General features: G+C 33.5%; 1 protein-coding gene across 1 annotated transcript; it reads left to right on the top strand.

Annotated features, from left to right (window-relative positions):
* Window positions 1–33,065: 33,065 nt before the first annotated feature.
* On the top strand, window positions 33,066–48,394 carry LOC138699523 (UDP-glucosyltransferase 2-like). The gene is made up of 6 exons (XM_069825480.1): window positions 33,066–33,204; window positions 36,743–36,914; window positions 37,796–38,473; window positions 41,473–41,695; window positions 43,190–43,409; window positions 45,233–48,394. Exons 2-6 carry the CDS (start codon window positions 36,756–36,758, stop codon window positions 45,513–45,515), a joined length of 1,563 nt encoding a protein of 520 aa, XP_069681581.1. The 5' UTR covers window positions 33,066–33,204; window positions 36,743–36,755; the 3' UTR covers window positions 45,516–48,394.
* The last annotated feature ends 23,695 nt before the right edge of the window (window positions 48,395–72,089 follow it).

Raw genomic sequence — 72,089 nt, 5'->3', positions numbered from 1 at the left:
CGTGATTCATCACAGACCAATAAATGCAGCTGTTTAGTCTAACAGTGGTTTATGTCTGTAAATTAATACCATTACCGCAACAAATCCGTATTTAATGTGACGTAGAAGCATTTCCAATAAAAAATATACGATTTTTCACGGAATAACTATCTTCTTATATAACTACGACTATTCTAATACCACTATTTTACACAAATGAGGTATAGATGTTAATTAAAGACGAGAATTCCATACAAATGCAGTTTTTATAGTAACATAGGACATAGTTCGAACTTAGTACTTATCCATTTCATTACTTTCCGGTTCCAAATATGTGTAGGCCTACTTTTTCCGTGAATATTTGCACGTTTTGGCCTTTTTGGGGATAAAACATACATAATGCATATTTAAGCAACTTTTACCTTAATAATGCATATAATATACATTATATTCAGTTTAAATGCATGTTTTTAATGGTTTTAAGTGGACACCACAGTTTCTCGATTTTTATGACCCTTATTTTATCTTCAGGAATCAGGATTGAAAAAGGAAAAGAAAAAAAAAAACCTAAGTAACAGAAAAAGGTTCATTCAAGTTTGCACCCATAACTTCTTGCAATGTAGAGAGGTCATTCTTTGCCTACAAAAACATATTGGCTGACAAGCGCAGGGACCTCACAGAAACCAATTTAGATATTCTATCATTTGTTAACTGTGAAAAAAAAGGAAGTGAAATAAGAAATTTGGAACAAAAATAGAAAGTGCATGTTTTAATGTATTTTTCGCTTGATCGTGCATATTCCATAGTTTGATAGTGCATGAATGTATGCATATTTTGGGATTTTATAGTGCATGAAATTCTCGTCTCTAATGAGAATGAAACACGTACAAAAGCGACAGAAGATTTATGAACTCCATTGTATTAAGTGAAACAACTTCGTTCCTATTACTATGATGTACCGATGCTCCTGATTTTAAATCTTGATATGATATGATATATGATACAATACGATACGATACGATACGATACGATACGATATGATATGATATGATATGATATATGATATGATATGATATGATATGATATGATATGATATGATATGATATGATATGATATGATATGATATGATATGATATGATATGATATGATATGATATGATATGATATATATGATTCCGAGGCGAAGTTGTTAACTTCTGATATCGGCAAGTATTTATCAGCACTTAACGGTGACTCTCGCTCTACGGCTTTCCTCCGCCAAAGAATTAGTATTGCCATTCAACGAGGGAACGCTATAAGTGTTATGGGGACTTTTTCAGAATCTAAATCGTCGGAAGAAATATTTTATTTCGTGTAGAGCTGTAGAGAGTATTTCGCATCCGTTAGTTTTGTTGCTTATTTCTAGTTTGTCCCTTACTCTATTGTTTAATTTAATAATTTCAAAATTGAATTAAAGTTTATTTTGTATATTCGGAAAATGTAAACAAAGTAATAAAAAGTAAATAATTTTGGTTGGGATGTATATTTTATGATTCAATATTGTTGCTATTTTGTGCTAGTTGTATTATACTGGTGACATTATACGTGCACAAAATATTTCAAAATAATATACCTATTTACTTTTATTACTGTTATTACTGTGTATTAAAAATGTACATATTAACCTATGTATGCTGACGTATTTTTGAATATAATATAATATAATATAATATAATATAATATAATATAATATAATATAATATAATATAATATAATATAATATTTAAAGATGAATAGTCTATATAAATAAAATAAAATAAGAACTATTATTGTAAAAAAAATATATATATAATATTCAATATGAAAATGTTGATCTAAATATTATGAAATATGAAAATTTTATCAAAATATTATGAAATATTAAAATGTTATCAAAATAGTACACTGAAAAAATATAATATAATATAATATAATATAATATAATATAATATAATATAATATAATATAATATAATATAATATAATATAATATAATATAATATAATATAATAATATATAATGTAATGTAACATATTGAAGGTGATCACAAACTGTAACTTAACAAAGAATTTACTTCTGATTTAAATATATGCAATGAAATATGATATATGATGTATGGTATGATATGATATGATATATGATATGATATGAAATGATATATGATATGATATGATATATGATATGATGTATGACATGATATGATATGATGTATGATATGATATATGATATGATGTATGATATGATATGATATATATGATATGATATGATATATGATATGATATATGATATGACATGATATGATACGATACGATACGATACGATATGATATGATATGATATATGATATGACATGATATGATATGATATGATACGATATGATACGATACGATACGATATGATACGATACGATATGATATGATATGATATGATATGATATGATATGATATGATATGATATGATATGATATGATATGATATGATATATGATATGATATGATATATGATATGATATGATATATATGTGACAGGTTAGGTTAGTTTAGGTTAGGTTAGGTTAGGTTAGGTTATGTTAGGTTAGGTTAGGTGTGTAGTATTATGTGAAACCCCCCGTTAATCTCTCCCAAAAATTACGTCACACGCACGACGATTTTGGTACATAAGTAAAGTACATATTTGACGCAAGCTGGGTGGGCATACAGCTCTCCCAGTGATCACATACAATTTCCACTACTCCATATTATAAAATCCTAGGCATTGTCAAGGTATCTTCACTAATATTTCTTTCATTATAACAAGTATTTTCGTATTTTTAGCACATAAAAATAAATATATTTTAATTTTCACATAGAAATCCGCTGCCTAGCGATGACAATAAATAGCCTTGACATAGATCTAATAGTTGAATGAGAATGACGATTAAATTGAAATATGTTTTAGAAAACCTGTCGCTTGGTGCTAGAAATGCTCGTCATGGCATTTGACTTTACAAACAGTCCATCGACTGTCAAGTGTCGTACGTTGCCAGAATACAATTTTTCAATTTGCTCGTTGAGTGTGTACGGAGTACGCGTTCTCACTAATCCTGGTACAAGCATTGGTTTAATTACTCAACAGTCCCATTGCTAATGACAAACCCTACACATGTACCACATCTCTGTCCCCTGGGGGGAAACTCCGGCGTAGGTAAAGCTCGGGCTTGTATGTATATTTTTATACTTTGTTTCAAATACTGTGCGGTTAGCAGGACGCCAAGCCCATTGATATAGAGTCGCTTTTCTACGGCCTGCATGTCGTTACAACTTTACTACTCACAAAGAAAAATTGTACGCAGAATATCATACTAAAGTTTACAGATAATTTTCAATTAAATTAACACAAATTTGCCATATTTTAAACTCTTATAATGGCTCGTACAATTCAAATATTGATGATAGGTTATGATGATATTAAAGACAGTAATGTTAATGTTGGTCTTTGCGGATGACGTGAATATGTTAGGAGAAAATTCACAAACGATTAGGGAAAACACGGAAATTTTACTTGAAGCAAGTAAAGCGACAGGATTGGAAGTAAATCCCGAAAAGACAAAGTGTATGATTATGTCTCGTGACCAGAATATTGTACGAAATGGAAATATAAAAATTGGAGATTTATCCTTCGCAGAGGTGGATAAATTCAAATATCATGGAGCAACAGTAACAAATATAAATGACACTCAGGAGGAAATTAAACGCAGAATAAATATGGGAAATGCCTGTTATTATTCGGTTGAGAAGCTTTTGTCATCTAGTCTGCTGTCAAAAATTCTGAAAGTTAGAATTTATAAAACAGTTATATAACCAGTTGTTCTGTATGGTTGTGAAACTTGGACTCTCACTTTGAGAGAGGAACAGAGATTAAGGGTGTTTGAGAATAAGGTTCTTAGGAAAATATTTGGGGCTCAGAAGGATGAAGTTACAGGAGAATGGAGAAAGTTACACAACGCATAACTGCACGCATTGTATTCTTCACCTGCCATAATTAGGAACATTAAATCCAGACGTTTGATATAGATAGGGTATTTAGCACATATGGGCGAATCCAGAAATGTATATAGTGTTAGTTGGGAGACCGGAGGGGAAGAAGACCTTTAGGGAGGTCGTGACGTAGATGGGAGGATAATATTAAAATGGATATGAGGGAGGTGGGATATGACGATAGAGACTGGATTAATCTTGCACAGGATAGGGACCGCTGGCGGGCTTATGTGAGGGCGGCAATGAACCTTCGGGTTCCTTAAAAGCCATTTGTAAGTAAGTAAGTTAGCGATATGTTACCGTCACCTGAATGCAATATCTAGGTAACTCTAAATTTACGTTTTTTACTTATCTCTGTTATAGCATAGCAAAAATCGCACAGAATGTAATACAAGAACTAGGTAACTGATCGAACGATACCAGCGACATCTATTTTCCAATGTAACAAATAGGTAAAAGAAAACGAGACATATATTCCTTAGTGCAATAAATGCAGTAAGTAAACAGGCAATTTCTCAAAATAGGAAAAATTGAGTTACTTATTTCTTGCATTCAGGGGACGATATGATATAAATCCCGTACAAGTAATCAGTCGATAGCCGGGGCTAGTTTAGCACGCTCGTAGCGCGGGCTAGCGAAATGTCTATGAATAGCACCCTAAAAGTCGCGCGGAGTGTTGCTGACATCCCAAAATATAATGGGTTCTTATAGGCTATTTTAGCGAACAATTAAAATATCGCTCTTTTTTATTTACATAACTATATGAAATAATTAAACACCTTTCACAACGTTATATATAATTAATGTACAGTAATAGTAATATTTCAATATCGATTCACATGTAATATTCGAACGTCTATTTACTCCTAATCATAACTTATTTTAATATTCATTTCCAGGCCACTTTCTTGATTTTTCTGTCACTACTTGAATCGTTTATTTCTAAAAACCCCACAAGTGACAAAAACAAAACTTTTGGGAAACCAATAAAAATGCTTTGTTTCATTAATTTTATTTTAATTGTCAAATTGTATTTAACAAGTGATATTAGTTGCTAAATATGAGGTTTATTCACCATTAGTTCTGTTTTATAATACATATAAGTCCCCCAAAAAATTTAATTAATCGGGGTGTTATGGGGTTTTTCCAACAAACAAACTGAAACTAAGCAAAGCATTGCCTTTTTCCAAGTATCAGAGTGAATGTAAGTATGAACAAACTTTATAATCTGTAAATTATAAAATCACAAAAAATTAAAGTTTTTTCTGCTACAACAGACATTTTTCTTGTCAGGAATTATTATTTTTTTAGTCTTCTCTTCCACTGTCATTACTATCTCTGTTGGTGGTAGGTCATGTGTACAGACAGTTCTTGTAGAATCCTTTCACATCATCCAGTATGTACTGCAAAATCTTCTTAAGTTCCTCCATTTTTTTAACATTGATTGGTAGCCTCGAGCTTTTATTAGCTAGGTCTGTTGGCAGTTCAAACGGCAAATTTTCAGCACAAAAATTTTTCTCGGGAATTCGAATGGTGAATCCTTCTGCCGCACAGTGGTCTAGAATGCAAATTTAGCGGGACATATTAATAACTTTTCAGCTGCCTAACAGATTTTTATGAAATTTTACACAGTAGTTACAGGTAGCATATATGTTTTGTATGCAAGCTCTCGTTACGTTGGTATAAGGGGAACTACCCCTTATAGGGGGGGGGGCATTTAGACAAAATTAGAAACTTTTCTCCTATCTGACAGATTTTTATGAAATTTTACAAAACAGTTACAAGTAGCATATATGTTTTGTATACAAGCTCTGATTACGTTGGTATAAGGGGAACTATCCCTAATAAGGGGCGCAATTAGACAAAATTAGTAACTTTTGTCCTATTTAACAGATTTTATGAAATTTTACACAGCAGTTACAGGTAGCATATATGTTTTGCATACAAGCTCTCGTTACGTTGGTATAAGGGGAACCATCTCTTATAGGGGGGCGCAATTATACAAAATTAGTAACTTTTCTCCTATTTAAAAGATTTTTATGAAATTTTACAAAGCAGTTACAAGTAGCATATAGTATGTTTTGTATACAAGCTCTCATTACGTTCGTATAAGGGGAACTACCCCTTATAGAGGGCGCAATTAGACAAAATTAGTAACTTTTCTCCTATTTAACAGATTTTTATGAAATTTTACAAAGCAGTTACAGGTAGCATGTATGTTTTGTATACAAGCTCTCGTTACGTTGGTATAAGGGAAACTACCCCTTATAGGGGGGCGCAATTAAACAAAATTAGTAACTTTTCTCCTATTTGATAGATTTGTATGAAATTTTACAAAACAGTTACAAGGAACATATATGTTTTGTATACAAGCTCTGATTACGTTGGTACAAGGAGAACTACCGAGAACTACCCCTTACAGGGGACACAATTAGACAAAATTAGTAACTTTTCTCCTATTTAACAGATCTTTATGAAATTTTACACAGTAGTTACAGGTAGCATGTATGTTTTGTATACAAGCTCTCATTACGTTGGTCTAAGTATAACTAGCCCTAATAGGGGGGCGCAATTAGACAAAATTAGTAACTTTTGTCCTATCTAACAGATTTTTATGAAACTGTATACAGTAGTTACGCTTAGTACATTTGTTTTGTGTACAAACTCTGTTTACGTTGGTATAAGCAGAAGTGCCGCTTAGGGGGGGATGCATTTAGACAAAATCTTGTGGAGGGGAAAATGTAACATGTTAGGTATTATTGCACCTTTTGGACAATCGGGAAGCTTATTTGGTACATAATTAACAAGCTGTCATCTTGAATTCCCTGAATTATACTGCAGAAGCAGATTCGGTTCACAGATATTGAAATAACTGCAACCGAGAAAAATTGCACTACTGCACCTCGAAAGAATAGTGCTCATAAATTATTACTTCCGCAAATCTGCGCACCTTAAGACTAGATTTAAAATAGAGGTAAATAGTGGAGGAAGTGAAAAAAAAAATCATTTTTGGACGAACCAAAGGGGTTTTTTTTTTCTCTAACTTAGCAAAGTCTGCACTCGATGGTTATATTTATATTTTGTCCCGTGTCAATTCATGCTAATTTTACATACTATAATAACATTAAATGTAACAAAAACAAACAGTGTTACATACCTAAAGAACTACTTGACATGTTGATACAAAATATGAATGGAATCGACCACTTACAACAGAGTTACAGGACAAGGAAAACGGCAGACTCGCGGCGCTTGCTGAGTAAGAATGCTGGGTGGCGAAATGTGGCATGCTACCGGCTTCTTATCTCGCTATGCAGCCACCTCCGATGATTAAGATAATCAATTGAGTGTTACTCAATTATATAGGAGAAATATTTAAGGGTTTAATTTCATTTTTTTACATTTCATTTTTCTGCATTTGTCCTCCTAAATATAGATTTTAGACCACTGTGTACCGGTACAATGCGTCAATGGACTCTTTACAAAGAACTTTACCTTTTTATTCATTTCAGTGAAAAAAAAAAAACACATTCATCTTCGACATATGTGATGCTATTTCTTGTCCAATTTTTTATATATTACAGTCATGCTAGATACAGGGCTTTTATATCAATAGATTCGCATTCATGTTGGCAATAAAAATCCACAAAAAAACACATTTTGTAAAAAAATGTCGGTTGTGGTGTTTTTACAATAAACAATTCACTTAGCATCCACTGTTATTATTTGTTACACAAGTATGATCTGTTTAGTCACTGTCGCTATTTACAATAGGAGCGCGGGGTATTGACGTCACCCCACACCAATTAAATCGTTATTATCTAGAGTATGATAATTCCGATTTCAAACATGTTTACGGTTATTGTTGGCTTAATAATTCTAAGAAAGGTACTGTAAGTTTCAGAAATACAGGCTTACTCAATATACACATAGTTTCAGCTCCGTATATATATATATATATATATATATATATATATATATATATATATATATATATATATACTTACTTACTTACTGGCTTTTAAGGAACCCGGAGGTTCATTGCCGCCCTCACATAAGCCCGCCATTGGTCCCTATCCTGAGCAAGATTAATCCAGTCTCTATCATCATATCTCACCTCCCTAAAATCCATTTTAATATTATCTTCCCATCTACGTCTCGGCCTCCCTGAAGGTCTTTTTCCCTCCGGCCTCCCAACTAACACTCTATATGCATTTCTGGATTGGCCCATACGTGCTACATACCCTGCCCATCTCAAATGTCTAGATTTAATGTTCCTAATTATGTCAGGTGAAGAATACAATGCGTGCAGTTCTGTGTTGTGTAACTTCCTCCATTCTCCTGTAACTTCATCCCTCTTAGCCCCAAATATTTTCCTAAGCACCTTATTCTCAAACACCCTTAACCTATGTTCCTCTCTCAAAGTGAGAGTCCAAGTTTCACAGCCATACAGAAGAACCGGTAATATAACTGTTTTATCAATTCTAACTTTCAGATTTTTTGACAGCAGACTGGATGATAAAAGTTTGTCAACCGAATAATAACAGGCATTTCCCATATTTATTCTGTGTTTAATTTCTTCCCGAGTATCATTTATATTTGTTACTGTTGCTCCCAGATATTTGAATTTCTCCACTTCTTATATATATATATATATATATATATATATATATATATATATATATATATATATATATATATATATATATGACAGCTGCAAAGCAACTATTCTTTCTTTCTTTCTTTCTTTCTTTCTTTCTTTCTTTCTTTCTTTCTTTCTTTCTTTCTTTCTTTCTTTCAGTTTAACCTCTCCCTTCTAGGTACATTTACACGACCCACGCCACCCTGGCCTTACAGGGCCGCGATCTGTCGGGAGAGGAATTAAGCTATGGATCACATGCATACTTTTTTGACCACACAAGGACATGGAGGGCCTCCCCGGATGAGGGATCAGCTCTATACCAGCTATTCTATCAATAGTCTCTAAACACACACCTTCATCTCAAACAGCAGAAATAACTAAAATGCTCTCTCAATTAATATCACTCAATAAAAGAATTGTATTCCAATGGATACCATCTCATTGTGGGATCCTGGGAAACGAGAATGCGGATGCTTTAGCAAAGAAGGGCAGCACTGCTACTTACAGATCTGTTACTAAATCTACGTATTACTCTGTGAAGAGATTTATTAAATCTACATACTTAGACTTCAACAAACAAAATTTGATAACACAATCTCAAGAGAAAAAACGGAACTCTCTGCATCATAATCCACAGTTAATTTTCGATTTACCACGAAAATCGTCTGTAGCTGCACTTAGATTGGCAACAGGCCATGATTGTTTGGCCAAACACCTGCATAGAATTGGAATATATTAGTCCCCTAACTGCCCATTGTGCAGCTCAAACCAAGAAATGGATTCGGAACACCTCAAAATCTGTGCTTCAGTGGCTGGCCATGATAATATCTTTGAAAAATATTGGAGTGCAAGAGGTCAAATGAATTTATTGTCAAACGCCTGGCATTAGAAAACAACAACAACATATATGACTGGGGGGTTGACAACACCCTGCGCGTACTTGTGGAAAAGTACTAATAATAAGAGAAAATTAAGGGAAACTGGATATCAAATCGAACGTTGTAGACCTAATATAAAGAGATATTATAGTAACAGAAAAAAAGATTGAAATAAGGAAAAACGAGTGATAAGTTGGAACAAATGGAAATAAAAGAGAATAAGAATGAAAGCGAAATAAGATTTCCAAAGCAAAGTCCAAAGACGTCAGTCCAAACACAAATCCGCATATGTGAAGGTGTATCAAATTCTAAAATTTGGAATTTTTCTGTTTCGGCTTCAGTTCGTCTCTACAGCTAGGGAAATTGTGATGACAAAAATCTGTCGTTCACTACCCCTAGGACAGGGTGGAGAAGGAAATATATCTAACGAGAAATTCTAATTCAAATTCATAGTATGCCTAATAGTGGTTAGTATAAATGAGGAGGCGAGACCTGGCATGTGAGCTGTGCAAGAGGGGAAAAATGATCTATCACAAAGTTTGTTTGTTAAGGCTATATGAATCTACCGACACGGAAGTTCATCTCAGACTAAAATCTATCTTCCCCTTCCATATCTATTGGTGATATAACCACGGCACAAGATAAGGACACAGGACAGTCATGCCTTCTCTATTGTACGTAGGTAAGTTTTTGCTGTGGTAATTATTTAGCTCATACAGTACTAATTTACCTTCAGAGCATAAGAATTCGTTTTATTTCAAGTAATACCAACCATCCATTACTCGAAGAAAGCAATACTCAAACATTTCTTCACACTTAGTTTTAACATTTTTCTGTAGAGTATCGTAGCTCTGAAACAGATATTGATACCAGGTATCGAGTAATAATAATAATAATAATAATAATAATAATAATAATAATAATAATAATAATAATAATAATAATAATAACAATAATAATAATTATTATTATTATTTATTTATTTATTTATTTATTTAGAATATTAACGTGCAAAACAACAGCATAAGGCCAATTACAGTTTAGCACGATACAAAACAGAACAAAACAACCAATGATGATGAGAATGAATGACAGAAAATGGCAGTGAGATGAAGTACAAACAATATAATAGTCTACATCAATAATTGATCAAATGCAACAGAGTAGAATAGCATAAATAATTATAAAATTAGTACAATGAGATAATTGAAATAATGGAATAGTCTACATTAATCAATTGACCAAACGCAACAAATAAATGGACAAATAATTATTAATATTAGATCAGTGAGTTAATTAAAAAATGAAGCCTGGAATAATATGAGTATTGTAATGATATGCAATTGACAAGAATAGTATGATACATATCTTAACAAATGGCATTATTAAGTTAATAATACTGACATAAAAACTCAAAGATATACTACACATTAAATGGATCCGAGTTGAATCCATGCAAATTAGCATATTTAATACATCTGCTGACCGGAGAGAGAGATTTAGGATTCCTATTATAAAACAATTTATGAAATCTTAAACTCTTAGCAGGAATACGAAGACTGATATTGCTTATGAAAGATTCACAATCAATATCACCCTTAATGATTTTACAAAAAAAAAATAAAATTATCAAGATCCTGACGTCTGGTGAACAAACTACCGCAATTGAAATATTTGCAATTAATCTCATAGTTATAATCGGAATAATAATAATAATAATAATAATAATAATAATAATAATAATAATAATAATAATAATAATGGTTTATTTTAACTGGCAGAGTTAAGGTCGTTCGGTCATCTCTTCCACTCAACCAGTATGATAGAAAATTACTATATTGCTATGAACATAACATAATTAATACAATATAATACAACGCAATACAATACTACAATACAATACAATACATAATAATACATAATTAATATAATACCATGACAATTCTTCTTATCTTCACGCCAATAAAATAATTATGTAATTATAATAATAATAATAATAATAATAATAATAATAATAATACCTACATTAAATTGAATTATTAAACTCGATCACAATTATAACTTCAATTAGACTGCTCCCGTAAGAAATCGTTTAGCCTTTTCTCGAAAGTGGTTATTGTCTGGCAGCCCCTAATCTTCTGAGATAGAGAATTCCATTCACGGGTGAGTGAGACAACAAAAGAGGATGAATAGTGGGATGTTCTATGGGCAGGAATTGCTGGGATTTGGCTCTCCTGTGACCTGGTGTATAGATTGTGATTGGAGGATAAGTAGTTAAACCGGGAACGAAGATAATTTGGAATAGAAGTGTGGAGAACTCGAAACAAAAGAGACAGCGAATGAATAATTCTACGGTTACTAAGTTGCAGCCAGGATAAAGATTTGAACGAAGTAATGGTTGTGGTATTGATATATGTCAAGTTAAAAGTTTCCCATTGTGTGTTGAGAAGGACTTACACAAACCTTGCGCAAGTCTGTAACTAGATTTCTAAATGGGATTTTGATATAACACGGATATTTATCATAAATTCACGTAGTTCACACTAAAGAAAAGGTCATACACCATGTCTTCAGTAAAATTAAACTAACCTTAGAGCAGTATCTCCCAATTTTTGTAGCTGTATAATGTAGTTGTTTAATTTTTAATTCACTTACGTAAAGTAGGTTTATTTGAAACGATGGCATGCGAGCGATGTTAAGTGAATTGGTCTCTCTAATTAAAGGTAACCACTTCATGGTATAGTAATTAAGTGAGTCACATAATTATAATGACGTTTGCTAATTAGTATACACACTCCGTGCGGCGAGTAAAACAGCTTATAGACCAGTTACTACAGCACTATTTTATTTAAAACACACACACCTATTTCACGATATCGCGTGACATTTTCTAGTGACACACAAAATTCTCTCATGCAGGTCGGTGCTAGGAAGTAGGATTATCATTTCGCGGAATATGGGTTCGTCATCGTGGTTAAATTTTTTTAACTCTTATTTAACCACGTTGTAGAATATGCCATTAGGAAAGTTCAGGATAACACAGAGGGTTTGGAATTGAACGGGTTACATCAGCTTCTTGTCTATGCGGATGACGTGAATATGTTAGGAGAAAATCCACAAACGATTAGGGAAAACACGGAAACTCTACTTGAAGCAAGTAAAGCGAAAGGGTTGGAAGTAAATCCCGATAAGACTAAGTATATGATTATGTCTCGTGACCAGAATATTGTACGAAATGGAAATATAAAAATTGGAGATTTATCCTTCGCAGAAGTGGATAAATTCAAATATCTTGGAGCAACAGTAACAAACATAAATGACACTCAGGAGGAAATTAAACGCAGAATAAATATGGGAAATGCCTGTTATTATTCGGTTGAGAAGCTTTTATCATCTGGTCTGCTGCCAAAAAATCTGAAAGTTAGAATTTATAAAACAGTTATATTACCGGTTGTTCTATATGGTTGTGAAGCTTGGACTCTCACTTTGAGAGAGGAACAGAGATTAAGGGTGTTTGAGAATAAGGTTCTTAGGAAAATATTTGTGGCTAAGAGGGATGAAGTTACAGGAGAATGGAGAAAGTTACACAACGCAGAGTTGCACGCATTGTATTCTTCACATGACATAATTAGGAACATTAAATCCAGATGCTTGAGATGGGCAGGGCATGTAGCACGTATGGGCGAATCCAGAAATGCATATAGAGTGTTAGTTGGGAGGCCGGAGGGAAAAAGACCTTTGGGGAAGCCGAGACATAGATGGGAAGATAATATTAAAATGGATTTGAGGGAGGTGGGATATGATGGCAGAGACTGGATTAATCTTGCTCAGGATAGGGGATAAACAATAAGGGATCAATGGCGGGCTTATGTGAGGGCGGCAATGAACCTCCTGGTTCCTTAAAAGCCAATAAGTAAGTAAGTATTCGTACCATCTACGATGTTGTGTCTCGATGTAATTCGGCCATCTTTAATGAATACATACCTACATACATGCATACATACATACATACATACATACATACATACATACATACATACACACACATACATACATACATACATACATACATACATACATACATACATACATACATACATACATACATACATACATACATACATACATACATACATACATACATACATACATACATACATACATACTGCCGCTCTCGCTCTCTGTGTTGGTTGCATTTGTCTTTCAAGTCTCGTCTCGTCATTCTCTTGCGCTTCGAGTCTCGCTCGTCATTCTCGAAACAACATTTGGTCGGCGTGGAAAGATTTCGCAACGTTGAATAACATACATCACTGAAATAAATAAGTTAATATTATAAATGCTTAAATGAGATAAAAAGATAAAACAGAACAGTATTTTTTTATCAAAATGTTATGATTCTATTATATAATATTAACTATGGTTATACAAATAGAAAAAAAATTGTCAAATATATTTGCATTTCTAAGAAACATAAAACATAAAGTTAATATCTTTTTACTTGAGATTGCACACTTGATCTCAAAGATATGAAAAGAAAATTCCTAGCCTTTTAATAAGGGCCTAGTAATTAAATAAAGACTGGGGAACGGATTATTATACACTGAAAGATAGAGATGATGTTTCAAATAGGCTACTTGATTGTTTATACAAATATAACATTTGCCAAAGTAGATAAAAGTCCAGTCAGGTATAAACAATTGTGGCGATTCAAGGCTGCTTGACGTTTGGGACTTCGGGAATGATCAATCTCGACGTCTCGAAACACTCACAAGCAGTCTTTACGTCAACCACGTGACGCGACGTATACAACATTGTCGTGGGGGTTTTCGGCTTTGCGGGCGCTGTTAGTCTTGCTTTCTCGATAGTTGTTCGTCTCTAGTAGCCAGGTCTTCACTGCTGCTCTTAAAACTGTGACATTCTTCGTAGAAAACACTGGTAAAGCGACTATTTTAGTCATCAGTAGTCGTGCTCGCACACGCTGATTATTCATTCTTTAGTTCATTATTGATATTCATTACGCCTGTTCCTTTATTTGTTGAACATTTTATTTTATAACTAGCCGTACCCGTGCGCTCCGCTGCACCCGTTAGAAATAAATATAAAGTAATTACGTAATTAAAATAGGACGTTTGATCCAGGGCACATTCGTGTTTGATAGAAGGATAAATCGTTTAATATGCTACTTAATTTAAATTGCATCCAAATAATTAAAATGCGATCATTTTGGTCCAGAGACACTCATTTGATGCAATGACAATTCCTTTAACCTGTTTCTTAATTTTTATTACATGCAACCGTTGTTTAATGAAGATTGACATCATTTAGATTTAATGTGTATATTTTATTTTACTTGTTATAGGTTTCCATTGAATTATGGTAATAACTTAATTTTAACCCTTGTTTTCTACGTATTCAGTAAATGGCGCTTGGCCCACTATGGTTGTGAACCCTTCAAATAAATTATATTACATAATATTACACATTCTATCATATCATATCATATCATATATCATATCATATCATATCATATCATATATCATATCATATCATATCATATCATATCATATCATATCATATCATATCATATCATATATCATATCATATCATATCATATTACATTATATTATATTATATCAGAATTTACTGTAACAACATTATAGCATTATGTCCATCTAGAGAAACTACACTTTCCAATGGTGAATTAATAATTAATTATACAAATCGGTTAATTTAGCTTCCGATATTACTTCATACAAACACAGAAACATTCTCTGTGGGCTATCTTTCATAGCCTTCGATTGTTGCTGTCCAAGGCCCCTTATAGACCAAGTCATTTGTTTTTTAATTCATTACACAGCCTTAGATGGCAGTTATTTTAATTTTAAAACTCATTTATCTCATTAAATATCAGTCCTATCAAAATTTTTCAAGGGATAAAACTTATCGAAAATTATGTTTAGAGAAACTGTTGTTATGTAACATTTTTCACAAAAATCAATAATAAGCGAGATATTTCGATTTATTTAATTCAGGCCCCCTTTTAAATAATGTATTTTGAATGCCATATAGCCTAAAATCTAAGTTACAACGAACTTAATTTATATTCCAATTTTCATAGAAATCCGTTCAGCCATTATTGCGTGAAAAGGTAACAAACAAACATCCCGACAGACAGACATACAAACAAAAATTTCAAAAAAGCAATTTTCGGTTTCAGGGTGGATAATTATATATGTTAGGACCAATTATTTTTGGAGAATCGAAAATTACCAGAAAAATTTCGGCTACAGATTTATTATTAGTATAGATGCTACCTGCTATATGATAACAGGTCAAATGTATAATATTTATTACGATCATAGCGAACCTAAAATTCTATTTAAATGTATATTGAATATGGATTGAAAAAGGCGATCAAAAGTTTAATCTATACTTTCTATAACAACCCTTTCGAATTCAATCTACGTCCTTTGTTATCACTCATATCTCGCAAGCAAATACCGTTTCACAATTTATTCAACATAAAACAAAATGTTTGTGAAATGTTTAACGAATTACTAGTTTTAATTTGCATGACACAATTCTAGAAATTGACGTATCACGAGTGTTAAAGACTAGTTCAAACACAATATTGTATCGAATGGCACGTTTCAACTTCTAATTATGTAGAGTGCGAATAGAAAAAAAGTTTTGAAATATATTCGCTGTATGAAACCGCAGCCACACAAACAATAAACCTTGCTAGAGAAATAAATAACACCGAACTCAGATATTACTATCTGAAGGCTACACGTTCTAACATTTTTTTATTTGTTAAAATATGTTTATACTCTATACAAATGTTACGCACATTGGAGACGTATCCGCCTACTTTATGTTTGAATTGTTGATCTAACTTTTATGCAGAACACGCAAGGAACAAATTAACAGAATTTTTTTGTCACTACAGCTTTTGCGTATCGTGCTTGAGTTATGTATTTATTTGGATGACAGTAATAATTCGTCGTCCGCATGAACACTCAATTGCAAGAGTTGAAACACTGATTATGTTAAAAGTGGAATATTGTAAAACTTCCATTCAGGTGATCACGTGTGGACAGTTAACGTGCATGAAATACAAGGTTAAATATTCAGTACTAAATTCTCCATATAAAAAGTTTTATATTACAATGTAAAACATGTATCAACATAAAAATCTGTAATACAGAGTGTTCAAAAGTTAGAGTAGATAATATTCACCACAATTTAAATAAAAGTGATAGGAGATTCGTCGAATGCCTTTAATTGCGTGAAACGTTTATTCTGTCCATGATTGTTATTGCGAGCAAGATTGGCACTATAAGGATGATTGGGATTGGAAATAAAATTTTGATTATTTACTTTAATTTCTTTATGATATCTGCATTGTAATATAACAAGGGGAAGTTTTCTCCTTAATTACACTGATCAACAAAAGTAAACATATTTTTTTTGTTAAAAGATTAATAATTTTTTAATAATTTATTTATTTATTTATTTATTTATTTATTTATTTAATCTGGTAGAACTAAGGCCAATAGGCCTTCTCTTCCGCCAGCCAGACTCTAATTCTAATTGAATACAATATTGATTACATAGTTATTACATTAATATCTAGATCATAAAACAACATGAAAGTAAATAATGAAATTTGGATAAGTTATGTTAGTGTGACAATAATAAACATTGGTAAGAAATAGTTACAACAACAATAATAATAATAATAATAATAATAATAATAATAATAATAATAATAATAATAATAATAATAATATGATAATTTAGATATTTATCTGTGATATATATAACCATTAAACATTGAGAAACCTGAAACAGCTATTATTGTTAACAAGAATTGTTAGAAAAATATTTCGTTAGTCTATTCTTAAATTGGTTTGATGTCTGACAGTCCCTGACATTACTCGGAAGGGAATTCCAAAGCCGAGGAACAGCCACAGTGAAAGAAGATGAATATGAGGATGTTCGGTGGGAGGGAATGGATAAAATTGAGGAGTGTTGTGATCGTGTGTCTAGGTTAAGATGGGTGGATAAATTTTGAAAACGAGACGCAAGATAGACAGGAGTGGAGAAATGCAATATGTGAAAGAGAAGGGAAAGACAGTGGATTTTCCTACGATCTTCTAGACGGAGCCAGGACAACATTTCGATAACGATAAGGATAACGAATACGTGATTCTTATAGCATTTTTCGTGCTGATTTCAAATGTTTTCAAAATGTTTCTATCAGACAGGGTTTTTGAGTGATTATATGAGATGTAGTTCAAGTTTTTTTTTTTCTAGTATTGATACAGACGTGGACAAAATTATTATCAAAATTGAAGATTTTTATTACATATTTTTACAAAATATTATTCTTCAGCTTAGACTACAGTTGACATTTTTGCGTATTTCTAAATTAGTAGCAAAATTGAAGATTTGTATTGCATATTGTTTTTTACAAAATTTGACTCTTCAATTTGGACTACATTTGATATTTTTGCATATTTACAAATTATTAGGAAAACTGAAGATTTTTATTATATATTTTTACAAAATTTGACTCTTCAATTTGGACTACAGTTTACATTTTGGAAATTCCCAAATTCTTAGCAAAACTGAATATTTTTATTTTATATTTTTACAAAATTTGACTCTTAAATTTAAACTGCAGCTGACATTTTTGCAACTTCGCAGGAAGTCGCAGGTTCGATTCCCGCTCGAGGTTGTGAAATTTTTCTTTCATACCATGGCATGATTGTGACTATAATAGTATTTAATTCATTAATATGTCACATCAACGAACGTATATACGTCACCCAAACATCGTAAGATGAAGATTATATTTTTACAAAATTTGACTCTTCAATTCAAACTACAGTTGACACTTTTGCATATTTCTATCTATTGTAATGATAGAAATATGAAAAATTGTCAACTGTAGTCTAAAATGAAAAGTCAAATTTTGTAAACAAAATTATCATAAAAATCGTCCATTTTGTTAATAATTTGTCCACGTCTGTATCTTATAACATTTTACCTAAAATATTTATTTACCTAAAATGTTTGAGAAATAAATTTTAGGCTATACTTGGCTGGGAAACATCTCTTTTGAGTGTCCAGCAGTAGTCTGACAGAATATTTGGGCTCCAGTTTTCCTGATAGCATTTCAGAAAAATACTGATGAAAACGCTCCCCAGTTCGTCGCTTACTACCCGAAGGTTTTGAGGAAAGACAAAATAGATGACAATCCAAGAAGTTACTTTGAGAGACATAGGCCTACTGCATCCCATCACGTTATACTTCTGAATCAGCTAGCTGACAAATTCTCTGTAATCGTCCGATCTGTGGTTCCTAGAAAGTAACAATTTGTTGAATGATCCTTAGGTTCCCGGCATGTCATTGAAACTGGAAAAGGCATATGACGGGATACTTTTAGCCAACCAATTAATAGAATTACATGGAGCAGAACAGATTTCAGGGGCCCAGTTCCTGTCCTCATCTATTTTGCAATCAAAATAACACTCGTAAGCTCTTTTAACAGTTGTAGTAAAAATTCACCTGTGTGCTTTCAGAATTAACTAACCAGAAACGTAACAAAAATTGTTTATGCGATTTACGCAATACAGTATTACACTTAACATTAGGACAAAGAAAACACAGGTTATGAAACATATTTTATGAATATAAGTTCCAACTCAACTGAGAATTAATACTAACTGACTTTCACAGTCTAATGACAAAATTTATTTGTGCGAGTTCGTGCGTATTTGCTTGTTTTCCGCACAGAACCAATACGCGGTAAGTGTGAAATACCACATTCAGTATTCCCAACCTAACACACATAACAATTTCCCTCTTCTTACCGCTTAAGCGCGACATTCATTTTACTGCTTCAGGCTTTTAACATATTATTTTTAGAGACGTTTCACATAGTAATAATTATAAATTGGAAACTTACCACTGCAATTTCACCTAAATTCCAATGTTAATTATTGTTTTTAAATTTTTGCAAAAATTAAGTAAAGTCTACTACTCCACGAAACTTATTGCATTCCTGATACAAGTAACATTAAGGAAGCCGTGAAAAAATCAACAAGATTCCAGATGCCGATGTTATTACTGCAATATGTTATAGAAATAATATTGTTAAAATATTAAAATGAAAAATAAATCATTACATAACCTTACCGTTTGTTGTTAAAAAAGACAGACGTATATCACGGCCTGCTGGAGTATAGTACACAGAAAACATTTTATAGCAACAATGTTGAAGAAAGATATTTTGGTTTTCCGAAGTTGCCGTCATGAAACAGAAACCAACATGGAGATTTCATTGCAACTAATTAGAAATTCGTCTTTCAACTACGTTTCGCTTTTTCAATCTTTTCCTCGAACATGAAAACGTCAACATACCGCTCTTGTAACGTATATTACTATTTTATGAAATTTGACTTCACAGACAACAGTGATCTAAAGATATAGGTCAATTATTAAAGCAATAAAATAAAATATTTGAAATATTTTTTTTTCCATTAGGATATTAAGGAATGTATATAGCAATAAAAATAACTCAATTTTTGTAAAATTACAAAAAAAAAAAAAAAGTGGTGGGTGGTAGAAAAATTCTGACTTCATTTTTGGAATCAGCAGATGAAATTCCATAAGAAACAGCAGAAATTTTACATTTAACAAAATCACTGTTGACCAGTGTTATTTAATATTGCTTTCTCATTCCACGAGGCCTAGTTTCGAGTCAACATCAATAATTATGACGCCGATGAGTTGTTTCAAACTGTAATGATAACGAATAACACCATGTCATTGGGAAGAATTCAATTCCTTTGGAAATGATTACCACAGTTAAATAAGCCTACATTAGAATTGAGACTACGTTGAATTAATTATTTCTTTCTTTATACTACCCACATTTATTGATCACTCCCATTTGTGATAAGTCGCCGAATTCATTAAAAAACATAATAAATTTAGATAAAGGGATTGCCATACCTGCATTAACTGGAATGATTGTGTTACCAAAATTAGCAATGATAGATTAAGGGATTAGGTACAGCTTACAGCACTAAAATATTTGGAAATATTCAACATTTTCTTCCTCCATTACTGTATCTTGTACAATAATGAAAATTGGTATGTGTAAAACACTGTCCTTCTGCTATATGAAAAAAATATTTTTACAATTAAAAAAAAATATTTATGTACGTATATATATATATATATATATATATATATATATTTCTTTTTTCAAAATTCAAAATGTTGGTAGTTTCTGTGCAGTGATGAAGCGTTTCCCTCATAACTCATAAACTTGTTAGTTTTTTCATGTTCTCTCACTTTTATTTTATTGCTACAACTCATATGTACAATATCAAGCTCTTTCAACTACATTCCTTAATAAATATTTTTTTTAATTTTCTGTTAGAAGAAAATACTAATATTTGACCATTTTTAAAAATGAATTAATATTTTACCAAACAATCTATCAAAGGTAGAGAAGTGATCTTGCATAATATTGTAGAAATTACATGCATAAATATACACAAAAAATTTCATCACAGAATGTTGGATAGTTTTTTAGTTATGTGGGAAAAGCTTCATCACTACATAGTAAACTGAATTTTGAAAAAAAAAAAAATGTAAATAATATTTTTTAAATTGTAAACATTATTTTTATCATGTAGCAGAAGGACAGTGTTTTACACATACTAATTTTCATTGTTGTACAAGATACAGTAATGGAGGAAAAAAATTTTGAATATTTCCGAAATTTTACTGCCGTAAGCTGTACCTAAACCCTTAAGGAAAGAAGTTAAGAAATGTTGGAAGACTATGGAAAAAGATGGGGTTATTAGTGAAGTTCATAACTTGCCGAAATGGCCTAATACTTCAAGAAATGTAGACTGTAATATCGGTCGTTAGATATTTTATGCAAATTATTAGACATTTGGTTTTGAAATTTAGAAGCAGATATAAATCCATGCATAAGAAAAACTTCCCTTCGTTTTGATTACTTTTTAATATTCATATGCCCGGTATCATAAAACAATGTACATTTTAAGTAAAACATTAATTTTGTTCCATTAGTGCAGTTGAAAAATGGGATTTGTACATATGAAAGTGAATTATAGGAGTTATATTCTACCCGAGCACGAGCATATGCTCATTTCGGGTATCTATTCATATGTATTCAATTCAAATGTAAATTGTAAATCTATACTAATAATACATCTGTAGCCGAAATTTTTCTGGTAATTTTCGATTTTCCAAAAATAATAGGTCCTAACATATACAATTAACCACCCTGAAACCGAAAATCGCTTTTTTTCAAATTTTTGTTTGTATGTCTGTCTGTATGTTTCTTACCTTTTCACGCAATAATGGCTGAACGGATTTCGATGAAAATTAGAATATATATTAAGTTCGTTGTAACTTAGATTTTAGGCTATATGGCATTCAAAATACATTATTTAAAAGGGGGGTTATAAGGGAGCCTGAATTAAATAAATCGAAATATCTCGCTTATTATTGATTTTTGTGAAAAATGTTACATAACAAAAGTTTCTTTAAAAATAATGTCCGATAAGTCTTATTCCTTGAAAAATTTTGATAGGACTGATATTTAAAGAGATAAATGAGTTTTAAAATTAAAATAACTGCCATCTAAGGCCGTGTAATGAATTAAAAAACAAATGACTTGGTCTATAAGGGGCCTTGGACAGCAACAATCGAAGGCTATGAAAGATAGCCCACAGAGAATGTTTCTGTGTTTGTATGAAGTAATATCGGAAGCTAAATTAACCGATTTGTATAATTAATTATTAATTCACCATTGGAAAGTGTAGTTTCTCTAGATGCACATAATGCTATAATGTTATTACAGTAACTTCTGAGTGAATCGAGGACAGATAAGATTAAAATAGCTTCTTATGCACAGAAAACTTGATAGGCTATTCTGTACATTCGTTTCCTGTATTTCCTAAAATAATTTTTATGACCAAATGAGTGGTCTCTGGATCAAAATGATCGCATTTTAATTATGCAAATACAATTTAAATTAAGTAACATAATAAACGATTTATCCTTATATCAAACACGAATGTTCCCTGGATCAAATGTCCTATTTTAATTATATAATTAATTTATATTTATTTCTAACGGGTGCAGCGGAGCGCACGGGTACGGCTAGTTGAAAATAAATTTGTAAAAAAAAATATTTAAACTTAAATAAAAATGTGTTCCTATTGATAAAGAAAATATAATTTAATAGACAAACGGATCCATTATGTTTGGTTAGTCTCTTTTGCACTAGTTAGTTATCAACGTGGTGGTAATATACATGCTATTTGGAAATGCCGAAAGATTAATGGCAGAGAACTGTTGTCGCTTTATTTTTTTATTAGGGCGGTAAAGGAATTAGCAACACTGTTAGTTAATCCCGTGGAGGCGACAAATATATATAATTTGAATAATTTCGAGGGAAAAATTGTTCCGGGGCCGGGTATCGAATCCGGGACCTTTGGTTGAACGTACCAACGCTCTCCCACTGAGCTACCCGGGAACTCTACCCGACACCGATCCAATTTTTCCCCTCTATATTCACAGACCTCAAAGTGGTCTGACAAGCGTCAAGCAACCAACATTTGAGTGCACACTAACTCTGTGTGACTTTAAATTGTGGTTTTCTGTTACGTACAGTGACGTGTATTATGCAAATTAAGCTTTCAGGAATAACTCCCTGTAAAGTTAATTTGAATAATTTCGAGGGAAAAATTGTTCCGGGGCCAGGTATCGAACCCGGGACCTTTGGTTAAACAGACCAACGCTCTCCCACTGAGCTACCCGGGAACTCTACCCGACACCGATCCAATTTTTCCCTCTATATCCACAGACCTCAAAGTGGGCTGACAACCGTCAAGCAACCAACATTTGAGTGCACACTAACTCTGCGTGAGTGGTTTTCTGTTACGTACAATGACGTGTATTATAATTTGACAGAGAATTGTGCCGCTTTCTTTTGATAGGAGGGATAAAAAAACAGACAGCTCAGTATTAGTTAACACAGCCTCAACAATGCCGTTATTAAACATAAACTAAAAGGAAACACTCTAATGCCGCATGAATAACAAATAAGCGCGACGGTTATACAAATACTAATGAGTCCATTGTAATGCCTATGGACCGTAATTTTTGGTAATGGCGATAAGCTCGAAATTTTTCGCAATTTACTTCCTATACCCTTATAGCTATCTAAAATAACATAGGCTATTTAAGCAAAGATATAAAAAAAAAAATAAAACTCGTGAAACAACGATCATGTTGCGAAATGTATGAGTAACCACGAAATACAATTCCTCTATCATTAAAAAATACGAAATATTCAGCAAAATTTGATTCAATATTGTTAAAAAAATTATATTTATCACTTTTATTTCAAATAATCAATCATTTGGTAACGACAGTTGTTTCTGTATTTTGTCTATACATACTGTGTAAACTCACTCTTATTATCTTTGTAGCAATCGAAAAGAGATCGATTTTTATAGTCGACTGCATCAAAGATTGAAGAATGATGTGTATAACATAATATATACAGCGTGAAATTGAAATAACCCTGCAGCTTTTGAGAGCGATTGGCTCATGTATGTAACAAAAAAGTGTAGTGCATATTGGTGGAAAGTTCATAGTTTTCTGAGACAGACCTTAGTTCGTTGACCTCTTACGAGAAGAGAGACCATTGTGTTAACGGCGATATTGCCAGAGTCTTAAAACTTCCAACTTAATTTTCTAGTGGTCCGATGATTGACAGCTCAGCTGAGAGATCCAGAAGTCTGTGTACAATATGTTCCTATTGAAATAGATTCATACAAGCAGTTTACTCCGAAACTGTAATGTTAAACATTCTTATTGAAAAATCTAATTAGCAAATAACATAATATATCATTTTCCTCCCTCACGTAATGAATAATGCATTCTAAACTCTTGACATTTTTAATATTTTGAAGTATAGAAAACAGGTTTATAATAATTCGATTTTTAAAACCATTGAAATTACATCATCTCAAACTTGAAATATTGCACAATAAAATATCTACTTCGGTCGTAAGTATTGTACATCACATAATTGTACCTAAAAAAATAACATTTAATGTTCACAAATTATTATCAATGTTTTACTTCTAGGTTCCACTAGAAAACTGTATTATAATACTGTATCATGTGTATGTATGTAAGTATGTATGTATGTATGTATGTATGTATGTATGTATGTATGTATTTTTTTTAATATTAGTTGAACGGCATGTACCATTACAATAAAGGTAATATTACATGCTTTGCTACCTGTATGTTTACAATATAACACATTATGTCTCGTTTCTGTCACTCTCTAGGCGTATGTAGGTCTGTTATTCTGTTGTGAAAATTTGAGTCTTTCATTATGTCTATTGCCTACTCTTATCTATCCTAGATTAAATTATCCTACGTTTACTCGTCTAAATTTATAACATTGACATAGTTTGTGAATGTATGCGCATGTTCTTGCATTATTTTAAGCTTTGTGAAAGTCCACTTGCCAGTTTTCCTTAACATTTCCCGCTGGAACGCTAGTCTTTCTTTGTCCAATTTCGGGCACTCGAAAAGGAGGTGGTCGACGGTCTGTTCCTCTGCTCCACACGCACACGACGGGTTGTCCCTCGGCTTGAATCTGTATAAGCAAGCACCGGTTTTTCCATGTCCAGTTAGAAAAGTTGTTACCTTTCCATTAAGTGGAATGTTAACGCGTAACCTCTCTTTTACACTGGGGAAAAACGATTTTGTCACTGCACCATTTTTCGTGTTTTGCCACTCACTTTCCCACTTAACCACACTTTCTTCTTGAAGTTCCCGCATGATGTCGCAGACTGGTATCCTGTCGAAGCTCACTGGTAACTCGTTGTTGCTTGCTGCCTGCTTTGCCAAGTGGTCGGCCAGCTCGTTCCCCGCAAGTCCAACGTGTGCCTTGACCCATGCGAAGTGAATAGTCCAGTTTAATGTTTCCAGCTTTCTTATCTGTTTTCTAATATGTTCTATCAAGTGGTGATGGTTACTGAAATTTCGTAACGAATCGAGTGTGATTCTGCTGTCGGTATGAATGGCTGCTGATTTTCGAACATCTTTTAGTTGTTGGAGTATTTCGAGTTGTTCTAGTGCTTTGAGAATGGCGTACTGTTCCGCTTGGTTGTTCGAGCACCGCCTGTGGAGTTTATATTGCAGCTCATGGACTAATTCTTGATCAATGAATATGGTGACACCTGAGCCAACTCCCGAGTCTCCCTTGCTGCCATCGGTGTAGATGTCTACTTTGTAAGTTTGATCACTTGATTTTTCTTTAATCAGGATTTTATCTGCTGGATGCGGCCATGTTGTGTAATGCTCTACTGTGTCAATTTTAATTCCCTCCTGGATCCTTTTCGTGCTTTCATATGCTGTCGCCAGCTTCTGAATTTCTATACCTATGGGTGTGTTTTTTGTTAGGATGCATAGTGCTTCGGATGACGTGGTTCGAAAGGCCTTTGCTATTTTTATATTTATAAGTCTCTGAACTCTTTGTAGTTTCAGTTTGTTGTGTCTTCTGTTGATGGCTTCAACCCAAACTGGTGCCCCATATGTCAAAATCGGCAGTATGGCTCCTTTGTATATTCTTCTCATAACATCACTATTTAGCCCCCAGTTTATTTTAGCACATTTGGATAGTGCGTGAATAAGGTTAATGCATTTTTGGCTGACGTATTCTATATGCTGTGTCAAGTTAAATTTTTTGTCAAAAATTATGCCCAAGTACTTTAAGCTTCCTGTCTGCTGTAACTGTTTATTGTTGAGGTACATCTTGAGATCTCGTTCAATCACTGGTCTTCTTTTTGATATTACTAGCAGTTTTGATTTCTGCTCATTGAAGGTGATTTTGTTTTCTCGAGCCCAGCTTGATACTTTCTGGAGTTCGATATTGGCGTAATTTTCTAGTTCTAGAGCGCAGCTTCGTATGTATGTATGTATGTATGTATGTATGTATGTATGTATGTATGTATGTATGTATGCATGCATGTATGCGTGCATGCGTGTATGTATGTATGTATGTATGTATGTATGTATGTATGTATGTATGTATGTGTTCATTTCAATATAAAAAAGTAAACTCTATCAGCAGTAAAACAAAAAAAAAAAAAAAGAAACTCTGTATCTTCTGGAACAGACTACAGCCAATGCTTTTACTATGACTATGATAAGAGACTAGCAGCTACCTTTCGAGCAATCATTCCCCTCTCCTCTTGCTCGGCCTTGGGATGACGTCATCAAATCCTTTCCCCAAGCCTCGAAGTCGCTACTGTACTCCAACCAGGAGAAAGTCTCAGAGGAATGAGACACAGCGGGGTGATGCCGTGAATGAATGTTGATGTTATAAGGTCACACACGTGGGTACACGCATCTCCATCGGCTAACTCTCAAAGTACAAACGATAACACTGATATACACATATTTATACTATCCTAGTTACAAAATTAGATCACTGTTAATTTCCTGGTCTTTTGATCCCTCCATATCTATCTACTTCGCTCCAATAGATGACGCAATAGTAAGCACAGTCCTTTCACAGTTACTGGTTGGAGAACAGTACTTCGCTCCAATAGATGACGCGATAGTAAGCACATTCCTTTCGCGGTTAATCTCCTGGTTGGAGAACAGTATTCCCCACTGTTTTCCTAACATCATTCCCTCCACTCATTATCTTGGTTGTCACGACCGTTGAGATTCTTGGTCTTACACTTTTGGAATTACTGGAATCTGTTGTGTCTAGATCATTTTAGATATAGATTGCCTAGTCTAAATTCGTGGATGATGATGATGATCAGGGAAAGGATTTATATGTAAATACATATTTACTTATAAAGCTAATATAATTTATATTTTGCATTATCTTTATGTTTCACAATGTGTAGGGTTGAAAAATCCTACTTTTATTTTCCATATTTTTCCATATTTTAGAGTTTAGTACATATTTTCGTTAATTTCCATATATTTTCCATATTTCATATAAAACAGTCCATATTATATTAGGTTTAACAATAAAACAAAACAAAATTCCATTAACTTTTAAAAATACATTTCAACAATAGAGATTTAAACACATGTTCAGTAATCCCTTTAACATCAGAGTTATTTGAAAATTAGCAGTCCTATCAACAATGGGAAAGTAAGTTACAAAACTGTATTAATTTAATTTAAAATTTTTAACAGACTTCAGTTGTGCAGCTCAACAGTTAAATGCCAGTCAGAGTACACATAGGTTCAGTTTTGTAAATCATACTATAAAGACGGTAAATATGCCAAAAGTACGTCATTCAGTCAATTTAAAATCAAAACTAACAAGTTACATTTCAGAATTTAAAGAAGATGGTTTATCAACTGACAATAAAATATTATTTTGTAATTTGTGTCAGTGTGCAGTATCATCTACACAAAAGTTCCTGGTGCAACAACACATTACAACTAGTAAACATCAGGCCAACAAACAACTAAATTCCAAGCAGAGACAATTGTTTTTAACACAACCAACAACATCGAATGTAAGATCTGAGTTTAACATCGACCTGTGCCGTTCTCTCATCTCTGCTGATATTCCTCTCTACAAACTAAAGAATAAGGTCTTCAGGGAATTCCTTGAAAAATATACTCAACATACAATCCCGGATGAGTCAACACTTAGGAAGACGTATGCTCCATCCATCTACGATGAGACAATACAGAAGATAAGAGATGAAATTAAAGATAGTTCAATTTGGGTTTCCATTGATGAGACTCCCGACAAAGAAGGTAGACTTGTTGGTAATGTAGTTATCGGTTTGTTAAGTGAACAATATTCTGAACGAATTCTTTTACATTGTGATGTTCTAGAAAAGTGCAATAACAAAACTATAGTTAAACTGTTCAACGAAGCTATGGGTATCCTGTGGCCAAAGGGTATTATGTACGATAATGTGTTATTCTTTATTAGCGATGCTGCCCCTTATATGGTCAAAGCTGGACAAGCATTATCTGTTGTATATCCTAAATTGACTCATTTTACTTGTGTGGCGCATGCATTTCATCGTGTGGCAGAAGTGGTCAGAGACAATTTCCCTAAAGTAGATTTGTTGATTTCATCAGTGAAAAAAGTATTTCTCAAAGCTCCCAGTAGAGTTAACGTGTTGAAAGAAATGTACCCTGAAATTCCATTGCCACCAAAGCCAATTTTAACTAGATGGGGTACATGGCTAGAAGCAGTTGAATATTATGCCGAACATATAGACTCTATTAACAATGTTCTCCTTGCATTGGACTCTGAAGATGCAGTCTCAATTGATACTGCGAAAACAGTTACCTGTGACATAAGTGTGAAGAATGACTTAGCTCACATTCAGCATACATTTTCATGCATCATAAAAACGCTCAAAAGTCTCCAAAATAGGCACCTTTCACTATCTGAAAGTTTTGAAATTATAAATAGTACTGTGGAACAACTGAATCGTGGTAGAGGTAAAGTTGCAGATGCAGTAAGAGCTAAGGTGGACACTGTACTTTCAAAAAACCCTGGATATGAAGAACTACAAAAGGTTGTTGCTGTGATGAGTGGTGAATCAACAGTGAAGATTAACTTGGACTTATCCCCAGCAGACATTGTGAAATTGAATTATGTACCAGTTACTTCTTGTGACGTCGAACGCTCTTTTAGTCAGTATAAATCTATCCTCAGAGACAATAGAAGAAGATTCACTTTTCAGCACTTGAAAGAAATGTTTGTAACCTATTGTTATGGTAACAGACAATAAAAATTGTGTTTTGTTGAAACTACATTGGAAGATAAGGTACGTCCATTATATTTTTTGTTTAGTTTGATTAAAATGTACCAATATTTAACGTACATAGTCATTTTTTTATAATTTTAAGTCCATATTTAATTCCATATTTTGGTAAAAATCCATATTTAATTCCATATTTTGGTAAAAATAACTACATATATATTTACATATTTCATATATTTTTAGTCCATATAAATCCGTTCCCTGATGATGATAGTGTGGTGGCGGCGGTAAAAATTAATGTATTATTCGCAAATGTTTATTTATTTTAATCCGATTACGTAGACCCAAAAATTATGTTTGCTCATTCATAATATACATTATACAAATTACGCTACTCAACATGTTATCTCTTACTCTGAAATAATGAACTATTCTTATCGTATTTCCGTATTGTATAATCATGTCACTCTAATAATAACGGTCTAATTAAGTCTTGTATATGTGTTCCAATTATGTTTTTTTTTTCTCATTATATCAGTTATCTTCTTTCTCGCACATTCCTACTTGTTATATATTGACCTTTTCAACAAAGATAACTTACACTTCCAATACTAAACACAGATCTAACTGGAATTCCGTAATATGCGTCAGCACATTTCTAGGCCTTAACTAATTCAATAGGACATAATATTTGCAACGGAAATGTCCATATTCGACTCCACGACGACATAGTAGCTCCCACGAAGTCGAATTTTAATTAAACATAATTGCAATTAAAACTAAATTAGAGGATCTTGGGAAAATAATTTCAGGTACGAGGAACCTCGTATTTTTAAATGTTATCTTTCCGACTATTGTTTTGAGTTATGACGTCATGGAAAATATATTTTTATACGAAAGCGACACGGTTTTGTTTACTACGATAGTAATATTCATGCAATCGATATAAAACAAGATATCCTTAACAAGAAATAAGAAAACTGAGGCTCTGATGACAGAATACGTAAACAACATAAGTTATGAACACTTTTTAGCGAAAGTCATCCAACTCTGAGTAAAGTGGAAGTGAAATTGTGAAAACGCGGACATATCAATAAATTTGAAAATAATTCTTCCGCCAAATTACTTCCTTTTCATGGCTGATCCTATGACTTCAATATCTGTAATCCATACTTCAACGCCATGAGCATTAGGCATACTACGATGATGCAGAAAATCTCTGCTAGAAGTATCGTAATTGTCATTTCTAACACCTTGACTGAGTGCACGTTCCATTGCTTCAGGATGACTAATCGTGAGTGTTGCCAGGTTGCTGTAACCAAAAATCCCTACTACCCTTATAAAATATCCCGATTTCACTCAAAAAAAATCCTACAGAAATTATTTGATTTAATATAAGCAATTGTAAATAAACTGTGTTTAAACTAATAAATATTAATGGAATATGTTTTATCTCGAGTATTCAAATTTCTCATCAGATCCAACTGGATTTGAACAAGATCTTTTACGTGATAGATCTTTCACAATTTTGCTATGTGAAAGATCGCTCTAATTGATTTCTACAAATAGCCCAATTAAATTAAATCTACAATTAATTCAACGACATCAAACCCATATCGAAATTCAGAATTTTCAACCTGTTCAGGTACATTTTAAAATATTTCAAATTTGTGCTTCATTCGCTTTATGAACTATTGATAAACCGTGTTTTAAGAGTTCATTTTTTGCGCTACAAGTTCATTTCAGGTATTGTCTTCTCTACCATACATAATAGTTATTTATGCAACAACTGGATAATCTTGATGATTTAGGCATGAGTGAATGTTTGTCGCACGAACGATAGTGAGTGTCATAATAAGATTATCCACGAGTTGGATACAACGCTTCATGGCATGTTAGCATTATAAATTGTAGGAAATAAACTATGAAAGAAAAAAGTTGTAGTGATATTAATATTTCTATAAATATTTTGAAGTTTAAAACTATGGTTCTGTCATTAAATGTTAGAATACATATGCTACAATGTATTATGAAATCAATAGGAGTCTTTCTCAAATTTTAGGAAAATTCAGAACACTTAGCAATTTAACAGAAGTTCCATGTTGCATTCGTAATTAAGGGGATTTAATCGTGAAGTCTGAATAAACTGGTTGTGGTGCTCGTAAGAAGAAATCCTGGAAAACCAAACAATGAATGACGTCACTGCTGCTGGGGTCTTCAGTAAGACAAGAAATTTAATAAGTAGAGTAGAAGTAATTACTCAGGCGTCCAGATATTAGAATTCTAATACAACGTCTTAGTCTGTAACCATATAAACTAAAACCAGTGTTCGCACTCAAAGTTTTCATTTCCTTTATTTGTACCAGTATTCATTGATATTCCATTGGCTAGACAAACTTTTTTGGAGCATGACGCCGTACTCCTCCACATGCACATTTATAAAGTTCTTCAAAACATTTATTTATTTATTTATTTATTCACTTATTTACTTACTTATTCACTTATTTATTTACTTATTCATTTACATATTTGTTACTTATTTATTTACTCACTTATTTACTTACTCATTTACTTACTTATTTATTTATTTCCTTATTTACTTATTTATTTACACATTTATTTACTTATTTACTTAATTATTTACTTATTTATTTACTTGTTTACTTAATTATTTACTTATTTATTTACTTGTTTAATTAAATATTTACTTATTTATTTACTTGTTTACTTAATTATTTACTTACTTATTCATTTACTTACTTATTTGTTTATTTATTTACTTATTTGATTATTTATTTATTTACTTATATACTTACTTATTTGCTTATTTATTTATTTATTTATTCATTTATTCACTTATTCACTTATTTACTTATTTATTCACTTATTTATTTATTCATTTACATATTATTTACTAATTTTTTATTTATTTACTTATTTATTTACTTATTAATTTATTTACTTATTTATTTACTTACTTATTTATTTACTTACTTATTTATTTACTTACTTATTTACTTACTCATTTACTTATTCAATTATTTATTTATTTACTTAGTTATTTATTTACGCATTTATTTAATTATTTATTTATTTACTTATTTACTTAATTATTTACTTATTTATTTATTTACTTACTTATTTGCATATTTATTTATTTACTTATTTATTTATTTACTTATTTGCTTATTTATTCATTTATTTATTTATATATTTATTTATTTATTCAGCGATTGTAACACTATTCAACAATCTTGTCTCTACGATCGCCAGATCTCAATTGGGGCTTCTGAAATTAGGCCTACCTCAAAGGACAAGTTTTCGTAGAACATCCAAAAAGCTAGAGTAACTAAAAGATGCAATTTCACAAAAAATACTGATACCCAGAGATATTATCTGTAAAATTCTGTGCTTAATATTACAGAAAGAATGAAGACTGTTGAACAAGATAATGACGGACATATTCAAATTGTTTTCCAATTATAAAACAAACCCAAAAGTTTACGTGTCACAATGACGTTTTAGTTTCTTCTCCTCTCTAGTATTACAATCTCCGTAATGCTTTAAAATTTGAATTGACATTCAAATAACCTTAAATTATTATGCTTACACATGACAGAAGCAGGCAGTGTGCCAAATTTAAATTACATATAATGATTCTTGTTCCTAACTTGCACTCAGTATCAACTGGTTGCAGTAGGCCAGCAGTCAATATTTTTCCCCCTCTGTTGTGAATGAGGATCTTTATTAAAACTGTGGCTAATTTTATTTTAATATATTTATAATTTGTTTTATTTTAGACGTGTGCATTTTAAGACGTGCAAGGTAAGAATATTTTATAAGCAATTTATTATCATTTTAACTTTATTTAAAAAAATAAGTATAATTTCTTATTATTATATTGTTGAAGAAATTATAAATTTTAAGACTCATTAAGCTTATGTCCGTTACGTGACATATACATAATTTTCCTTTCTTAAACTGTTTTAAACGAACAGAGAGAAAATGCAAGCAATAGTTTGCTTCAAACTCCAGTAAAATTTAAAATTGCTCTAAGGAACGATAATTTACATTTATTCCTACTAACTTTCTGTGAAATTAAGGGGAGAGCATGGTATTTTTTGTTGAAAAATTTGTAAATTAAAAAAAAAAACAATCTTTAAAATACTCTGTGATATGTGTGGAATGCATAGCATAATATTTTGTGGGTATTTGTACCCTTATCGGATGTTGAGACGCCATTTTTAAACTTCTTGCGTTATGGATTTTTAAATCACTCGCCCACTTTTATTGTTGTTTCCGGTAAATTGAATTAAAAAAAAAAATCTTTAAAATACACTTTGAAATGTGTGGAATGCATTGCATGTGCCCTTATCGGATGTTGAGACGCCATTTTTAAACTTCCTGCGCTATGGATTTTTAAATCACTCGCCCCCTTTTATCGGTTTACGGTAACTTAATTTTTTTGCTACATTACCAGACAAAAATGGATATAACTTCTGAACTATTAAAGATACATGCATGAAATTTAGAACACACATTCTTCAGCCTATTTTCTCTATAACAGAATTTTGTTAATTCATTTCATTTTAAAACTACGTCCGTTTGTTTGCAAGAAAGGAAATCAGAAAAGTGTTATTAAATTTTAGGGATAAATATCAAATTTCTGTTACAGACAATTTGTAGACCATGCTTTTGCAAGTACATTGCAAAACGATGGATGAATCTATCTTTAAAAATGATTTAGATATATCGGTTTTAGTAAAATCCTGCATTGGGTATTTTTTTTTTCAAATTTGGACCCCCAAATAATTTTTTTTCAAAACATTTATTCTTGGTTGAGTTGCTACAGCTATGAGATCTCTACATACAAAAAACTAATATTTTACACCAAATAAAAAAAAGTTAAAAAAATACCATCCTCTCTCCTTAAGGGAGAGAACTAAGATTCATTCAATCATTTAGTATTAGAATTCACTGCTATCTTAAATTTAACGTAGGTTATTTGAAATTCAGTCAATAGTTTTCAAGAAAAGTATGCTAATAAACCTTTCATTTAAAACCATTTTATCACGAAACATATGCAAAAAAAACGAGCAAACTTGTATGAATCTTTTATGTATGAGATAACTTATGAGAAAACTAAAGGATGAACTACCTGAAATAATTATGACATGGCCTATGGTTGAACCTTCACATAATTCTCGAGTAGCACAACATTAACACATGTTTACTGTTACTGCTACACTTATACTATAACATTATCTGTTTACACACGTCGAACGACCTCTGTTGAGTTTAGAGAATGCTGTGTCACATCATTAAAATGGTAAGGGCATAAGGAAAGTCATGTTCTATCACAGGCACCTTAAGATGTCAGAGAGGTACAGTTTTGCTCCTATAGCCTGCTTTCACACACATTACCAAAGGAATTTTCCAGTCTGAATATGTACTATGCTGGAGTTCCAATTAAAACTACATAGCCTAATATAATTACACTTTATTATATTCAGTGTGAGTTATCCTCCACATTTAATGCAGGCTTTAAATGCTTCTATACAGATACAAAAATAATAATAAACACAGATAAACAAAAAACGGAAGAGATGAGAATAAATCAGGAACCCAGACAAAGTTGCAGTCTGTCACCTAAACTTTTTAATGTGCATATAGGTGATTTAATAAAAAAAATCGAAGATGGTAGGTGATCCAGGTATACGAATCGGTAAAGATAATTCTTTAATGTTTTAATATTTGCTGATGATGTAGCTTTAGTTTATAGTGTATTTTTTTCCTGTTTATTTCTATTATTGTATTTGTATTCCTGATGTTGTGGAAGAGAAGGCCTGATGGCCTTAACTACACCAGAATAAATAAACAAACGAACGAACGAACCAACGAACGAACGAACCAACGAACAAACGAACGAACGAACCAACGAACGAACCAACGAACAAACGAACGAACGAACCAACGAACGAACGAACCAACGAACAAACGAACGAACGAACCAACGAACAAACCAACGAACAAACGAACCAACCAACCAACGAACAAACGAACGAACCAACGAACGAACGAACCAACGAACAAACGAACGAACGAACAAACGAACGAACGAACCAACGAACAAACGAACGAACGAACCAACGAACAAACGAACGAACGAACCAACGAACAAAGGAACGAACGAACCAACGAACAAACGAACGAACGAACCAACGAACAAACGAACGAACCAACGAACGAACCAACCAACGAACCAACCAACCAACCAACCAACCAACCAACCAACCAACCAACCAACCAACCAACCAACCAACCAACGAACGAACGAACGAACGAACGAACGAACGAACAAACAAACAAACAAATACAAGACAGTGAAGAAATATTGCAGTATTCCGTACGCAAACTACATCAGCTAGATAAAGGGAATTATAATTTAAAAAAATATCAACTAATATAACGAAAGTAATGGCCATTGTGGTAAATTTCCAATTCGTTCGAAACATAGTAGTTGATAATACTGAATAGGAAAGTGGAAGGTCATTGCCATGTACATTGTTTTTGAACTCGTAAGAAAAAAATACAGATAATATATAGTAGTTTAATTTTTATGTTTAAATTGTCTTTGAGTCCGAGATTGGACACTGTTTATTTCACGTTGAACGAAATCTTGGGAGACTGAAAATAAAGTGTATAATTTAATTTTAATTAAATGTTCAGAGAACACAGACATTAAGATACGTTTATTTCAAAATGGATTGAAAAGATTAAGAAATATTTTTACGCTCCCAATTCAACTGAGTATTCCCGAGAAAAGAAACCAATAATGGTGCTTATTTCACTTTATAAAAACAAAGTTTCAAAACATTTAAAACTCTGCACAAAAATACAAATACGATATGCTTATTTTACGTTAAATGAACAAAATCAAAAATATCATTTTTGAACTCTCGATTTAATTTAATTAAATATTCGTTTGATCACAGGCAGAAATGAAAGCTTGTGTTAACGTGTGACTTAAATTGTGGTTGGTTGTCACACGAAGTTAGTGTGCACTCGAAGTTGGTTGCTTGACGGTTGTCAGCCCACTTTGAGGTCTGTGGATATAGAGGGAAAAATTGGATCGGTGTCGGTTAGAGTTCCCGGGTAGCTCAGTGGTAGAGCGTTGGTACGTTAAACCAAAGGTCCCAGATTCGATACCCGGCCCCGGAACAATTTTTCCCTCGAAATTATTCAAATCAACTTTACAGGGAGTTATACCTGAAATCTTGATTTGCTTGAAAAAAAAATTGTTTTCCAAAAATGACGTTTTTTCTCTATAGGCCTCATTAAGAGCGGGTTTGCTTGGTTTCAGAGACGCAGAAATAATGGCGGTTGGAGTTCTTCTACTCACGACACTGATAATGTTTGCAGGCTTACAGGAAGCAGAGAGTGCGAGAATATTGGGCCTGCTGAATTTCGCTTCACCTAGTCATCATATATTCAATAGAGTCCTTATTCGGGCCCTCGCCGCTAGAGGTCACCAGGTAACACAGTAAAACAAAGAGTTCTTGTTTAGGGAGTGAGTGTGTTGAATAGAATCTGGCAATTGATATCATTGCATCACTCAACTCAAGGTAACACGTCACACAATTTTACATACAGTAGAACCCCGATTATCCGTCACCCTATTAACCGATTGTTGTATTATCAGTCTGTCTGTTTCTCGTTCTTTTTTTCTTCGCCTCATTACAGACAATACGAAATAGTACCGACACAGTTTATTGTTCCTAGTACCCTCACAACTCAAGCTTCGTGACTCTATATACTAGACTGTGTTAGTAGGTTCTACATATGTTTTTGCTATAGTGTTTTATTACAAGCCTTTATCGTTACACAGCATTATCTACTGTTCGAATTGCCGTTCTATAATATAACTTGTATATAAAATGTCTTCCACGGGTGTTAACAGAAAACGTGTTGTGCTAAGTATCCAAAATAATTGAATGGTTTGAGAAAGAAAAACTGAGGCTCATCTCGCAACAGAATACGAGATTGGAGTTACAACTACGCTATTTAATAAAAAAACAAGGATAATGAGTAAGAAAGTATATAAATCTACAACATGAGACCTCCTTTATTCCTGTCTTTCCTGAGACAGTCATTAAAAAGAGCTTCCTTGTCCTTTAAAAACCCATCGTTTATAACCAGATTTAAATTAGTGAATTTCTGATCCACTACATAGCGAGTTAAATAGAAGACCATGGAGGAAATTACAAAATCTTCCATGGTACGGATTATCCGATATTTTCGATTAACCGTTCAGTCCACCCCCTTCATTACCACGGATAATAGAGGTTCTACTGTAGTACAAAGAGAATGCAATGCAACAATATTTCATAACATTTTTTTCGTTACCCATTTACAGGTAACGGTTATCAGCACCGATGTTGATGCAGACAACGTTCCCAATCTCACCAGCATCAAAATAGAGGGAGTTTACGAGACACTTCGAAACAGCTACGATTTCGAAACCTTCGGCGACCAATCTGACACGGGCGTTATTTCCTCCACATTTGGGTGGGTAGAAGTACTTTGCAAAACGGAATTTCGGTCAGAAGGAACGAAGCAGTTACTCAGCTATTCATCAAACGAACCATTTGATCTGATCATCACAGAAGCCAGCTGGGCCGAATGCTTCTTTGGATTCATACAGAAATTCGGCTCTCCGCCTGTGGTTGCTATATCAGGCTACGGGGTTCATCCTTGGTCGGCAGCTGCCATGGGCGTTCCAGACAATCCTTCCTACATTCCTGTTTCTTTACTGCCTTACAGTAGTACCATGACCTTGACTCAAAAGATCTACAATTCCTACATCCATTACTACTTTCTTTATAAATATGAGTACGTGCATCTCCCCAAAATGGAAGCGATGGCGAAGGAGTTCTTCAAGGAAGACATGCCATCTTTCATGGATATTCACAGAAATTTTAGCTTAATTCTTGCAAACACCGTATTCGGACTGGACGACCCTCGACCGTTGACCCCTAATATAATACCAATTGGTGGAATGCACGTTAAAATGAAGGCCGATCCTTTACCAAAAGTAAGTACAATATTATTATTATTATTATTATTATTATTATTATTATTATTATTATTATTATTGGTTAACGTAATCATACATGCTTTGTGTAAGTATAGGTCGAAGTGTATTTCAAATTCTTGGAACTGTAAAACTGAAAGTAGACTAATTAAAATACATGGCGATTGTTATGAATATTAACAAAATGATAAGACAATCCCTATAATTTGGCGAATTTTACAAAAAAATTTCTCAATTCCTACCAGGGTTAAAATATCCCGACTATACCTACATCTGGCAACACTGGTACTCGTTCTGTGCTACTACTTCAGTATAACAACACATAGACACTACACTTTCGTGCGAGGTCGTGCGTATTTGCTTGTTTTCCGCACAAAACCAATACGCGGTAAGCGTGAAATACCACATTCAGTATTCCCAACGTAACACACATAACAATTTCCCTATTCTTACCGCTTAAGCGCCATATCCATTTTACTGCTTTGGGCTTTTAACATATTATTTTTAGAGACGTTTAACATAGTAATAATTATAAATTGGAAACTTACCACTGCAATTTCACCTAAATTGTACTGTTAATTATTGTTTTTAAATATTTGCAAAAATTAAGTAAACTCTACTACTCCACTAAAGTTATTGCATTCCTGATGCAAGTAACATTAAGGAAGCGGTGAAAAAATCAACAAGATTCCAGATGCGGATGTTATTACTGTAATATGTTATAGAAATAATATTGTTAAAATATTAAAATGAAAAATAAATCATTACATAATCTTACCGTTTGTTTTAAGTTCGTATTTATAGACTGGGGGGGAAAAAAGACAGACGTATATCACGCCCTGCTGGAGTATAGTAAACACAGAAAACATTTTATACCCACAATGTCGAAGAAAGATATTTTGATTTCCGAAGTTGCCGTCATTAAACAGAAACCAAGATGGAGATTTCATTGCAACTAATTAGAAATTCGTATTTCAGGTATGTAATAAACGATCTTCGCACAAAATAATGTACGATACACGAGCGGTATGTTTGTTTTCATGTTCTCGGAAATTAAAAAAACTCAACTACGTTTCGCTTTTTAAATCTTTTCCTCGAACATGAAAAAGTCAACATACCGCTCTTGTAACGCATATTACTAGTATATCGGAAATCGCTCGTTTCACAAAAGAACTCCGCATTTAGTTTAGTCTCATCCCCTCTTCGTGAGAGATACTCGTGTCTAAATTATTAACATGATTTTACAGATTTAACAGCACGGTAAAAAGCTGCAAATCATCGAGTGGAGTTTAACCTTCGCTTACAACACAGCGGGCATTTACGATATTCATGCCAATTCTAAGATTGACAAGTGAATTATTGCAAATAATGATACATTAGAAACTCAAGAATTTGTGTACGACTGAGTGAATCAGACCACACAAGTGAACAAAATTACTATACGCATGTGACTTTACACTTGAGATAAATCGTAAGAGCTATAAGATTATAGATGAGGAGGCGAGACTGTCATGTGAGTTGTGAGAGAAGGGAAAGTATAAGCTATCAGAATGAGAGTTTCTTTCATTACGATTAATATTATATGAATCGACAGATACGCAGTCAATCTCAGACTAAAATCTGTTTTGTCTCTCCATACCCATCGGTGCTATAGCCACGGTAAGGTTACTTGAACAGGTGTTGCTGTTTAATTAACTATGTTTTATTTAACGACGCTCGCAATGACTGCCGAAGTTATATCAGCGTCGCTGGTGTGCCGGAATTTTGTCCAGCAGGAGTTCTTTTATAAGTCAATAAATCTACTGACATGAATGATAGATGATATGACTATAATTGGCTTCTGGCTGTTGTTCAGCACACAAATATTAATAATAAATAAATTAATAATAAATAAATAAATAATTATTATCATCATCATCATCATCAATTATAATTAGACAGTGTATGCGGGATGACTTGTCGTTGAATGTAGGTGCACATTTACTATGTTACATATTTTTTTTCATACAGATCATTGGCTTAACAGGTTTTAAACGTAAACAGACAACGTCAACATGCTACTGTATCTCCGTAAAGTCAGAAGGAATAGAAAAATGAAGTACTGTAGTACATACCTTGCAATGTTCAGTCCTCGTCATCATTGATGGAATTATCAGCGTTGCAGTATACGACGATATATTCTCGTAAGTTGTCGAAGCTGAATCGTCTTCGCCTACCATTTAAACAGTTTTTGTATCGAGAGAATTTCTGAAGAAAAACTCTAAAATGGGGATCACTCTATTTCTTTAGAGGAATATTTGTACTGAGCATCATGTTGCACGTGTCGTTAGACCCGCACAACTAAATGATGATGATGATGATGGTGATGATGATAATGATGATGATGATGATGTAGATATTTCCTCATATTTCATTTCAACGCATCTCCTGTGCGATGTACTGATGCAATGTTTCTCTATAGCCTGAGTTGTTCTGGTTTTTATTTCAATTTTACATACATTACACACGATATTGTCTTCGTTAATATATAAAATGTCACTCCCATACTTCCTAATTTGTACTTCGTAACTCTGAGCAATTTGAACGTTTTGCCTTCGACATTATGAATGGATCAGCACAACACTATTCAACGCGTACTAAATATTTGAGCAATGTTACTTCGTTTTGTACGCTGCTGTACTCGCCAGGTACACAAAAGACGGACGGTGCGGCACGTGCCATATACTCTGATACGAAACAACTTCACTTTTCCTTAAGTCATCCCGCATACACTGTCTGATCATAATTAAGTTGTCATTATCATTATAATCGTCTTAAACTTGTTTCGCATGTTGAGGAGAAATTAACCATTTATCTTTGAATATCTCTAAGAAAAACATTTTAAGAAATAATTGTTGCTAGCCATATTGCACAGTGTAATGAACTGTCCATAGAATGTATTATTAAGATGGCTGGATGTATTGGGTATATTTCTACGTAATTTTATATTTGTGCTTCAGGATTTGCAGAAATATTTGGATGAAGCAAAGGACGGATTCATCTATTTCAGTCTGGGTACAAATATACGTAGCGACACCTTGAATGCAGGGAAGCTACAAGCGTTCATGGATGCATTCTCAGAATTGCCTCAGAGAGTTCTCTGGAAATTCGAATCAGACAATCTACAGGGGCTGCCGAGCAATGTGAAAATAAGAAAATGGCTACCACAAAGTGATATTTTAGGTAACAGAAAATTAATATTTTACGCTTCATCTTTTAATAACTCAAAGTAGAAATTACGTATAAAATTATTATTCTTTGTGTAACGTAAATGGAATATTAAAATGGTTTGTTTCAGCTAGCGAACTTTCAAATAAATTGTTTTAATTTCTTACAACGTAAAATCAAGAAATAGAATTCATATCACTGAGTACTTATATTTTATCTTTTATTTTTTAATTTTCCGAAATATTATCGTCCCATTCATTAAGTTAACATTCGGCTTGTGAAACGTGAGCGGTCTTTATTATTGCTCGCCGTGAACAATCAACAACAGTGCAAAGTTTAATATTGCATCCCTAACTCGGAAATGAGGAAGCGCTGTTTTAAATATAATACAACATTTTTGTAGTAGAGAACTGTGATACAATGCTTTGTGCAAAGTTTGAGGCATCAGAACTTCATAGTGTTTAAATTTAAAATATTTAAATTTAACGTATTTTCATAAAATTAGCAACTTCAAACTGTTGTAGCTCCGAAATCCTTTCACCCAATGATCAAAATCATGGTTTATTTTGATGCTGAGAAATTAAAGTTTATATTGACATATAAACAGATTTTTCTTAATTTGTATGGAAATGGAGAAATTTAGATTTTTCCACATTAAGACGCCTTTGACCACGAAAATATATTTTTAAAATATATATGGTTAGATTCCGTATTGAAAGTGTGTAGGCCTGTGAAAATAATTTATTCATTACCCTCGAAACTTATTGCTGTACCACTAAGCAAACAATGCCGAATCCCTTTTAATAATGCAAGATTTTTTCTCAATAATTTTTTACATTTTTACAAATTGGCAAAAAGCCTAAAAGTAAGTAAAATCAGATTATCTGTCTCTCTGTGTATAATAAAAATAAGGATTAGCTTCTTAACATAACCTACCAAATGTCAGCTTCAAAATAAGCTCTCGTTCAATGTTCTGCAGTAAATGGTTCCAGAGTTCTGAGCGCTGAAAGAGGCTTGTTTTTATAAAATACGCTAAATTTGTCGCTCAATAATACGAAAACCGTTTGACTTTCGATAGTATATTTTTGCAAATGCACTGCCTTCAGCACCTTGTACAAGTAGGGAAAAAATTAGACTATAAAAAAATGCGAGGTCTTTTACTGATCGATTTCATATGGAATAGTCCGTATATAGCCTATACATAGTTAATAACTGTATAATAATTTATATCATATATCAGGCCTATTATAATATATTATTATAAAATTAATTTCACAAAATAACTTTTATTCCGAATATTAAATTGTTGAGTCGCTTCTAACTGGAAAGGACTATAAGCTACATAATATTTAATTATGTTTTCCTTTTTCTCTTTTTAAAACCTTAACTTTATTGGTAATTTATGATTTAAGGGAAAATAAAATAGCCACATTATCAAGTTTTTCTATAGCACCAAGTTGAAAACAAATATAGCCTACTTTGAAATAATTTAATTATAAATATTTTCAGCACATCCCAACATCCGCCTGTTTATTACTCACTGCGGAAGAATGAGCACAACGGAGACGGTGTACAGAGGAGTCCCCATCGTTGGAATCCCCTTCTTCTTGGACCAAGTACTGACTATCCAGAAAGTTCTCCGCAAAGGCATTGGCGTTTATGTAGATTACCATACATTAACGAAGGGAAGCATTCTACAAGCTATCAAAGAAGTTCTCAACAATGCTAGGTATTATCAAACAGCTGAAGATCTCGGAATAAAATAATTTTTAATTTTTTGTAAATAGATAATAGATATATATTAATGAATTAATTAATTTTTATTTTATTTTATTTTAACTAGCCAGCTAGTGAGTACAAATTACATTTATAAAACAAAAATATTTCTAACCACTACCGTAAGAGCCAGGCTTGTGTACGGTGTGGTCTTAGTCAATATTATAACATAAAATTTACAAGGACAGTTTATTGAATACAGTAAGTAACTTAATTCAAACCAATAAATACAACACAAGAGCAAGAATAAAGAAGAAAGAGAAAAAGAGAGAAAAATACACATTTAAAATAAATTAACAATCCGACAGAAGCCAGTGATATTCAATAAAAATATGAATATAGTCAACAGAAATAAAAAGTAAAAAAAAAGAAATACATTTGTTAATATTAAATACATTTGTTAATTTGTTATTAAAATTCGGTAAATCGCAAGCAGAAACTCAATTTCTATAAATTTTCGGCATTAGATTTAGATTATAGACGTAAGATATTACCAGCAGAACTAAAAAAAGCGCCTCTATCATTTGATTTAAATATTTAGTTAGAATGACTAATGTTCATTTCTGAATGAATTTCACTACAAAAGGCACTAACCTCTATCACCATAGTCAATCATCAGCAGAATTTCTATTCGATATCTTTCCGTAACTTTTGGCATGATTAATCTTACCAAAGAACAGTTATTATCCTGTTCTTTATTAGTTTCTATCTAAGATTATTTAATAAAAGTCATGGCCCCTTATTTCCTATAGACATAAATTAATACACTCAAACATATCTTTTTATGTACACAAACATTTGCATAATAAATTTGAGACAATTTTTTTTACAAAATAATAGTTTGTCAACTGTAAAAAAATACGATTAATTTGTATGTTTGAGACCTGAATAATAAGAAATAGTATTAAATACCATTAAAAAGGTCTCCTTGGTACGACCTAAATAAATTAAAAAAAAAATAAAATTATAACTATAAAATATAAAAATAATTATAATGTAATTTTTAAACATACGTTCAAATGTTAATTTTTACCCCCTAAATCTTTAAACGTATAATAATAATTCATAAAATTGAAAAATAGGAAAAGTACAAGTGAATCGTTTATTGTAATAACACCACGACCGACATTTTTTTACAAAATGCGTTTTTGTGGATTTTATTATAAAAGAGAACTAACGGTGAATAAACCTCATATTTAGCAACTAATATCACTTGATAAATACATTTTGACAGTAAAAATAAAAGTAATGAAACTAAACAGTTTTATTGGTTTCCCAAAACTTTTGCTTTTATCACTTTTGAGGTTTTAGAAATAAACGATTCAAGTAGTGTTCAAACTTTTACTCACTTTCCATTTTAGCATGTAATGAATCAATATTGGGAATGTTTGGTTTGCAGTAAACGACTGCTCTTGGGCAGAAGAGTATGAATGAATGTTTTCTCTTCGTTTTAACTGGTGATCAGAACTTAATTTGCGAACAAGCATTGGAAATTCTCTATGCTCTATATTTCTTGACCTTGATCCACCTGTTCGAAATGCTCTGTGTATAACCAGCAGTGTATGCAATGGAGGAGGAAATGAACTGGCCATCCGTTATTTCCTGGCTTAGTTGCCTCATAAGTGGTGCCTTTTTAGTATCACTTATGAGGTTCAGACCTGTTTTCGGACAGTTGACTAAACAACAATAGGTAGCGTACATTTACAAAACTCAGCAATTCTGCCACAGTCTACTACCTTTCTACAGATTTTAATTATGTAATTACTTTTCTCGTAGCTACGAAGTGAATATGAAGAAGATGTCGGCAGTGTTGAGGGATCAACCGGATTCAGCCCTGGACCGAGCAGTGTTCTGGACGGAGTACGTCATCAGGCACAAGGGAGCTCCGCATCTACGCTCAGCAGCGACTAAACTCTACTGGTACGAATACCTTCTACTCGACGTGTTACTGGTTGTCAGCATAGCAGGATTTGCAATCATTCTGGTCGTTTACATATTGTTGAGAAAAACATATCATTTTCTACGCCCAGAATTAACTAAGAAGGTTAAAAGAAACTGACAATAACACCAGAACTATTAAGTTACAGGTACGGCGAAACAGTGTCAACAAAATGGGTTTAATGAATCTGTTTTTATTTCGAAATGGATATACACTCAGTGCCAGAAAAACTAACCAATTTAATTGTATTACATTTCATTGGAAATATGTACAGTCAGCATCCTTGAGCTATAGACCTACACATTGTTGTCTCAAAGGTGCGCTCGGTAGTATAGCGGTTAAAGCGAAACGCTCCAAAGGCGAAAAGTCGCAGGTTGTATGTCTGTTAGAGTCATTGTTAATTTGCGATGCTTAAGGAATGGTGAACGGGACAAGAGTTCGGGGTAAAAGATATCAGTTGGTAGACAGCATTAAGGTATTATATGGGGAGATTAAGAGGAAAGCAAGAAATTGGAAAGGATGGGAAATGCTGGGTTTGCAGTTAAAGGCCTTCTCTTGGGCAGAACACTGTACATACATACATACACACATTTTTTATACTTTTAAGTTTCCCCTTCCGGTGGCAGAAGCGTCTGAATGGTTATGGAGACTTTCATGGTGTGGTGTTATTTTATTGATCTGCCTCTCTGTTGCTGTCGTGTGTCCTCTCAGACAGTATTCAAATTTCCAACACGTGTTTGCGGTTTTGTTTGTGTATTTTAGTTTGGTGGTTGGGGCTGGTGGTAGTTGTAGAGGAGTTTCTCCAGTGTTGTTCTGTTGTTTGTGTTCGGTGGATTTGCGAAGATGTGCTGTGTATATACGCGATTTACTGCCGAATGTGTGTATTTCCTGTTTATGTTGTTTAGGTGTGTGAAGAGTGGCTTTGTTTTTGTCGTAGTGTAAACTGTGTTGTTTCTGGTGCGTCTGTGCAGGTGGAAGATTTGGCGGAGAATTCTTCTTTTGCGGGCTTCAAATTTTGATTGGGTCGTTGGAGGGGCTTGTGTGAGGAAAATGGAGGGATGTATGCATAGGGATCTAAACAATGCTTTGTATAGGTGGAGGAGTGTTTCGGTTATACAGCCGGATCGATTGATGCCACTTAGGTTGCTTATTGCTCTGGTGGCTGCGTTATATTTCCTCCAGGTTTCTTTAGCTACTTCCAGGGAGTTTGAAGGTGAGGGGTATTCCTAGATATGTGAGATTCCGCTGGTGTGGAAGTTGGGTGTTGGCTATTGTGATTGGGTTCTACATTAATTTAATCCTTCCAGTGCACTACCGTCATTTATTTGTTTTACTTTACTGCCACTGCTGCAATAGGCAACTTTTCTGAAATATTAGTGAAAATTGTTGTAATATATTACATTCTAGACAATGGATGGGCATCGTGCCTCACTTGAGAAATAATGCCTCACTGACCTTCACAGAGCTTATCGCTCTGAGTGACATCACCTTCACAGTCCCCGTTTCTCCCTCACGTAGCTCCTAGGTGTGGGCAGGTTCTATATCACTTTCATAAGCAATATCAGTGGTGGCATAATGGCATAATCAAAGCAGTGTGTACGCGTTAGAAAACGATTATTTCATGAGAAATAGGAGGAAGAGGTTTTTTGCTGTTTAGAAGGGGAGAACATACGATGTATGTTATGCTCGAAAATCCTATTAGGCATTAATAAATTTAATATACAACGACATTACTCCTTATGTCATAAAGAACATGCTGAATTAGAAGGTAAGACAAATTAAATGTTATTTTTCGTACTATTCCGAAGAAAATTTATGGTCTTAGCATTTGTATAGTATACTAAATACGACATTATACCTTAAACACGCTGCATTAAAAGGTAGCCTACGAGGAATTAAATGTTGTTTGTATGTATTATTTCCAAAAGAAATTTATAAAAAAATATCAAATGTGCGTAGAAAACGAAATATGATTTTCTGAAGTTATTTTAGGTCGAGAACGTGCAAATCTATTAAGTAATCTTGATAAACGCCAGAATATTCAAGAAAATAAACGTAGACAACGTGATGGAATATTATTGGGTAGTTACGCAATTTCTCGCCTGTGATTTAAATCAATTCAATGATGGACAAATAGTAAAGAGGTTTATGATTAAAGCTGCCGAATTAATTTGCCAAATTGAATAAAAGTTTTCGAGTCTCTCACGTTAACCAAGCGCTTTCCTAATAGATCGCCACTGACCGCCTTAGCGATTACGATAAGGTGACGCAGGTCACAGCAGTTTATATTTCCCATCCTACGCTGCAGTCTCCTCTCCTAGTAAACAAACTATTTCAAATCGGGTGCCTCACGTAACCGAAAATTGTGCCCATGTATGTTCTAGATCCTTGTGAAGAATAATGTATTACGTTACGTTACACAGGGTAAACAGTAATTTGAGATATTCCAAACAAAATGTTTAATATAATGACAGTAAAGATGTGCAAAATACATTAATGTTGATGGTCACCATGAAAACTATTTTTGTGATATTAATAGCAAATCTACGCAAATCTAGTTTTCTTTTCCTTTCCCCCTCACTCATATTAAAAAATGACTTTTTATTACCACTGTTAAGTAATTCTGTAATACAAGGTGGTTTATTCTTACTAAAATCGTTGTGTAATTTATACTTACGTGAATATATGATTTACTTCAGGGGTACGAGTGTATCCTTCATGGTAATTCGTTTATATTTCTAGAGCTTGATATGAGGAATGTTAAAATAAATCACAGGAGTTTCAAACGGTATGGTGGAGCTCGGAGTAGGAGTCTCTGTTAAGAAACTGGAAATATACTGACTTACATTAAATAATTTATTTCGATCATCGACTTTGTCTTATGAATTTTTGTGACAATGAACGAAAACCTGATAATTAAATTGTGTGATGTACTAAAACAGGGTGAATCTGCTGATAGCGTTATGAATAAAACAAACCATTCAAGTTTACAGAATAAATGTATTTTATTTGAACATATTTTACCCATTAGAAGTACATAGTAACTTCACTCTCTAACAGACTATTTTAGTAATATTATAATCCTCGTCAGCTTACTTAATACTCTAAGGGTAAAATCTAACCTTTTTTTTTCCCTGTTACTACATATACTAGTGCAGGCTTGCAGAACAGGGCGACAATTGTGGCGTTACGTCACTCATCGGAATCGTCACCCATCCCTTCCTTCTACCCCCGCGTCATTAACTTGGTAGGGGAGGGGATTTGTATTCAGTGTCTGTGTTATGTTATTGCGTACGGGGCTCAGTGACGTCATTCAACGCCAGTGGATTGTATACGGGGAATCAACGCTTTCCCCATGCTGTTCACCCTTCTCTCGCCAGTTCTGTAACCTTACGCTAGTGATTTTTCTAGATGTCTGCTTGAATTTTCTTTTAGCAATTTTGTTTCGAATTTAGAGTACTGATAAATAGGCCTACGACAACTGGCAGTTATTTTCTAACATATGTTGAAAGCAATAATTTTGGTTTGGACTAAAGGAAGCTGATGAAATGGAAGTCCGAAGAGTGTGAAATTTGAACGTGATTAATAATTAATTAGTAATACCGGTATTAATATTAATATCAATACATAATTCAGTTGTGGTGTGTAATGATTCCAATTCTACACTATATTCAGGTAAGTGGAATTAAATAATATATCAATTATAGACCTACTTGGTATGAAACGTGCACATGGCTAACGGTTATAAATATGTATCTTAATGTGCAGACTTTCATTACAATGTCCAAGAGAGGAAATAGCATAGTAGCGTTTAGTAGTATGTATTTTAACTCCTTCAGGCCTGATGTACATCATAATGTAGAACTACATTCTTTCTTTTTTTCTTTCTTGGAATGTCTTGGATACTTTTAAATATTTTGAAAAATCCAATGTGATAGAACTGGAGAATATTATTTTTGAAACATTTCTATTCCTGAAATAAAAATTAAATTAAAAATTTTGGAGCCACAGGGGTCAAAATTGCCCCCAAATTTTGATTTTCTGTGAAGACTTCATTTGGAATTTTTGGATCCCCAGAATGATCATGTGACCAGTTTTTTTTTTCAATTCTTTTTTAAATATAAATTCGGGACTGAAGGGGTTAAGTTGGTTTTCTTTTTTTTATTTTAGTAGGTTATTTTACGACGCTTTATCAACAGCTTAGGTTATTTAGCTTTTGAATGAGATGGTGATAATGCCGGTGAAATGAATCCAGGGTCCAACACCGTAAGTTACCCAGCATTTGCTCATATTGGGTTGAGGGAAAACCCCGAAAAAAAACCTCAACCAGGTAACTTGCCCCGACCGGGAATCGAACCCGGGCCACCTGGTTTCGCGGCTAGACGCGCTAGCCGTTACTCCGCAGGTGTGGACAAAAAGTTGGTTTTCAAAGTGGTATTTTGTTTTCGGAATTCGTAGGCCTACTAATCATTTCACGTGATCAAAAAAAGTACATATTTAGGTTAGGTCTTCTGAATTGTAAACTGTTTAGTCAAAATAATAGGGCTATTAAAATATATTTTAATATTAGATCATACTAATCTACTAAATAAAATTACCAACATAATGCTCGAGAGGAGGAAAATATACTGTCACAAATTATTGAAACATTTAGAAAACACCTCCCAATGTGAAGATGAGATATATTATTATTATTATTATTATTATTATTATTATTATTATTATTATTATTATTATTATTTCAGTATATGACATTGTGACTTTACCCTTTTGGTGATATCTGGTATTAGTTGGTAACACTGAAAAGACGGCCAAACTGGCCTTTTAGGAACTGCTCTTATGTGATCCTCACTATACTCGGCGCTTGGCGCAATTTATGCACTGCTCCAGTCAGCTTGATTTCAATGGATTTAATATTCGCTTCTCAAATTATAACCAGCATCTGAAGATCTAGCATCCCTCGGTAAAGGAGGACTAAGAACATCCCATGTTATAAGGATAAACTGCAAATTCTTTATTTTTTCATAGCCGTGTTCTGTAGACAATTAAAAATCGAGGCACTGAAGACGCAGTTGAGGGTTTAATATAGATTCATTAATATAAGTTATTATTGCTTTCTTAAATCCCTTTTTGTTCGAGTTGTAAATGTGCTGTGCCCCTTAGATTTGTTTTATTGTCACCAGATTATAAGTTACTGAATTAACTTTATCGGCGGGAGGAAGACAAGTTTCGATTGGCGGGAAAAACTAAATAAGCACAGTTTTATGTTTGTCTTTGAACGGTCGAGAAATAATTAAATATTGCTTTTAATTGCAAAGACAGGATTTACACCTCAGTATTGTAAGAGACCTCAGAAACTACTAAAGCCAGTCTTTAGAGCTATTATTTCCCAGATACTTTTTTTTAAATTTGAACTTGATGTTTTCCCGTGATTAAAGACGCTGTAATCACAACAAAAACACTACCACAGTGGCTTATAAATTATTGAAAGACATGACTGTAATTTGCTGCAATTGCTAATTAACAGTAATTGTTTACGGACCACCCGCTATGAATAGACAAAAACCATTCAATTTATTTATTTTTCATGCTACTGGATAATTCAAGAGAAGCAAAAAACCGAGTAAATTAATTGCCGCATGTATTGGAGATCTAATTAATGACATTATCTCCAGCGTTGACATCGCTAACTGAGGTATAAAGCGAATAAAAAATTCACAAAACCCTTAAAAAGCTTTGAAAAACCTTCTCAAGACCGACGGAAGATTTTTTTTCTCTCAACATTACTCAAAAACCATTGGATTCAGTGGGAAATCACCGAAGTTGACAACAGTGCAGATGAGTTGCAAAATAATGGAATTATAATTTAAATATCTGTTAAGAATTAAACTTCCTAAATGACTTTTCCCAAAGCTGAGATCTAGCCAGATAACTTTTTCACTGCAGATTCACACTATTTTATTAAAATGCTATACCCGTTCTCAAGATAAGATTTACTCTTATCTGATCAAGATCAAGAACGCAAATAATAATTGAGTATCTTAATCTCTTCCTGTCAATTTGAACAACATAAACAACTACATGGTACCGTAAACTGGAGTAAATATGACCGCTGGGATAGACTTAACTATAACAAAATTTAAATCATGATATCATATGCACTGAATAAATTTTTAAAAATTTTACAGTCATTGTTGTTATTGGATAAGTTACCAATGAATCAATAATATTAGGATATTTTCAGCCAATACTTATTATTTAAACAATTAATATGTATAAAATTTATTTTTTCTTACGACGGGCGCTTTCGCCTTACAGCATCATCAGGTTTCATCCATACAAACAAAAACAACTTATAAAATATCTGGTTGAAAGCTTACAATATGCGTGAATTGAGCCATTATGACAAAACTAGAAAATCAGATGAGTTTTAGGAACATGTTAAAGTAGAGTCCGTGTGAGATATTATATTTTTGAACTTAATAAACAGTAAAAATTAAAACACATTATATCTCTTTTCAGACATTTTCCATACATCATAACAACCACCAACAAATATTGCGACCAAGTTATATTCATCTGTAATTATCTACTGGGCATTCATTTATTTTCTTTATTTAAATCTTTGATTAGAAAACCAATGGGACTTGTTACCATACTACAGATGCGTATTTACAAAATAATGTACAACAAAATTTCTACAACATATGTTGTTCAAATGTTTTTAATTGTTTTTAACTGTTTTATAAAAGATATTTCTACTGTACATAATACTTCACTATTCTAGTGTTTTCCATATCTGACAATATTGTGCAAATACCTTAAAAATCTCACATGCACTCTACTTTAACATGCTCCTAAAACTCATCTGATTTCTAGTTGTATCATAATGGCTCAATTTACGCATATTGCAAGTTTGCAACCAGATTTTTCATAATGTAATTTTGTTTGTATGGATGAGACCTGAAGATGACGTAAGGCGAAAGCGCTCGTAAAATAAAATTAATTTTATACTGAATGATATATTCATTGTTTAAATGATAAGTATTGACTGGAAATATCCTAATATTATTAAATTCTTAAAGTTTATTATTTTATATCCATTCATTAAGTTAGTACTTTTTATAAGTCACAATATTAGGGCTGATATGATTTCATTTCTTTTGTGGTAAAGTTCACCTCAGAGGTCAAGTTATCCCTAGTTGCGCTGAAATTAAACGTCACAGTCTGTGGGTTCCTTAACAAAATAGAAAAAGAAAATATCTAGAAATAAATTCTGTACATGTTCCCTAAGTTTGTCTAATTGCGATAATTTGTTCTATTTCATCTAGAGACATATTTTAGATACAAGATAAGAATAATATTTTTTTATATGCATAGGAATCAAAATACTGTGAAGTATAGGTTCTTTATATGATATTCGGGATTTGTTTATAATGTGAAAATCAATTATGATGATACGCAATAATTACTAATAATAACATTGTTATTGTTGATAGAGGTGAAGAGAATATAAATATAATAACTACTGCCATTGTGGTTACAGGTTATTTCAGTTAGTAACACAACTGCGCTCTGTAATCGCCTTTGATGTCTTGTATATAATGGCAGTGGCGACATCAACTTTCAAGTAACATTGAACACGTAGTGCACCCAATGGCGTCGGTTTTGGATTTAGAAGTAGCTAACATTAACGTCACCAAGGAAAAATTTCCTAACGGGCTTCAGTTGTACTTTATGTACAAATAATCGTGACTAACGTTATGATATTACCAATTGCAACGGAAACAAACAGGAACACAATTTTAATTTGTGTTAAATGAGTCACTGATTTCTAATTTCCTAAACAAAAGCATAATAAAATTATACTGCTCAACACTCTATACTAGTCCCGAAACGTCTATCTTCTGTTTTAATACTGAAAATTTAAGTCGAATATTTTAAGTTCAGAAATTCCAATTCCTTCAGACCTTTCTTCAGAACGAAGGAAAAAAACTTGCCATAATATCAAAATCATATTACTATAAAGGACTTAAATCGAAACTTCGGCTTTATTATTCTGTATCCTGTTTCATATTATTAATGTAATGCATCGGTGAAAATCCTAAAATTTGTAATCATTAACCTATGCACGTCAAATTTTTACCAGATCATGAAAATGTAATGCTAATACATGAAAATGCAATGTTAATTCAGCACACCAAATTGCATTGATGTATTATGTACCATTCCTGAGATATGTTTTAATTAAATTTTTAACCCTTAACTTTATATTTCATCAATATGCACTCTACGATGAACAGTTTCCAATTTCTATCTATAACTTTAACATTTGCCTCATAAGACCAATATAAATCAACTGATTTGGAATTTTTAAGAAACTGTTGCTACTTTTCTACTTAAAAATGTTTAAATATTGATATGAATTTTTTTTTCCATTTCTATTATCTATCAAAGATTTTTGAAAATTATATAATCATTATTAACATTGCTAAAAAATGCCCAAATCAGATTTTTAATTCCGTAGTTATATATAATTTCTGAAAATTTCAAGGCAAGTGCTTCAAAATTGTATTGCGTACTGGATTTTGAATACAACAAAACACTGAAAAAGAAATAATAGAGAAAAATTAATTTCAAAATCCAAATTTGAATAACTGTACATTACCATCATCTTGTTGTCCTAGAATTTTCCAGAGGAGAACGCCATATTAAAATAGAAATTTTATTCATAATAAAACTGAACTGAAAAACTATTTTCCTATTTTTGACCAAAATTTAACCGATGTATTACCTTAAGGAGCAATTCCATACAGAGTAATCCTGAAATAGGCTATATTACTATCTATCGAAACATTTTTTGGTTATTTAATTGAATAAATTAAATTAAATTAATTAGATTGAGAACATTATCAAAATTAAACTGCGTTTTCATCCTACAACAAACTGATAATAAGAACAACCCGGTTGCCAGGTGACAATAGATACAATTGAATACTGTTTCAAATTTAAACATCATATTAGAGGAGTGACAGTTTTAATTTGGTAGAAGTTGGGTTGAGACAATGAAATCTGAAATGCGATTTTGTTGTTACTGGTATTAAACTTCCCAATAAATATTTAAATTTAAGTGCTTTTTGTCGAAAGTAAATTTACTTGAAGTAATAGATATTTAGAATGGGAAATTTTTTAAAACACTCTATCCAACAATGGAACAAATTTTGATTACTTAATTCAATAAATTAAATTAAATTAATTAAATTGAAGACATTACCAAAATTAATCTGTGTTTTCATCTTACAACAAACTGATAATAAGAAGAATCCGGTTGGAGGTGACAATAGAAACAATGGAATACTCTTTCAAATTCAGGTATCATAATACAGGGGTGACATTTGAAATTTGGAAGTGCTTGGGTTGAGGGAGTGAAATCTGGAATGCAATTTTGTTGTTACTGCTATTAAACTTCGCAATCAATATTTAAATTGAAGTTCTTTTTGTTGGAAGTAAATTTACTTGAAATAATAGATATTCAGACTGGGAATTTTTTTTTGAAATAATACAGATATGTGGACTCCCTAGTGACGGACTCGTTCAAATTACTGTATTTAATATCATATTACTTAAGGATCTCCATGGCTACCAAGGCCGAAATTCCGTTCAACTTAATTGTCTAATTTTTTTCTGCTACGAGTATTATAGACGTTACAACAAAATCTAACTAAATTATTGGCCAAATCGGTATTTTATCCACTAACGCATTCACTCTGTTTTTAAATCTGTGAATTTTAAGAGCAATGGGGTAGTGAATGAAAAATATTTCAAGACATTAACAAAATGAGAAAACACTTTGAATTAATATCTTTTTGGCATCTTGAAAGTTTAAATACTCGTGAAACATTGGCGGTCTTAGATATAGCATAAAATTAATATTAAAATTTGTGAAATATTCTCGATGACACCATATACGTCCCATTTCAATACTACTTGTGAAGTCGTTATAAAAATATTGAATCGGAATAAAATTCTCTGATGTAATTTTCTTCTTACACTTTGAACTGTTATTCCCTTAAAATATTACTGGAGCAAAGCTCGAACTTACATTGCAATTTAAGTAATGAAAGTTAAAAAGATTAAAAAATCGCTTTTGTGATAGTTTCGAGTCGCGAGTAAATGAATTCTCCGGCTTCTGTCTAGCATTCTTCTCAGTCCTTTTTGCTTCTCCGTCTCAGCCTCTCTTGATTGATTGCAGCGAACCTCATTTGCAAATTAAATTCGGGAGAATACTAATTTGAGATTATGTACACATTTACTTAAATTGAGCAATTTAGCGTAATAATAAAATCGCTGTCTTACTATTCCTTCAGTTCGGGGTTCATGGGTTCAAACTGGACCGAGGGAAATGCAATTTTGAGGCCGGAAACGTATTAAAATTTGGAGATGCGCTTCCTAAACATGAACGAATCGTTTCTAAATGATACGAACAGAACTTAAAATAGTTGTAAAAATTTGAATAATAGAATAAGTTTCCGATTTTAATTACCTTGGATTCAATGTTTCTTATTGTCAGAAACAAATATCAAATTAAATAAATTTAGACAGATCTGTGGAACAAGAAAGAGAACAATACAACATAAAACTTTAAGGAAAACACAAGAGAAATTTTACTAAGCAATGGCCATACCAATGTTAAACTACAAGTTTGAAAACTGGACTCTGAATATATCAGATAAGAGAAAGATTGAATCTGGAGAAATGAAATTCCTCAGATCGCTAGCTGGCTATTACTCGTATGGATCATCAAAGAAATGAAGATACAAGGGAAGATCGGAAAGTAAAGCACAACAATTATTTTACTGAATATTATATTGGTTAGGATGTTCAAATTTGGCAGATAGTTAGTTTTAATCTTGCGCTACAGATAGGAATGATTCGATCGGATGTCACCCTGACGGAACGAGCTGTAACTACTGAGTAAAAATGGCGCGTTTTCTACCATCGTCCATTTGTGAAGGGCAGCGAGGTGTAGTCCGTTTCTTTTGCGAAACACGAAAAATTCGAGTGAAATCTACAGGGAAATAATGGAGGTATATGGCGCTTGATTGTCTGGACCAAAGCAACATAGGCTCTTCGAAAAAGTCCGCCGACGAAGCACGCTGCGGTCGACCAGTGACCGCTGCAACACCACCCAATGTCAGTGGCATCATTAAGACGACAATCACCCACCCTACAGTCCAGGCCTCGCACCGTCTTTCACCTCTTCGGACTCTTTAACAAATTCCTAGGAGGACAGCGCTTCGGTTCGGATGAAGAAGTGATATCAGGTGTGCGAAGGTGGCTATACGCCCAAAAAATGGAGTTTTATGAATGAGGTGTACTGAATATGGTGTCACGATGGGAGAAATGTGTCGAGAGACTCGGTTCCAATGTCGAAGAATAGGTATAACCTGTAGCTTTCTCGTGCATTATTTCATTTTTCTTACCTATGAAATACGTTGCCGAAAAAAATTGTTGTGCGTTACTTTTAGATCCACCTTCGTATAAGGTATCAGCTTCAAATGTACAATTTAACAGAAAAAATTGATGTACACAAGAGAGAATGGCTAGAACGCATACAAAGAATGGAAGGCCACCGATTCCCAAAGATACTTCTGACCGCAAGGTCAAAGGACTATTGGCAGAACCCTTCGGAGATGGACAGAAGACTTGCCTTGAGTCGGAACAGGCTACAAGGCCTAATCTTTGAAGCAGATGATGATTATGATGATACTGATGATCATAAACATATAATTTTGAATTGTGAAAAATTCTGACATGCTACACGAAGACGTATTTCATTTTTGCAATCAGTACAACATTCTGATTAAGAAATAACACTTATTTTTCAAAACAAAAAAAAAAACATGCAGACTAGTGTTCATTTCATTTATATTAAACAAAATAAACCTATAAAATATATTTTTACTGCATATACAGTGTGATTCAAAACCTCTGCGACAAAACTCTGAGGAGTGACAGATCTAACAATATGGAAATCTTTTCGTTTTTGTTTTTTTATTTTTTTATTTTTTTACCTTGGGGATTAATTGAAGTGAATTTTTATGGCAGGCAGAGTAACTGTCACATGCCCCCATGTTTTAAATTGCTACCAGAGCACTTCATTAGAACCAGGTACCCAGCTTCGAAGCCGTTAGCCCTGTGAACTTACAGTATATTTATTTTCCCCTATTATCATATTATAGGATTATCTAAGAAATTAGCAAGTTCTTTGTGATTTGCTTGTCTGTATGAACTGTCTGAACCCTGACGCACCGGACTCCCCTAACACTTTTCGTCAAACAACCTATGTCTTTTGACGCGTCGTTTCGAAGTTACCGTTGAAAATGTTTTTGCGCGGGCGTACGTAAAAGTATGCGAATGTGTGCACCTCTGTTTATTTGTTTGTTTGAGATGTTTGTAAGAGACGAGAAGGGTTGTTGTTGTTTGTTTACGTTTAATGTTCAATACTTTTTCCTTTCAGTTCAGCCTAATAACACTAGTCTGCGATGAAATTCCTGCCTCCAAAGTTTTAATGTTTTAGGGTATTTTTAGCATGCTGAAATCAAATTCAAGGCCAAAAAGTTCCTATCACGTACCATTTTTTTGTTATTTTAATTTTCTTATAATATATTACGACAATTTAGAGCGTAATTATTTAAACTGTAATACTTTAACATATGTAGGTTTAGTATGTTAGGATATGAAAACCAAATGTATTCAACATATTTTTAAGGTCTTTATATTGAAAACCAATGACACTGGATGTTTCTTAGCAGATAGGGGGTGCAAGCACATAAGGAAGTTAGGGCGAAATAACGTGCAGCCTTGTCATTGTTTTTATTTGTGAAACACAGAAATGTCAGCCACTCCTTGGTGAGAGACTGAACTCAACTCGTCTAGTTTCTCTCACATTTCATTAGTCTGCGTTTCATCTGGAAACGAAGCGAAATCAGTTTGAAGCTTTGTGGAGTAGAATGTTGAAAATTTTAGTCCAGTAAGAAAGTATTTACCATGTTGCATCGAGGATGTCTAAATAATCCAGACCACTTTTGTTATATAACTTATGTAGGATATACGTATTGCCTAAGCAGAGGTGTAATATTACAGATTTTGTGAAAAAGTCATACCATGCCTATTTTGGAATCAAACTTGGAGACCAAAGTAAAGCTTGGGCACCACACAAAGTATGTAGAGTATGCACTGAAGAATTTCGTCATTTGATCAATTGGAGAAGACCGTTGCTATCTTTTGGAGTACCTATGGTTTGGAGAGAGCAGTCGAACCATAGTAATGACTGCTACTTCTGTTCGTGTGATGTGAAGGGGTACGATTCTAAACATAAAAATCAAATCGTGTATTCAGCTGTTCGGTCAGCCATTTTACTTGTGCCTAATGTACCAATCCCTGTGCGACCAGAAAATCTTAAACAAACATCATTCTATTGGTACTGACAACGTCAAATAGGCTTTAAATACTTTTCCTGCGAAGATCATAATCTTGTATATTTGGAATGTGAAAGAATTTATGCTAAAACTTGGACTTCCAAACTATGACCAAAGTGAATGGAGACTGTTCATTGATGCTTCCAAGCGACGTTTAAAGGATTTCCTCCTTCATAACGGAAACACTTTTGGTTCAGTGCCCGTTGCCTATTCAGTGATCCTAAAAAAATCATACACAAATTTGCAACTGCTGTTGTTGCGACTAGACTATAAGAACACTAGTGGCACGTTTGTGATGATTACAAAGTTCTTACTATGTTCCTGGGTCAACAATTTGGTTTTACCAAATTTCCATACATTCTTTGCCTGTGGGATAGTAGGGCACGAGTTGATCACTGGACTATGAAAGACTGGTCACCTCGACAAAATTTGGAAATCGGTTGTAAGAATGTTGTGCGCCAAAGCCTTGTGAGTTCTTCTAAAGTTGTGCTGCCATCTCTCCACATCAAGCTTGGCTTAATGAAACAGCTTGTAAAAGCTTTAAATAAGGAAGGAGGCTGTTTTAAGTACATGTCTGGTGCAACATTTAAAAACAGTATGGACGAAAAGGAGAAATCAGCATGGATTTTTTTTTTTTGTGAAGTTGTTTTAAAATTTCTTGGCAACAAGGATCCTAATTACCGAAACATTGTGGCTGACATGCTTGAAGCATACAAGGAATTTGGTTGTAACATGAGTATCAAAATTTTCTGTTTTCTCAGCTAGATTATTTCGCCGAAAATCTAGGATTATTCAGTTAAGAGTAAGATGAACGATTTCACAAGGATCTGCAGGAGTTCGAAAGAAGATACCAGGGACGCGGGAGCATCAGTAGGCCTATGCTTGGTGATTATTGTTGGATTTAAAGCGTGAAATACCTGAAGAGAAACATAAAAGAAAGAGGAACAGGAGAACTTTCTCAACTAAGAAACAAGTGGTGTAATTTTTTGTGTGATACACTGTGCTAATTTATACATCCAATAGTGAAGTAAACAAGACAAAACAAAGCAAAAACACTCTAGTAACATGTATGAACAACCCTACACATAATTTCAGCAAGTTGTGTCTTTTAAATATTGTTTTTGAATTTGAAATAGAAAAGTGAAATGAAAAAGTTGGTAATGAAATTCACGTAATTATAAAATACATTTAAAATGATTTTGCAAACAAACCTGACGTGATAGAAGCAAACGGATTGAAAATTCGGATTCAGCACATCGACATTATATAAAATCACATTACTTAGTTTAGGCAACAAACACAAAGTTGAAATTCGCAGGCTAGTGTAATCAATCCTATCAGTTCAGTCTAATAATCAAATGAGAACGGATGTCTACGCGGTCTTCCACCATTGCGCCGGGGACGAAGAGACTCATCGTCTCGAAGGCGCTGATAAAGTCGAGCAAACATTGTGTGGTGAGGGTGATTTCTGTTTTGAAACTGTTGTTGGTACATGTGGAGAGCTCTTCTTCCGTTTCCGCGAGCCTCCCCATAACACATTACCATGTCGGCTAACTCGGGAAAAGTGTAGACATCCATTCTCATTTGATGAATATACTCAACTGAAAGGAAAAGGTATTTTACATTAAACGTAAACAAACAACAACCCTTCTCGTCTCTTACAAACATCTCAACATGCAAACAGGGGTGCACACATTCGCACACATTAGGAACCGTCCGTAACCACCGTGAGCATGCGCAGTGCAGAAAAAAGCGTTCCAACACAATCCGAACCAGTCCTGAACCGGAAACATATACTGCAGTCGGGCGTTCCAACAAGCTTTTGACACGGGTTCGGAACGGTCAGAAGTAGTCAGTGGATTGAGGCATGTACGGAAGAGTACGCGAGACGCGCATGCGCATAAGCTCACCAACGTCTCCTGGATACTGAAGGAAGATATGATCGACTGTTCACATCAATGAGTTTAAGTGACAGTGCAGACGAATAATAAAACTAGAGATTTAATTTAAATTTTCACCAAAAAGAAAGGGAATGGAAATTATTTGGGTATTGAAATAGTTAATTACAATTTCAACATGCAGCTTTGATTAAAAGTATAATAAATAACGTACATAAATTAATAATTTAAAAAAATAACTATTTTTAGATGAGAATCCCCCAGTACAAGACATTGAATTATCGGAATTCTTGCCTTCCATATTTTTTGTCATATTTTTATAGAAAATGATCGAAATTCTACTTCCTACAATTAGAATTAGCTGCGAAACGATAATCATTAAGCATCTCGTTCTTAGCAAAGATGATCACAGTTATAGCATCTCTGGATTTAGTACATAACGATACGCGAAAGCGTTCCAAAAACGCCCAGTCCAGTTTCAATCCCATAGCAGATGCTCAACATGCGCATGCGCATAAGAAGGTACAGGACCCTATATGAACTGATCCATGAACGGCTTGTTGGAACGAACCTATTGACATACGCCCGTGCAAAAACATTTTCAACGGTAACTTCGAAACGACTCGTCAAAAGACATAGGTTGTTTAACAAAAAGAGTCCCTTATTGTTAGATCTATCACCCCTCAGATTTTGTCGCAGAGGTTTTGAATCACTCTGTATTTCAATTTTAGAGCAGTTTTCAACCGTTTTTACTGCATAGTTGTATGCATATTTTCAGGGTTTTTAGTACACAAATTTATGTGGTCTTATTATCGCGGCTGTTGATTTCACGGCAACTGTGCGAGGCATGTGACAGACCATCTCGCTGGGCTTACGGTGTGAGTGAAACTTCACATATGGAAGACCCTGTATTTAAATTATTAGGGATGGTTGTTAAGCAAACAATTAACAGGTATGGATGTGAAGTATTTTAAAGAGAGAGTATTGGATGAGGCGTAAGCATTTCTTTTTTAAATACCCACCGCTTAGAGGCAGCGAAGGAATATTGTTTAAGAAGAAATGGATCAACGTTAGGATGCTGACACTCCAGGAGCCAAGCTGCCGCTGAAGATTAAATAAGAACTTAATATTGAAACAAAGCTCATTAGCCATAAACCTGACAGCCGCTGATAAATAAGTTATTGGGAAGAGGGAAGGAGAGGCAGTTCCCCTATTGTTATAAGGTGACGATTGTCAGACGTAAAAAATGGCATCTCGAATCCCCCGCGAGGCTTTCAGTGATAATTTACTCTCTTCCTCTTCCCCCAACCCCGTCTCAGTCGAGCTGGAGCTACAGTATTAAACCCTGAAGGCTGATGAATATAGATGACGATCGCAGAGTTGGAGCTTTTGAAACGAAACCCGTTTTAATGGACCTATTTTCTAATTTGCTCCTGACCGAAGCTAACTAATTGCAAGCTCTCACCTCAAGCCGAACGAAACAAATAAATGGACAACAGAAAAAAGTGGTAGGCGATAGAACATCGCTATATATGTGTTCGTAGGATTAAGTAAAAGCTATTAGCTCTTTGTCTAGTCTCAAATCAGAAATACGGCATTGTAACTGTTTCTCATTTCCCTGAACCTGCCAAAAATATAAGCTGAAGAAAAATTATTATTTTTTTTTTTATATTTTAATATTTATTGAAATAGCTACAAACGAATTGCATTGCTCTCAACAACATCAATATTATACAGGGTGTTCAAAGAAGTGCCGCATATTTTATAGGAGGCAGCATTGGTCGAAACTATACCGCATCCTCATTCAGAAAACAGAAATACAACATAGCATATAGAACAGAAAACACACTACAAAGACATCTCAACACACAAACAATACAAACAAATAAATACAACCACACAGGCGTATACAAACTCATTTACAATAGTTGTGACAGTTTCTACATTGGACAGACAGGCAGATCATTCCAAACTCCATACAAAGAACACGTTAAAGCAATAACCAGAGGACACAATACATCTATATATGCCGAACACATAACTACAGACGTGGACAAATTATTAACAAAATTGACGATTTTTATGATAATTTTGTTTACAAAATTTGACTTTTCAATTTAGACTACAGTTGACAATTTTGCATATTTTCATCATTACAGTAGACAGAAATATGCAAAAACGTCAACTGTAGTTTAAATTGAAGAGTTAAGTTTTGTAAAAATATATAATAAAAATCTTCAATTTTGCTAACAATTTCTAAATTAGCAAAAATGTCAACTGCATTGAAGAGTCAAATTTTGTAAAAATATACAACAAAAATCTTCAGTTTTGCTAATAATTTGGAAATATCCAAAATGTCAACTGTAGTCCAAATTGAAGAATCGAATTTTGTAAAAATATACAATAAAAACCTTCAGTTTTGCTAATAATTTGTAAATATCCAAAAATATCAAATGTAGTCCAAATTGAGGAGTTAAATTTTGAAAAATATACAATACAAATCTTCAATTTTGCTAATAATTTGGAAATACACAAAAATGTCAACTGTAGTCTAAATTGAAGAATCGTATTTTGTAAAAATATATAATAAAAATCTTCAATTTTGCTAATAATTTGTCCACGTCTGTAATGCTAACCACACATACAATAACACAAATACAGACATGGAAATCCTACACATACAACCCAAAAACCAAAAACTCAACACAGGAGAACAATATGAAATATACAGACACACTAAAACACACCCTGATCAAATTCTCAACACACAGATCAATTTTAGAACACACACCCTATTTGACACCACATTTCAACACTTTTCAACAATCGAACGCACCCACACAACGGGCAGCGAAGTTCGAGATGACGCCGAGATCTAGTAGGCTTGAGGATGGTGTGAATAAACACCGAAACAGCTGTAAGCCGCACATGCTTACACAATTAACACAAGTAAGATCACCATTTAAACAATTATAAAAAAGTTCCTACAAACATGAGTCCGGAAACAAATATCTATTGAGATATGGGTCATGCTGTATAGTGACCTACGTTACCCACCTGTCTGTTACGTAGACACTTCAGAAGATGTTCTATGTGGTTACCACACATTGTTACATATGCTTCAGCCCTCCTTCTCAGTCAATCACGAACTCTTGCGATTACACCTGCCTGTTTCGGATTTGCTCACATGCATTGAATACACGCTACTGTAACGTTTGTACGTTGTCAATGGGTGTGGCATACACCAATGTCTTTAAATGTCCTCATAGTCACAAATCCAAATGATTTAGGTCAGCTTATCGGGGTGGCCATGCTGCTGGACCTCCTCGACCAATCCATCGCCCATTGAACTTCAGGGTTAGGTATTGTCGCACGAGACGTAGAAAATGGGGTGGTGCCCCGTAGTACATAGGCTGAATCACATGCGTTGTCTTTGTGAAAAGGGAATGTCCTCCAATGACGATCATAGACCACAATACAGTCTGGTCCATATCTTAACAGATATTTGTTTCCGGACACATGTTTATAGGAACTTTTTTTTTCTAGTTACGATCAATGCTAACGCTTGTAAAAATATGCGATTTTTTTAAACTCCCTGTATGCAAATATATCGATTATAAAATATACTTAATAAATAAATTAAAGGGATGGGAATACATTCAAGATTGCTGGAAAACATTCAGTGCCAGACCAAGAAAGGCAGCAGTGGCCTAATTTAGATTAGCACTGGAACGTGACTGCTTAGCTGAACATCTTAAAAAGACAACACTCACAACAGACAAAGTCCCATTTACAGTGGCAGTGTTATGAACTCGGAACATCTAGTACGCCCAGATTAAGATGTAGACTTCCAGAGACAAGTAAATATTTGAAGGGTACACGGGAATAACGAACAATGTCCATTCAGAATAATTTTGAGATAAATGAAATTTAAAGTTTGAGGACTTGAAACGTATAATTTATTGTTAACTTATTGTTATTTTTTTATCACACGAGAATGTACCATTATAAAGGAAATATGTGACAAAATATTGTTTTGATTTTATGAATTACAACAATGCAAAACTGCAAAAAGTCTACTTTGCTACATTTTATCAACGGGAAGAACGCACAATGTCACAATTTAATTGAATATTTGTTGGGAATAGAATCAGGCATAATATTTTCAAACAATGTAGCACATGTTTATTTTCGTGTAGGGTACTCTTTTTAAAGGTTATAAATATTGTTGACCCATTATACATATTTTTATCTTTGAGTGTTCATTGTTCCAAACAATTATTGAAAAACAAATCTACACACTAATCTAATTGCACTGAATTTTCCATTGTGAATGAATATATTGAACTATAAAATCGTCTCATTCACTGTTATTGACTTCTTGTGACTGGTCATTGGTGGGAGGAAGACTGAAATATTCTCTAGCAGTTTGAGATCAAACATTTTTCAAAATTTGTAATTCCTTGTACTTTGCCTTGTAGCTGTTTACAGTTTACAATGATGAATGGTTTGGTTTCCTCCTAGAATTCGCAATCTCTTGCCTCCAGTCATTGGGTACTTCACACCTTGCTCTCTGATTGACATGTCCCATGTTTTTGTCACATTCCAGGTACGAGTGGCCTCGAGTGGGAAATGTGATCCATTGAGCATCAAACCTCTTCTTAGTATGTGCTAAATAATGACAAAATCTAAATACCGTAAAGTTCCTATTTTGTCCGGAACAAGAATCGTAGAAGATATGGAGTTCACCAACGCAGCTTGGTACAATATTCATACAGTGATGCCATAACTTAGAGCAAACTTCATCAGAGCCTTTGTTTTAAATATTTTGGTCATACATGTAGAAAACAAATCTTCCTGTTGACAGCGTATGTATGTTACAAGAATAAAAGGGCAGCTGTCGACGATAATACCCCTCAATAGTTGAAAAGTTTGGAACTGGTATTTCTTTTGGAAATCCATGCAGATAGCCTCTTTATAATCTGACTTCCTGGATTTTAGACGTGCAGCCCATTTTACTTCATAAAACTTATGTCCTTTTCTCTTGTGCAATTCATTCTTCCAAATCAAATTTTGTTTCTCCTCAAAATTATCTAATTTACTTGCATCTTTGTCATTGGAAATTTCTGATTTAATGTGTGAAATGTCAGCTAATGTTGTATTTAGTGACAAAAATTACTCTGTGTTGCTCGTAAGACAGGGTTCGCAGGAAATTTTTCTAAGTGTAACTTAAGCAGCTTAGAAATATTCAAGTCCTCTGGAAGATACAACCTTCGGCTATCGTGACGAGATTAGTGGACTTTCTGACCTCTAAGTGATTGAATATGCTGACAAATTTTAGATAAAATCTCTCCTTTCATTTGGTGAGCCCTGTTTCCATGTTTAACTCTTGTTTCTATATGGGCTTTTCCAGTGGTAGCCAATGACGTTTTCAAAGTGACTAAACGTCTGCCTGTTATTACATGTAGAGCAATAAATGTTTTATAGCAAACGGGAACATCAGTATTTTGCCCATCTTTGTTTATACGCATTTTATATCTGTAAGAAAAATTATGAAAATCAGCTTCGGCTTGTGTTTTTCTGGATCTTCTTCTTTGCACAGGAAGTACCGAAATTAGTCCTGAAAGGTGAGCATTTTGAGTGTCATAGGATGCTAATTCATTGAAATGTTTAATAAGATCGCTTCTTTCACTTTGGCTTATTTTATGAAAACACGGAAAATGAGAACATTTACAGTCTTCTCCCATAATATGACTCGTAGGACGAATTTTTTATGCATCTGTAACACGTCCTGTAACTTTTCTCTTCCTTGAATTTACAGAATATGGAATGGATCCGGATAATTCATTTTCTCTAATGTCAGACATTATAAAAATAAATTGCACTAACCACAAACACTACAATATTACCACAAAAGTATAATAAAGGAAATAATCAGTACCCTACAACAGACATCTGAACACTGGAATAGTACAGCTGTTTGTATTATGCTCACAAGTAGTTCTAATGAAAATTAATATAATTTATTGTCACATGGAATAACAGCTAAACACCATACAGTCATTTAATAATATTATTATTGTATAATACAGATCGTATTGGCATATGTAAAAATAAACTAACCAGCAATGTGCTATGACTCTAAGATCAAGTTCGTAACAGCTGTCTGCATTAGTTTCTGTGTTTAAAATGGACATTGTTCGTTCTTTCTTGGGATGGATGTGACATTGTTCATTCTTCCAAAGTATACAGAAACTTTAACGCAGAATACTGAGGACAATTTTCATTCTTACATAAAACCAATGCAGCCACATGAAAGTACTCTCCTTCTACTATCAGATGGCACACTTAACTCAATTTCGATTTTTGATGGACCTTGTTCGTTATTCCCGTGTACCCTTCATTTGTAAATTATATTGGGATGCCAGATTTTGTGTGAACCCGTTGTCACTTTTATTAGTAGTCCTACTTTATCTAATTTTATGTTATGAAACTGCATTTTCATTGTATATAATGAGTAAGGCTGGGATAAAGAAGCTGGATCAGGATAGACATGCTTGGTCCGTGCGTTTCGTTTACAAACATTAACTACTTTTTCAATAATTATGATACATGCACACATACACACTTTCACTCATAAGACACACACAAGCACACATGCGTATTCTTACATAGGAATACACATGCATTCATTCGTACATTCAAACATAAAAAACAATAATAATAATAATAATAATAATAATAATAATAATAATAATAATAATAATAATAATAATAATAATAATAATAATCCGTGGCGCTGCAGCCCACGAAGGGCCAAAACCGACCAGCCGGCTGCTGGCCTCATGACCAAATGCCGAAGCAGAGGTGAACGATCATCCAACCAGAATAGAGGTATCGTGTGGTTAGCACGATGAACTCCCCAGCTGGTTTGCGTAACCGGATTTCGCTACCTATCGTAGCTCCCCAAGTGCATCACGATTCTGGGTGAGCACCGGTCCCATGCACTGGCAGAAATTTCATGAGAAAATTTCTTCCCCCAAGAGGACTCGAACCAGTGCGCATTCCGTAACGCGAATCCTAGGCAGGATGCCTTACACCACGACGCCAGGGCGCGGGACACATACATACATACATGCATGCATACATACATAGTACATGCATACATTGCATGCATACATACATACATGCATACATACATACATACATAGTACATGCATACATTGCATACATACATACGTACATACATACATACATACATACATACATACATACATACATACATACATACATACATACATACATACATACATACATACATACATACATACATACATACATACATACATAAATTACAAACAAATCTATTACATACATACTGCACTGTGATATGTACAGCAATGTCAAGAGTACGAAAAAATGTACTAATAACTTAATTTGATAGAATTGTTTTAATGTATTTTTCCTAACGCTACTTCCGTTTGTTATACTATACTGAACTCTCATCTACTGCATTTTATGCATGTTCCCTGAATTACATTAAAAATATTGATCGAGCTACGGAATTCCATTCGTGATATTAAATTTAGAGTAATAGAAAGGGAATTTATTACAGTCAGTTTGGAAATTACAATTTAGTATTAGCTACTCGTTCATCTTTGCCCATTGAATCTGTCACATTTCCTCCCAATTAGCCATTTACATTTGTGTAAAATCTACAATAATTATATTTCCGAAGCCTTTGAATGTGTTCTATGTTAAACGTGAATTATTATTAGCTGTAACAAAGTGTCCTATATTTAATTAATACGTTTCGTTTAGCATATTGTTCATAATAACGAGAGGTTCAATTCGTCCAATTTGATGTTCACATGGAAACACATTACTCCTGGTGTTTAAAAAATTCCGGGCCGTATTCAGTACACTGATTTATTTCCGAAATATGCAATAAAATAGAAATGTCACTATATATACCAAATACTCAAGTGATTACGTTTTTTCTTTTTCTATAATGTTAAGTCATCTATTATGTTAGCGCCGTATCCATTCTGTAGTGATATATAAAGTTATGATGGTGCGTATTTCTTCAGTGCAGTCTTGTTGGCTCTTTGGTATGCTGATTAGCCTGTGTACTAGGTGACCATTTTGTATGTGGAACGTAAACAGCGACGCTGCGGTCTGATGTTGTTACTCTGTGCGTGAGATCGTACTGCACAGGTGATATAACAGCGGCGCGCTGTGTAGTACAAGCAACTGCAGTTTCAAAAACAGAATGGTCGCGTAATATCATGGTTAGAAAAGCTACATGTTTGTGTTGTGTTGGATGATTGGATATGTTTTCTTTTTAGTTGGTTATTTAACGACGCTGTATCAACTACTCAGTTATTTAACGTCGATGAAATTGGTGACAGCGAGATGGTATTGTGCGAAATGAGACCGAGGATTCGCCATAGATTAGCTGACATTCGCCTTACAGTTGGGAAAAACAGGAAGAAACCCAACCAGGTAATCAACCCAAGTGGAAATCGAACCCGCGCTAGAGCGCAAATCTGGATCTGCAGACAAGCGTTTTAGGTGACTGAGCTACACCGGAAGCTGATTGAATGTATTGTATAGACCCTATGTGTGTGACTATGTTTGTGGGTATTCTATAAACGTTTACAGTCCGCGTCACCGTTTTTGGCGTGTGAAATAAATAACGGGTACGTTAACTGCGAATGTTTTACATTTGCCGCAGTCAGTCTGACAACTGTAGCCTATTTGTTATATGGCTGATGTGACGTGTATAGGAAGTGGTACCTTCTCAGCTGCACTATCAACATGCTCACAAACAGGGCACTATATATCTAGGATACACGCCAAAAACGCTGGCACCAACTATAATGAGCCTATGTGTAAGAAATTTATGGGTTTGTTGTTCTCAATTTCTATTGTTAGTGTAGTTTTGGGTATGTTTTGTTTACGTGTTGGTGTAGGTTTTGAATCTGACTTTTGTTTCCTTTGTATAGTATTTGACACAATACTACCGATCTCAAACACATTCACCTACAAGGCACCAAAAGAAGAAACCGGACATAATCAAAGAGCTCGCTAGAAATCTGAAGATGGTCGACATCAGCGCGAAACTAGCCACTAGCTAAAATAAATTACTAGTATAGTTTTAATTAACACAGGAGAGTTGTTTGTTGGCTATAATAAATTTATCAGATCTCTAGTGATAAAAGTGTGTAACCAGTATATACAGAATGAACCGTAATTAATGTCAGTAATTCTTGTGGATGACTTCTTGAGTAAAGAGGCAACAAAAAGGTGAAATACCATTAATCTATTATATTGAATAGTTTTCCAGAAAAACGTGCATTTTAAAATACATAAATTATGAGAACTTGCAACGCTGCGCCCTACAACCAGTTGGGAGTTGTGTTGCTATGAAGGTCAATGACATCATGCCAGGTACATTGCATTTAAACTCGTACGAAAAAAAAAATACCGATGATATACAGTTTAATTTTTGTACTTAAACTATGTTAGACAACGGAGAATGAACACTACTTGTTTTGGGTTAAACAAAATCATGGACTTTTAAAATAAACGCTACAACCTAACTTCAATTAAATGTTGAGAGAACGCAGGCAATAAGACACGCTTAGTTCAAACTGAATTGAAAAGATTAAGAAATAATTTTGTTTCTTGAAAAGAAAGCAAAAATGAGCAAAATTGTATTAAACTTTTTTGCTTAAAATAACTCAAGGAATAATAATCCGTGGCGCTACAGCCCACGAAGGGCCAAGAGCGACCAGCCGGCTGCTGGCCTCACGGTCACATGCCGAAGCAGAGGTGGACGATCATCCAACCAGAATGGAGGTATCGTGTGGTTAGCACGATGATCCCCCCCAGCCGTTGTAGCTGGTTTGCATAACGGATTTCGCTACCTATTGTAGCTCCCCAAGTGCATCACGAAGCTGGGTGAACACCGGTCCCATACACTGATCGAAATTTCATGAGAAAATTTCTTCTCCCATGAGGACTCGAACCAGCGCGCATTCCGTAACGCGAGTCCCAGGCAGGATGGCTTAAGGCGTGTCTCCACTATTAAACATTTAACAACAACATGTTAAATATAACATGTTGAATTTAACATGTATATGGACATTTCAAGTCTCAATTGACTTAACATGTTAACTAAGTATGTTGAATTTAACACTTTTAACATGTTGACGCGTTTTCCAGCAGAATTGGAAAACATGTCAATTCATTTGCTCGTGCAGCGTCGGTACAGTTCGGGAAAGTTCGTACAGTTTCCATAGCAACAACTATAAGTTCCGATTTTGTGGCGCATATCTTGATCATTTTTATACTATCATTGGTCCTTGGTATTGGCTGTAAGTTGTTCGAAGTAATGAAGTGGACGAAAGAAAATAGGCCTACATTAGAATAAAATTAATGCACTAATGGAAAGGCCTTGTTTCTGGGATGTGTCTGCAAAAGAATACACGGGCAAAACTAAGAAGGCCGACTGTTTTACAGAACTGGAATTATTATTTAATTGTTCTCGAGAATACAATAGAGAGTTTTCGCACTCTCGTAGTACGCTGAACGTTAATGCTATGTTGACGTCAGTAATTGTCGTATTTGGTGATTTATGTTAACGTTCGTAAAACTTCGAAAAGAATAATTATACGATATTACCCACTCCTCTAACATCTATCATGTCGTAGGTCCTATGATAATCAATCGCGCTGTAATTTTTTTAATTGGGATGGAATGGCTGCTCTTAAATTGTGTATTTATTTGATGTAACAGGAAGTATTTTTGCAGAACTATATTAAAATCGTGTTCTGACATTCTCAGCAAGTTTTTGAATCCAAATCGATACTGTATTCAACGTCAAGCTCGTTTAGAATGTATCCTGCAGAGTGTCTTTTACTAAGATATTGCCGCATCCACAATCTCATTTTCTTCCTTTTCAAAGCCTTGTAACAAGCAATAGACGCAATTACAAAAGTCATATCATCATCCGAGTCCATTGTCCAAGGTTTGAAAATAAAACACTATCTATATTAAAATCTCATAGACTATTTATTGTGGACTACGCAAAGAAAGTCAAGTTTAATATGTTTAACAGTGTGGACAAAGTGTTAAATGAAATTAGCATTAACATGTTCAATCAACATGTTGGGATGTTAACGGTAAACAATTTAACATTTAACATGTTGTTAAATGTTTAATAGTGGAGACGCGCCTTTAGACCACGACGCCACGGCGCGGGACTCAAGGAATAACCCATTGAAATTAATGACATTAATTACGGATCA

Source organism: Periplaneta americana, chromosome 5, assembly GCF_040183065.1.
Source record: "Periplaneta americana isolate PAMFEO1 chromosome 5, P.americana_PAMFEO1_priV1, whole genome shotgun sequence".
NCBI classification, from domain to species: Eukaryota; Metazoa; Arthropoda; class Insecta; order Blattodea; family Blattidae; genus Periplaneta; species Periplaneta americana.
Note: the sequence above shows the minus strand (reverse complement) of the source record. Positions and strands in the feature narration are given on the sequence as shown.

What these genes read in the sequence shown, in the direction of transcription:
- LOC138699523 (XM_069825480.1), top strand. Translation starts at nt 36,756, where the DNA reads ATGGCGGTTGGAGTTCTTCTACTCACGACACTGATAATGTTTGCAGGC. An exon ending in TCGCCGCTAGAGGTCACCAG is followed by an intron (nt 36,915 to 37,795) that starts GTAACACAGTAA and finishes ACCCATTTACAG; the next exon opens with GTAACGGTTATCAGCACCGA. An exon ending in ACCACAAAGTGATATTTTAG is followed by an intron (nt 41,696 to 43,189) that starts GTAACAGAAAAT and finishes AAATATTTTCAG; the next exon opens with CACATCCCAACATCCGCCTG.